The sequence below is a fragment of the Sipha flava genome, unplaced genomic scaffold, assembly GCF_003268045.1.
Source record: "Sipha flava isolate LNK unplaced genomic scaffold, YSA_version1 292_pilon_pilon, whole genome shotgun sequence".
In the NCBI taxonomy this organism is placed as follows: domain Eukaryota; kingdom Metazoa; phylum Arthropoda; class Insecta; order Hemiptera; family Aphididae; genus Sipha; species Sipha flava.
This window is the reverse complement of record NW_020272962.1, coordinates 249,051-321,139: the sequence shown is the minus strand read 5'-3', so window position 1 is coordinate 321,139 and position 72,089 is coordinate 249,051. Positions and strand designations below refer to the sequence as shown.

The 72,089-nt window shown below is 29.0% G+C and overlaps 4 protein-coding genes across 9 annotated transcripts in view; 2 read left to right on the top strand and 2 right to left on the bottom strand.

Moving 5' to 3' along the window:
* LOC112685784 ((11Z)-hexadec-11-enoyl-CoA conjugase-like) overlaps positions 1-16,957 on the bottom strand; it is a 37,423-nt gene extending 20,466 nt beyond the window's left edge. Inside the window, exons 1-2 of one of the 2 annotated variants that reach the window (XM_025557768.1) lie at positions 16,468-16,957; positions 5,086-5,193 (exon numbers count right to left, since the gene is read on the bottom strand). The gene's annotated coding sequence lies outside the window, so the exon portion shown is untranslated. The remainder of the gene's footprint in view (positions 1-5,085; positions 5,194-16,467) is intronic. The other variant, XM_025557767.1, reaches the window with a different exon arrangement.
* A 21,691-nt stretch (positions 16,958-38,648) lies between these two features.
* On the top strand, positions 38,649-40,681 carry LOC112685785 (uncharacterized protein F58A4.6). The gene is made up of 3 exons (XM_025557769.1): positions 38,649-39,169; positions 39,264-39,378; positions 40,383-40,681. The coding sequence occupies exons 1-3, from the start codon at positions 38,826-38,828 to the stop codon at positions 40,653-40,655; spliced, it is 732 nt and encodes a 243-aa protein (XP_025413554.1). The 5' UTR covers positions 38,649-38,825; the 3' UTR covers positions 40,656-40,681.
* Positions 40,682-40,980: 299 nt separating this feature from the next.
* LOC112685787 (NFX1-type zinc finger-containing protein 1-like) lies at positions 40,981-71,815 on the bottom strand. 3 transcript variants are annotated; one of them, XM_025557775.1, is made up of 15 exons: positions 71,518-71,815; positions 55,220-57,975; positions 55,071-55,154; positions 54,735-55,006; positions 54,529-54,672; positions 51,049-51,316; positions 50,775-50,976; positions 50,549-50,696; positions 50,325-50,477; positions 49,995-50,255; positions 49,706-49,943; positions 49,065-49,230; positions 48,896-49,007; positions 48,610-48,827; positions 40,981-42,075 (listed from the first exon to the last, which is right to left on the bottom strand). In XM_025557775.1, the coding sequence occupies exons 2-15, from the start codon at positions 57,957-57,959 to the stop codon at positions 41,040-41,042; spliced, it is 6,042 nt and encodes a 2,013-aa protein (XP_025413560.1). In that variant the 5' UTR covers positions 57,960-57,975; positions 71,518-71,815; the 3' UTR covers positions 40,981-41,039. The 3 variants fall into 3 exon arrangements, with proteins under 3 accessions (XP_025413560.1, XP_025413561.1, XP_025413562.1); XM_025557776.1 differs by having other exon boundaries at positions 71,615-71,815; XM_025557777.1 differs by having other exon boundaries at positions 71,650-71,815.
* LOC112685789 lies at positions 42,699-45,199 on the top strand. Of its 3 annotated transcripts, none has more exons than XM_025557779.1 (3): positions 42,699-42,949; positions 43,026-43,277; positions 44,551-45,199. In XM_025557779.1, the coding sequence occupies exon 3, from the start codon at positions 44,561-44,563 to the stop codon at positions 44,894-44,896; it is 336 nt and encodes a 111-aa protein (XP_025413564.1). In that variant the 5' UTR covers positions 42,699-42,949; positions 43,026-43,277; positions 44,551-44,560; the 3' UTR covers positions 44,897-45,199. The 3 variants fall into 3 exon arrangements, with proteins under 3 accessions (XP_025413564.1, XP_025413565.1, XP_025413563.1); XM_025557780.1 differs by having other exon boundaries at positions 42,699-43,126; positions 43,200-43,277; XM_025557778.1 differs by having other exon boundaries at positions 42,699-43,277.
* Positions 71,816-72,089: the final 274 nt, after the last annotated feature.

The window sequence follows — 72,089 nt, the reverse complement described above, 5'->3', positions numbered from 1 at the left end:
ATATTATTATCATTGATTCATCTGAACGTTCACGAACGTAATAACCTTATGATTATATGTATCACCAATAAGATACCGATGTATTACGTACTCATTATTGCACACGACAAGAGTGCTCATTAAGTTGACGATATGTATCGTATGAAATTTTCCGAGTAACCTAGACTTTCGCGTTTGATTTCAAGTATACGAAAATTATTAAATTTAATCGCGTTATGTGTTCCTGTTCGATGAAAATCGATAATAAACATTACTTAATAAATGTAGTTTAAAAGTACACGGAAGTCGGAAGATGCACACACACACACACAAACTCATATTTAGTGAACCTGCAAAATATAATAGCTACATAATCCAATCCAAATTTAAAGTTTTGATTCTATCAAAATGCATCGTATGCAAAGCTGTCAATTTAAATGTCTCAGGTTTTACTTATATAATATATTATAGTTTCATAAAGTTGTAATGTGTCATATAATAGAATTCTAAAACATATTCAAGGTATCGTGTTTCTCGAAACCAATACATATTAATGATTTTTTTTTTTTTTTAAGATTATACAGGTGTCCCAGAATAATCCGACAAATACAATAACTTTTGTTTTATTTATTAATTTTAATTTTTTTTTTTTTTTTTTCATTACATAAATACTTAAGTCCTGCGCTATAACAAAATTGAGTTAAATATTTTTTTGATTTTTAAAATTCAAATTTGAAAATGTATTCTGCAGTTAAAAAAAAAAAACCAAAATTACCATTTTATAAACTGGATTTTTAAAAAAAAATGTTGGTGTTTGAAAATCTAATAAAGGTAAATCCGTTAATTTTTTATCATTAATTCAAATTGTATGAAAAAATTAACAATATTATTGTGTAACTATCATATAATTATTTATTTATTATTATTTAATAATAATAATTATTTAATTAACAAAGCAGATTATTTAAAAATTAGTTCATTCTTGGGATCTTTTGTACTGGTATTCTACCTTTCATCCTCTTGATATTGATTCAGCGTTCAACACTTTTTACGACGCTCTACACAAATCTATACTTGATTTTGTCCCAAAGTGTACATTCCGCAAATCGACATATCCACCTTGGTATTCCCATGAATTAAAACAAGTTGTTGCGTTAAAGAAAAAGGCCCACGCAAGTTTCAAGTCATCTCTCAGCAGCCATGACTACAAAGAATTCTCCTTTCTCCGTGCTAAATTCAAATACCTTTCAAAAAAATGTTTTCGCGACTATTCCAAACATGCAGATAGCTCATTAACAAGTAATCCAAAAAAATTCTGGCAATTCATAAACAACAGTAGATCCGATCACAAAGATATCCCTAAAGTTGTTTCTCTTAATGGCACATCCTCTTGTAACGATCACGAGTCTGCTGAGATGTTTTCTTCATATTTTTCCTCAGTTTATTCTTCCAAGGTGATTCCATGTGACTTTGAAAGTCCGGACATTTATTCTTTTGATCTGCCAAACAACGTCTCTTTAAGCGTAGATGATGTCTTCCAAAAATTATCTGAACTACATTGTAACAAATCTGTCGGTCCAGATGGCATACCTGGTATATTTCTTTTCAAGCTAAAATCCATTATATCTTACCCCCTTTGGATCCTTCTTAGACGATCACTTGATGAAGGCATCTTCCCACACATTCTTAAATTGGGATCAATTACGCCAATTCTGAAATCCGGATGCCCAACTGATGTCTCCAACTACAGGCCCATCTCAATTTTATCGCATATTGCCAAAATGTTTGAGTCATTGGTCCAAAAGGATATTCTTAGATCTTTCAATAATATTATTATGGAAGAGCAACATGGTTTTCGTCCTGGTCGTTCTACTACCACTAACAGTCTAATTTTTTATAATTATGTTTTCAAGGCTTTCCAACATCATTCACAGGTTGACGTTATTTACACAGATTTTAATAAGGCCTTCGATACCGTTAACCATGACGTCTTAGTGAAAATTCTAAAAGATTATGGCACTGGTGAGCCGCTTTTGTCTTGGCTTAAATCCTACCTAGGTAACAGATATCAATGGGTTAAACTACCTAACGTTAAATCTAATGTGTTCTTTACCCCCTCTGGTGTTCCCCAAGGTGGACACCTGTCCCCTTTGCTTTTCTCTATCTTTATCAACAGCCTTAGTAAAACACTAAATCATTGTCAAGTGTTATGTTTCGCGGACGACATCAAGCTCTTTATGCTAATAAACTGCATTGAAGACAGTCTTAAACTACAAAGTGATTTAGATAGATTTGTTGCTCTTTTTATTAAATTAGGTTTGTCACTGAATCTAGGTAAATGTAAAGTCATGACGTTTACTAGAACCCGCTCTCCGTTAACGTTCTCCTACCATATTCATGATTCAATAATTTCTCGCTGTGATGAATTTACGATGGATCTTGGGTTCAAACTCTCCAGTAACCTTGACCCGGGCCTTCACATTGAAATGGCTTGTTGCAAAGCTCTAAGAATGTTGGGTGTAATAATGAGATTGTCAAAGGACCTTAACCTAACTTCTTCATTGAAAGTTTTATACTGTTCGTTAGTCCGGCCAATTATTGAATATGGTGCCATTATTTGGAATCCCCACACGGCCGACAACGCTTGCCAGGTGGAAAGGGTACAGCGTAGGTTCTTGCGATTTACCAGCTTCCTTTTAGACATCAAATGTCCACCGCATGATTATTCCCCAGTTGCTATTCAACTTAATCTAGCCTCACTGGCAGAGCGCAGGCGCATTATGGATAGCAAGTTCTTGAATGGACTGTTAGATGGTAGTGTTGATTCCCCGACTTTACTATCCTTAATTAATTTTAAAGTATCTCAACGCTCCACCCGCTCCATTACTACATTTCATGTCCCTTTTTGTTCCACCAACTACTTACTAAATGAGCCTATGAGGCGTATGATGCATAATGCCAATTTGGACCCCACTTTCTCTTTTAGTTAGTTCCCCACTTTCTCTTTTAGTTAGTTCTGTCATATATATTATTTTTGAAATGCCCATAAACTGTATTATCCCATTGCTACTTAATAACTACTGTTCATTTTAACACCTTCATGTATCTATATCTTTAATTGCATACCTATGTATATTTATTAGTATTATTTTTTTTTTTTTTTTTGTTTTTTGTTTCTTTTTCTCTCGCTTTGTAAACCATATTACCTGTTTTTCTATGTATAAAAGGGCTTAGCCCGTGTATTCTAATAAAATAAAATAAAATAAAAATAACCAATATTATTGTATAATGGCTGATAGAAATTTAATTTATTCCAAGATTTTTGCTATAATTTATAGCTATATCTTACTGTAATTAATTATAACTTGATATTTATCATTAAAAGCCCAATTAATTAAAATAGATACGTAATGTATCAATAATCAATATAACCAAATAACCTCAAAAATTAAAATTTGCTAATTCATAAGCGAAATAAATTAAGTTTCTAGGGGTGTAGTTTTTACTTAGTATTTATAATATCACTTAAATCACTTTGATCACAATTTTATTACATTCAACGTTTATTGATTCACTCATAATTTATTCTTGGGTGAAATCGCAGAGTTGTAGAGAAAATCTACTTATGCAATTTATGTTTGTGACATTTAAATAGGGTACAGTGCAATATGAAAAAAAATGTTCATCGAACTTGGTAAATAATGTTTACATTATATCATACTCGAAATCAAATTTGAATGTCTTTTTAATAATTGATTGAAAAAAAAAAAATAAAATATATTTGTTGAAATTTGTTGAAAATCATCGACAATTAGTCTATAACTAGTGGACTGTCATACTTATAAATAGCAAGGAACATATGATTATGAAATTTTCATTAAATTACATAAATTTATGTAAGTACAATAATAATTATTTAAATTAATCGCAATCACAAATTTTATCTTAATAGAAAGTACAATAACTATAGTAATATTAGTTATTATATTCACATTTTAAAAAACTTTAAAAATTCATGATAAATCAATAGTTAAACTTCGTTATTTTAAAATCATACTTTTCCTAAAAATCCGATTTACAAAATGGCTATTTTGGATTTTTTTTTCAAACTGTAGAATAAAATTCCAATTTTACAAATTTGAATTCTAAGTATCAAAAAAAAAATCTTTTAATGCAATTTTGTTGTAGCACAAAAATTAAGTATTTCTTTAAAAAAAAAAAATTAAAAATAAACGGAACGAAAGTTATTTCATTTGTCGAATCATCCAGGAACACAATGTATACGAAAAAATAATACTTGTTATTTAATTTTTATGAAACTATTTCATTATTTTTTAACTGTATTATTATCTGCCGACAATTCTTTCGATTCGCAAACAAAACCACATAATAAAAGAAGAAACTATTTAAATTAAAACTACGGATTTCTCTGGAATTTATAGAATATGTAGAACGACTTTGTTGTTAGTTGTCTTTATAACAAATGACTATCATCAATTTTCTACATAAAATATATTGATAACAATTTTAATATTTATCACTTGAAATAATACTTAATAAAAGGAAAAATCTTAACTCCTTCTTTTTCCTTAAATTTTTTAAAAAATTTAAATCTTTCAAATTCATATAATTTGGATGTAGTCCAACACAAAGCATTAATTTAATAAAAAATAAACAACTAAATTACATTAAACGACAAAACCTTTTTTAATAAATCAGAGAGATATAACCATTTCTTTTGTACTTAATACCATTAGAAATTTAAATCGCGATACAACGCTTTAGAAGACTTTTTTTATTAATATTTCTATTTCTACACATCTCTCTCATCCTGTTGCCAATATTTATATTTTAATACAATATACGATTATAATCCGTCCACATTAAATTGCATTAATATTTATCAATTAAATATTAATTTTGTTTCCACCATAATCCGCAAGTCATATCAAAAATAAAATTTTTGTTAAAATAAATTTTTGTTTAAATAAACTTTACCCATCGATTTGGTAGGCTATGGCAGAAAAATAAAAATTTGAAAATATCTAAAAAAAAAAATTCCCATCAGTTATTTCTATAACAATGAATTATAATACTGTAGCATACTTTTGTTAATTGTTATATCATCATTCATATGGGCGCATGTAAATTCCACTGATTGCTACCTTTTTAGACCTTTTTTCAAGTAAATTCCTCCAATATATTTTTTTTTACCTGAAAAAAATAATGTAAATTTCACCGGTAAGTTTTTTTTTACCTGAAATAAAAGTAACATTTTGTAGGTAAAATTTTAATCCAAATCTAATCTGATTAATTAAGATTACATAATTTATGTAGGTATAGATTTATTATAATATATTTAATGTATTTAGATAAAATAATTTAAAATTTAAAATTTGGTTGGGTAATGTTTAGATGCAACTTTGACAAATTGCATAATGGTAATATTGTTTTCTTTGGATGCCAAAATGATGGTGTTTAAATATTGTTGGTGTGATTTTGACTGTGAATTTCTAAAGTTATTAGGTTCATTAATGCTGTTGAATTTAATGTAAGTGAATTATTGAATATCTAATAGAACTTTTGTAAAGTGATGTACCTATATTTGGATGTGTGTTCTCAAAGGAGTTTATGTGTTTTCAAGTAAAAAATACGTACCAGTGAAATTTACATTTTTTTTTTTTTCAGGTAAAAAAAAATTATTGGTGGAATTTACATGTTATAAATCCAACCCTAAAATCGATTACCTGTAAATCGGTGGAATTAACAATCGCCCCATTCATATTTATACTACCCATTATGCATTTAGTCATCGCAAACACAATGACCGGACAGTGCATTAAATTTCCTATTTGGAAGAGCAAAATTGGATATAGTTCACGGTGTTTGGATACTCTACTTCGAAACAGTAACATTAACTTATAGAAGACAATTAAGGTACGATTTTTGTTGAAAATGCTCGGTTTATTATTAGAAACATTAATTTAAATTAAAAAAAAAAAAAACCAATAGAAAAATCTAACACAATTCTATGTACAATAAACTTTCTTCTTCTAGTCATTGAAATATTATAAACCACAAGAAACTGTAATTATTTGAAACAAAAAAAAAAAAAAACACCTAATCACAATTATTGCCTAATACGGCAATGGTAATTATACATACATGTTAACATATTTAACATACAACATTGTTTCTAAGTTTTCTATGACTGAACAACCGACTACAATGCAATACAAACAATATTTACACATATATATATATGTTATAGGCAATGTTTCATAATTGCTTGCTGTTGCAGTCTGGTCTAAAAATTACCGTGTTAGAACTTCAACATCTAAAATTGGATTAAAACAATCGAGGTTAAATTTAATCTTATTAACCTCATAAAGGATAATTCATAATTAATGCAGGTGTGCTTATACATAAACATAGAAACATGCATAAATTCTGATGAAAATTATTGCCATATAGACATAGTATATTGCCTAAACCTAATGTAAATCAATTTATTTATGTACAACAACACACACAAATAAATATTGTTTACACGGTATTTCAAAAACAATTGTTAGTAATATTTTCAAAGTTTACATAGCAAAGAAATAGATTGAATAGATAAAATCGAAATGAAACCAGACTGGGTTTTAATCGAATTTATTAAAAATATTAATTTGTTTTAATTATTATAGTAAAATTATTAAAAATGTTTTCGTTAAGTTAATAAAAAGACTTACCCCGTACAATAAACAGATGTTAAGAAAATACTTTTTGCCATAAACTTTTTATAAGTTCGCTTCAACAGTAACTGATATAGTTCAGTCTGATTAAAACGGGCCACCACCATTGTTATTACCACTGACAACTATAATTATTACATAAGGATAGTATTTTCAAGGTTTTCCGATAACCTTTATGGCTATCCTTATTTTCCATTCCCACGGGGATGATATATGAGTATGTGGTTTGGTGATAGTTGTGTCACATAAATATATAATAAACCATTTTCTAAAGAAAAAACAACTGCTTATGTGGAGCTATAATTATAAATCCTTGAACTAGTTTGTCTGATGAATAATTTAGTTTTGCCCCTAAATTATATAAACGAGCACATAAATCCTAGTGAATATCGATTTATAAACAAACGTATTCGAAAAAATCTATATATTTCTATAACGACATTCACGAAGAGTATCCGGAAAATTTTAAATTATTAATGTTTGCATATAATGTATAATATAACATAATATGTTCTATCTCAAGTAATAGAAGCTCGAATTTTGTCATTTGCTAAGGAAACTAGGAGACTCCTGTCATGGAGCCCTAGGGCTCCGTAGAGTACAATTTGAAAACCGCGAAAGTAACCCATTTATCTGTGGGAGAGGAAGACAGGTGAAACTTTAAGTTTATTAAAATTGTGAAAATCTTAGTATCTTTCAAATAAATTAAAACGACAAACATTTTAGAATAATTTCCTGAAAAATAGTAATTTATATTAAATATATCTTTTTAAATAATTTAAAATCAATTTAAAACATCACGCTTAATTTTCTTCTTCAAATTATTTTCTCATGCATACATTTTTTGAAATAATTAATGTTATATTTTGCAATAATATCGATTTTACAAGCATATAATTAAGCGTAATATATAGTTGGTAAAAATTCATTTTTCTTAAAAAAAAGGTAATTTTCTTCGGGCCACTGCGTGTGTATGTGTTTTTGTATACATATAATATAGTTCGACCTAATTACAATTTTAATAAGAACACTTAAGGGTTATTGGTAATATTTGTGTGTATGAAAAAATGGCAAGTCTTTAGAAATCGAGGGTAGTCTCTAGAGCATAGGATAAAAAAAAAATTATACCTTTTTTTATCTTACATATATTCTTCTTTTTCTGTTATGACTTACTCTTGTTATGGATAATTATACATTTTCTAAAGGGAACATGGAAAACAACAGTCTTTTAAATTAATTTTATCTCTACTTATTACGCTTATTAAAGTAATCTAATTTAATAAGCTATTTAATTTTGGAAACTAATGTTTAGACTCGTATTTTTGGAAATTTTCTTCCTTCCTTCTTTTTTTTTTTTTTTTTGCCCAGACAGTAATATTAAATCTCTACCATCCGTAATCTTTATTGACTTAAAATTAAATAATTAAGTCTTTAATCTTATTTAACTCGGCATACTTTTACGAATTTATAATCGACTTTGCATTGACGTACTACTTACTCCGTAATTACTTTTCCAATTATTCTCTTTTAGTATAAGGTTTACTGGATTAAAAAATTATGAGTTTCAGATAATAAATTATTTTATAAACGCAAAATTTGGTATTATTGCTAACATTTTATGAGTAATAAATCAATATTTTTTATTTTTTTGTTTATATATTTTATACATAACTATAAAGTTTAAATTGTTATTACGATCACACTCAAATTTTATATAAAACGATATACATTGTAGAAAAAATCATCTTAGTCATATAAATCATAGTCATAGAAATGCAGGACAACTGTCCGTAGCAATTCTAAATACTGAAATCCAATTTCCAAGATAAATCATTGGAAATCTTAGTACACTTCAAAAATTGAAATATCAACACGAAAACCTGTACAAAAAACTACCAATAAATAAAATTATTTTTTTTAAAAATGTGCACATATTACAATAATTGCAAACGCTATAATGCATACTTGAAGGAAACTATAGCAGTTTCATCGTAATGTTCGTCGTTCCACACTATTGTTAGCAAACACTATACAGTTACTACACTCTGTGCAGTGCATACAATGAAAGATTGATAAGGGTGTAATAGAAACTCGTGTTTTGTACTTTGTACACTGAAATATATTTGTAGTCACGACCTGCAAGAGCATTTACGGGTTGACGAATGGAAGTGGTGAAAAATGATCGAGTTGGAGATTAAGTGAATGGGAATTTTTCGGACATTGATAATAATCGAGAAAAAAACATCCTTGAAAGAAACTCTTTATTTTATTTATTATTTTCACGATCAATAATTCAATTCATTTTTTTTTTCATGCAAACACGTAAGTAATAAAAAAATATTTAAAAATATAAAAAAAAATCTCAAGACCAAATATTTTTTAATATGCTGAGACGACCGCTTTTACACGTACCGTTATTTTTCCTTGACGGATTTATGGTACAAATATAAAAATTGATTCACGTTTTCAATCGTTTTTGTTTTTTCAATCTCTTAACTTAATATAAAAATGGTTTCAAAATATGCACTTCAATTTTTGTATTACCTATTTAAGTTAGTCAAACACTTGAAATAAAGAAAAAAAAATCTTACGCACGTTCCATTCTAAAGCATCTGTTCGTTATCTTAAAAACACGTTATGTTTGACTTTATTCTCCAATTAATAGTGCTCAAATATTCCTTTAATTCGTTTTACATCACTTTTACATTACAGTTTCTCGCATTTAGACTAAAGGTTGTGTTTTTAAACCTCGTTTAAATACATTATAATTGTTGGTCCTTAACTGAAGGAAATTGTACAGATATCGTAAAATCTATCATATCAAAATACGTACATATGGCTTATCTTTAAAATCATAAGAATAAACTCAATATGCTAAAATATAAAGTTAATGCACATAATCACTAATTAATAATGTATTATTTCTTTTAATAATACTTATTTTATGGATTCATTTTACATTTGGCTAATACTCAATAAAACATTTTTTGGGAAAAACTGAACAGTTTTCTCAAACTTAAAAACTTGGCTAGGTTTTTTTTAGAAAAAAAAAATATTTTATTTTGGTCGTGTAGTAATTCAAACATTAATTAACTTAAATTTTTAAGCTGGATTATTACATCGTACAATGGTAACTACAGGGGATAAATATTTTTATTGTTTACACATATTTATTTACGGAACGCAATATTTTATTTTATAATGCCAATTTTTAAATCGAATTGTCTGCAGATATATAAAAATATATTTTTAGTGATATATATTTAAAAACTTTTTCTACTCGTGGCAATATTTCAATATTTCTATTTTTAATCGAGGATAAGGCTTTTTTTTCAATCAATTTTGTGATTTTATACTGTTTTCGCCCGGGGTAGTAAGTCATACTGGAAAGTCGATCCGTGTGGTATGTTTAATATATCTCCTTATACTTTGTTTAATGAAGAATATTCGAGGAGAATCTTTAGTCGTTGAAAAATTCTTTAACTATTATGTCCCTAATTTAAATAGGAAGCGTAGACTTTGGAATAATATTGTTTAACAAAGCTTACGAAGTATACGAACACATGCTACATGCCGTATATTGTTCAGTTATTACCGTAATGGTACGCAGTTAAAATATTATATACGTTCTACGTAATATGTTTATCAAATAGAACAATATTAGTGGTAATAATAATAATAATATAATAATAGTAAAAACTATGTATAAAGTTTTGAACGTAATAAATTATTGTACAACATCACTTGTAATTTTTTTTCCCCGTTTTTCTTCGATACCGAATTATGTGCGTCCATAAAACTATAATACCTATATGTGCAACAGCGGTAATAGGCGATGTGTATGCCTAAATGGAGTTTGAAAAACAATTATGCCGTCGGACGGCATAACGTGTCAGCCGTTCAAAATCATATTTTCTAAAGAAATGCGACGCGATAATATTCACAGAACAACCGATACAGAGAAGCGTTTGTTGACCCTGGATCGAACGTATGGCTGTGTAACGTTTTTTTTTTTTTTTAACTTTTTTCCCCCCGCGTACATCAAGCGAGAGCAGTTCGATCATCGTACACGCGCGTTTCCGTGCACATTTTTATATTTATCGATTGTCCATTGTGTACACACGGACACAACAAATCGAGACGAGACGAAGCGCTGTCGGCCTTCGAAGGAATAACTGCAACACCATCAACAGAGAAGGATTACGACCGTCGATTTTCATGACTCGAATATACGTTGCAATTAAAAATACGCGCGCGGTATTACGTTACCCGTTCGATCGTTTGCACGTGCAAAACGTACAACGGTTAAAATAAAACGTGTAACACTTTTTAATCGAGCTACGGTGTGATGGATACGAAAACAATCGTTGGGCGAAAATACTTGCTTCGACCATAACGTATCATGAATATATTATTATTGCTATAGTACTGCGGGTTAGTAGCCGGAGTAACCGTCTATCGGACGAAATGGTTTTTTTTCCCCGTCCCATACGATCCCGCGTAAGACCGTTTCCATTATAAATACATCGTGTGCACTCGGGAACCTAAAAATCGATGTGTTACCTACACGTACAGTAAATACGTAACGTGTGGTGTGCATGGCGCACAATATATTATCATGTCCTCTCACTGAATACGAGTTGGTGCGACCGGTGGCGTATTTACGTGTAGGCACTAAAAGGCACACGAACCTGCACAGCGCAATAGGACATTTTAGAAAATTATTGTATTATAATTATTGTATTTATGACTCGTGAGCACTTATAATATTGCCATTACAAATGTATTACGTACGTGTCTCGACAGGATGTCAAATTTTAATCTTGGAACGTGAAAATATAATTAGTATTATCAGTACCCGGCGGCCGGCATGAATAACGAATCATTTTTGTGTTGACCGCCGTTTCGCGGACCCTCATTATCTGAGAAAAGTAGGTAGTATGAATAATTTAATAAAACAATAATATCGAAAACCGACGGAATTGAATACGAGCCACAAGGTATAGATAATAATACGTAACGTTGGGTTATATTTTAATAACACAGTGCGACGATTTTTCGCAGGCCGACCATAGCGGTAAAAATATTTAAATACACCTTTGAGAATTCTCAACAGGACACGGTGCTGCGCACAGACCACGTTAATGCTGATGTACGTGTAGTGCGTTAAATGTGATGAAATTATCGGTTGTACTCGACATTGGCAAACGTATCGACGAATGCAACTTTGACAGTGGCGGCAGTGACAAAACTCCACGTGCGGGTCTTGGTCGTGGGGAATCGAACGCGAATCGTATCACATACGACCCCCCTCCTCCTCGGCCGTGCCGCGTCCAGCGGTCTACGATGACAAGCGCCACGATCCGGGCGTTCGAATTTTCGCTTTAATATTTTTAATTTTTTTTTTTTTTTTATCTGTCTTTTTAATTGAAACATCCTGCAGCCCGGTCGATATCTGCATGCTACTGCTGTTTCGGTCCATGGGAATAGATACGGTAGTAATAACAACGTACGTACTCGTGTGCGTAGACGAGGAAGGGGACAGGGACGTGCATTGCTTCGTATTATCATGCGAACAGGGAGTGAGCGGGTTGGAAAAATATTAATAACAATTATATGACGAAAAGCACGTTCAAGTTGTCGCGTACATGTACGGTGTACGTACGGATTAGCGTGTGTGCGCGCGTCCGAACGTTGTCCGTTTAGACATGCAGATTATTATTTCAAATCCAACCCAATCGACTTTCCGCGATATAAATCGTTTACTTCGACGGAATACAACGTGTAATTTTCCACCCGGGACGAAATAAAACGTGTTTCACGATTGGTATCATCGTTACTGGTGTGATGGAAAATGAAAATGAAAATGGAAACGAAAATGGAACGTTTAGAGCCCGTCGTCATTGTGCGCGAACATCCACATTTGGGGAAGAGAAAAAAAATTGTTGATGCTTGACACAATATCTGTTTCGATTACGTGCGAATCTTCAAGAATTAACCATTAATATTGTGTAATCCGTGTAACAAGTCGTGTCAAAATAATTACTATCGGTTCGTATACAGAAGAAACATCGTCACGATGTCCATAGCCATGATAATAATACGTACACACAAATAATTATCTTTGATAATTCAACGATCGTTATTCTAACCCGTCCTAGGTCTATTACGACGTGAATACACTATATTACATCGGTTAACAATAATTGTTAATAATAATTATTATTATCGACAATTAACAGTTTAAACACAGACATTAAATAATATCTACTATTTTATTCAAAGGTAAACTTTTCATAATGGATTCAACTCGTTCGAAACCGTTTAGCCAAAAATGAATAGCCCCGCGTTGTATGCTAAGTTCAGGATATTATGAAAAAAACAACAAAAGCTTTCGACCTTTTTCGTGAATTAATTATCGCAATGTAAAGAGTATACGTGGATAAAACGGTCGAAATTTGCAAGAGAAACATGATAGCATGAAATATCTCTATTCAAAACGTGTAGACATAACTAGATAATAAATGTTTGCTTTTCTGATAGCAAATTGGTTCGCATTTAGGTTGCGATCTAATACTATTGTAAATTATGACAAGATGAAAACTAAATACCATACGAGAACTAGTATGGAATACTATTTACAATTTTAGTCGTCAAGAATTACTTGACTCCGTTTAATTTTTCAAAGTACGCACTTGTCTCCTCGATTCAATTAATAGTAGCGTAATATAACATAATATATATATTATATATATATTACGGGTAAGTACGACATCTAAAAATAATAACATAGGTATACACAAGACGCGCAACGAAATAACCCATAAACTTTTCGCTACATAATGCAACAGTACTTCATCAGCTGTACGGTGTCGTTTATTAAACACTTTTAAAATATTTACTTCTATCTTTTTCCAGCAAACACGAAATTATTTTGTACAATCTAGCCGATGTCATTGTATTTGACTTACGCGCATTGTTTCATAAACGATAAATGTACAATAGATTTTCATAGCGTTATCGTGGGCGTATACACACAATACGAAAAGCTGCGGATCGGGGTAAGCATATTTTCTGGTGAAGCAAAAAAATATTATGTTTCGTTACACTGTCAATTTTGCGAATCTCGAAGCTACTGTAGGTAGTAATAATTCCAAAAGAAACAGTAGCGCAAATGGTTCAAACACGAATGTTTGATGACACAAGTATATCATATTGTGTTCTATGTATGGAAGCGAATGAAACAGAAAGGCCAACAACATGTGTTTTGTAATCTCGTATGTAATCGTACGTGCGTTGAACGCGATAAACAATTAACACTTAACACATCGGATACAATAAATACGTGAACGGTACCTGAAAAATACAAGTGTGACTGCCGTGTAAAATTACGTTACATAATTAAATTAATATATGTGATGTAAGAAAAATGTGAAAAAGTTCAGAAAATATTAAAAATGTTATATATTTTCAAATAGTATTTGTAAAAATGTATGACATTTCTATGGAATCCCATTTAAATGGAAATCTACGTTCGAGTTGGGTTAATTTAACAATGATAACGTTTTAACGAATGAAAAAATATAATACGAGTATATACATCAGACCGCAATTTATTATTCCAGTTTTTTGTTTTAAAAATGCTAATGAATTGATAAACATATTCAAAAGCTGATTGGCTGTCGAAACGTCGAAGCTTTTTCCGGAATTATGCAAAATTAAAGAGTCCACTCTCAAATCTAAATATGCAAATGAAGACGCAATTTTTTAAAATAATAAAACATCAACATAAAAGTACACAAATAACATCTTTATGATTAATACACACGCATAAATAAATATATTTATAACGTAGATTAGAATAAAAAATGATAATAGCAGTTTTATTTTAAATAATGGGAGTTAATTCGAGAAACACGATTTTTAAAACAGTCGATGCAGAAAAAAATGTAAAAAATACATTTTACAAGTTATACGAATAAAGAGCTTCAACACTAATGCACCATCTAAAAATTATTGTCGAAACGGTTAACGGACAACCCATAAAAATAAGAAAGGTATATTTATTTTACTATTCCAATAATCTAGTGATGGCAAAATAGGAATTTTCGGAATTAAAATCCCTTATATTTTATTTAAATTAATAAATATTACATTAGTAATAGTCTTATAAATTGTTTAGCCTACATGATGTTGCAATTTTGATATTATTTTAATTTTATTAGCTAATTTAAAATAAAATTATATTTATACTTATTTTTTGAATTATTTAAACTTAAAACATATAAAATATGTGGTTTATAATTTAATAATAAGTAATCAAGAATCGAGATTAAATACAAAAATCTAGATTCCAGATTTTTAATTCTGAAATCCAAATTTTTCTCTAGACACCGGTATTTAAAATGTTGAAACTTTGAATTAAGATTCTTTTATGTATTAGTAGGTACATTATTTATTACCAAGTCATAATAATTAAAATTTTTTTTGTAATTAAAATAAAACACTTAATTGATTTAAAGTTTACAGGATTTTGGAACTAGACACAAATATAATTTTTTTTATTAATTAACTAATAAAATCAACGAAATATCAAAACTGCAACATGTAATTTTATCAATTTAAATAAAATATTATATAACTGCTGGTCTGCTGGTTATTATTTCATGTGTATAGGTCTATGCGCATTGTCCGCAATATTACAAAAAAGTCAAAGTTGGAAGCATTACATTAAAGTTTATGAGCTTAATTAATTGAAATATTGATTTTTAATCCGATTATTTTAAGAAACACTGATAAGACATTCAAAATAGCCGCTTGGCGGCTTTTTATCAGATTGAGTGAATTCTTGCCATCTATGATGTTGAAAAAAATCAGCATTTCAAATATTTTAAATTTGGATATTTCGTATTTTCGATGAATCCGACCTTATGTTACGTTACTAATGCGCACAGTCGACGAGTAAAACAAATGTATATAGGATCCCGTAGGTAGTCCGAACACATTTTTACACCGAATGAGACGAAATATCGGGTACTCTATCATGAGCTCGTACCACAAGAATACAGAATTTTCAGTTGCGTGCAGGTACAACCCGCTGAATATCATTATTGAAGTTTTGAACTTTCAAAGACTACGCTTCGAACTTGATGTGTACACGGTACACAGTATTTAATGTCCCGTTGAACACGAGAACTCGGTGTTAGTTAATTGAAACGGAAACCAAAGCGATAAGGAGAACTTTGGAATAAGGCGACAGATGGTAGGCGATAATAGGAAAAAACGCTTACGCGAGGAATTTCCATCCGCGAAACTTCCGCCGGCGGTGCTACTTGGGGAGCCGGCGTAAGCGCGCAAAACCGACGAGGGTGCGATAACAGTCGTCGGCGGCCGACCGAACGCGGAAAAGGGACAATAAAAAAAAATAGAAAAACGACACGCGCACATTGAACCCTCTTATACACGGGATGTTGCCACGAAGTCCTGCGGATTTACGATCGCCTTCCAACACCGAACAGGTGTGTTCCAACGGGATCGGATCGGAAAAGACGGGTAGGTCCGACAACGGTATCGCGAACAATTTTACCGGGGCCGGGTTTTCGCGTTCAGATATTTAATTCGGAAACGTTTTGCAAGCACGGTTTATGATTGTTTTCTTCGTCGGCCCTCCGACCGCAAATGACGCGCGCGCAAGTGATTATTCCTTCAACATCGGATATGCATAATAACGTTTTATTGCGGTACTCACGGTGATCGCTGGTGAACACGCACGTGGTGCCGGTTGACGGGACGCTGTTGGTGGCCGGTGATCGCGGGCGATAAGCGATCGACGTGCAGCGCAGAGGAAACGGACGACAATGCGACGCGACGTTGTTCACAGCGAGACAATAACGTGACAGTGGAGCAACGGTGGCGGTGTGATCGCTGTGGTAACGGCGGCGGTGACGGTAGGGACGTCGGACGTCGGAAGTGGTGGCGGCGGCGGCGACGGCGTTCGTCGTCGTCGCGGTGGTGAACGCGGGCGGCGAGCTGCTGTTGCTGTTGCTGCCGCTCTCGCTGCTGCTGTCGTTGATTCTGTCGCCGCCGCCTGTGGTAACGCGTCTCCGTCCGTCGGTGCGTGCGCGCGCCGCAATCGTCAGTGTGTGCGCGCGCGTGTGTGTGTGTGTGTATTATGCGCGCGCGCGCGACAGCGAAGAATAATAATCACGACAGAGACACGGACGAACTTACCGCTGACGTTGTGTGTGTGTTTGCGTGCGTGCGAGAGTCAGCGAACCGCACGTGTGTGTGTGTGCGTGCACGCGCGCGCGCGTGTGTGCGACCGTATGTGCGTCTGCGTTCTCGCCGTCGGTGTGCGTGTGTGCGGTGTGGCCACCAATGTTGGCGCGTCGACGCGTGCGCGGATCGCGGTGCACGAGGGACGGTGGACGGCGCTCGGTACCGTGCGTGCGCGGACAGGGTGAGAATCCGATCGGCCGCCGCCGCCGCGCACAACGCGCACAATCGATAGCCGCGGTGTACGTGAAAACCGACAGACGAACACGCACGGACGGACGATGGACGGGTTCTCGCCGGCACGTGACACGCGACCATGCGGTCAGCGCGCGCTTGCGCCCGACGGACCTACCTCAACGGTTACGAACAATATGCCTACTCGACCTGTGGTAATGTCCGATTCGGTTATCGTTTACGTTTCACACTTGTCAATGCGTTAAAAAGATATTTGCGCGTGTCGCAAATCGCGTATGTGTATTAGGGTATCACGTACCTCGAAAACGTGCGAGTTGTAACTGAGTATGCGATTTATTTCGATATTTTTCGACACGAAAGTCCCGGATTCATCGTTCTCGGCGTTCTCTGATTACACGTGTTTGCTGGACGTTGATCAGTGTTGGAAACACGTCGTCGGCCGTGCCTAGGGCACAGCGGTAAGTGCTGACGTTTTAGAATTGTCGCGCACTACGGCGAAACGGAACAGATCAGTCCGGGAACAAGTTCGCACACTATTTCGGATCGAATCGGAATCCTAGTTGGTAATCTAAAGATTACTGCAGCAAAAAAAAATAAATGGTGATTACGATAGCACTTACTGCTGAAGGAAAAAAAAGGAAACAAACATATAACAAAAAACTATGGTTAGGTATAGTTAAGTTGGTCATTTCATTTTCGTCGGTCACGCTGTCAACGAATTTGTATAAATGCAGTACTCCAGAGGTTTGACTTTGAATAATGAAATTTAAGCTATCGGTATCCTTATTCTTCGTAGCTAATATTGCCCGTTCACTAATCCAATCGAGATTTATGTAAATGTCTGCAACGCCAGGGAATACTTTGGTGATGAATTCCTCCTTCGACGATGTGAACTCGCAAAAATTTGACGCGAACGATTCAATCCAGTCGAAACATTAGCAGGAATTTGTCCATTGCCAAGCGCCAATAGTTGTCTCGAGAATTCAGCAGCCGATTGGCTGTTCTGCAATGCGACTCTTATGTTTCTTTTTTTATTTCAACTTCTTGACATGCCGTCACAAAGATGACGATTTCGAACATGCATAAAGTTCATCGGCAGCAGTAGATTTCGGGATGACGGAAAGCATTAAACGAAAATCTCTGAATAGCAATATCATTACTCCACCAAATCGTCTCGAACCATCTCGTAAATCCTTCATCATTCGGCCAAATGCCTCCAAAACTCGTTTATGCACCATCGTACATTCATCCCAAATTATGATTTTGCATTCTCGTATCAATTTCATTGACGCCGAATTTTTGGTCATTGTGCATGTTGGCTTGTCAACCGTGAGAAGATTCATCGGTAACTTCAAAGCGGAATGTGCAGTTCAACCGTTTTCCAACAATGTAGCAGCAATGATGTTCTTCTAATAACATTTTTTCGAATTTGAGGTGATGATTGTGTAGCGCGAAACAGTGCACGTCTCCATTAATTTACTTCATCACGTTCCTCTTGTGTTAGATTATCATGGATATTATGACTAATTATTGCACGACATGTATGTCATTCGAGATTTAATCGTCTAATAAAAGGCATTAGTCAAGCAAAAAAAATTTGAGCCAAATCGGTCCAGCCGTTCTCAATTGAAGAATTCTTATACATTTTTTACATAATTTTTATAAATGGTAATTGTGAAAAACTAAATTCTACGAAGTAGAAAATAACCAAAATCCAACTTATTTAGCGTTATTTTTTATTTTAAAAAAATGTGATATAATATTTATATATGATATATATATATATTAATATATTGATTTTAGACCCCTATATAATAAAATTAGAGTTTACAACAATACATACAAATATTACTTAAATACATTTGAAATAAGGTACGTAACATATGAAAAATCAAACTATAGTTCATTACTTACCAGAATAATAGATTTTCGTATGACAAAGTATACGATGTATACCTACTGTATAATTGAAAGAAAATGGAGAGACAAAATGGGAATCTCCAAAATAAATTCCTTGAACATTATCTTAGCTACACCACTGGCTTTAATCGAAAATCAACTTTCTTAGAAAATATAAAAAAATATTACTTCGAAACATGAAAAACAGTTGAGTTTGTAAGGATTTAACTGTACAATAAAAGTAAAATGTACCACTAATGATATTTTTGTATTACATTTATATTATAATTCTGACGATAAAATGCATTATATTATTAATATTATTATGATTTGTGATCTGGATTATGAATTTGGATAATTGTAAGCATTAATTTTTCTATTCTATTAGAATATAAAGTAGGTATCATATAAATTAAAATAAATTATATTCTTTGTCCTGGCATAAGTACTTTTTTTCCAATTATATTGATATAGTTTATACTACATTTTATAAAACATCGCCCATCAACTTTGTGTATTACTAACTATTATTATAATTATTGCATATTTTGCACGAAATTACGCACTTTTGATGTCACACTTATACATATTTATAATATCGGTTTGGTGCGAAAAGTAATGTACATTTTTTTAGATTTCTGTTAAAAAAAATAAAACAAAAGCAACGTAGATGATTGAAATAAGATATCTAATCAAGGCTGGTTACAATCTAAAATTTAACTGTTAGATCCTCTAATCCACTTGGTTTTTTGGAATAATTATTACTTAAAGAAAAAATATAATGGTTCTCTAAAATTACAAATAATTTGTGAATTTTATTGAATGTAGTTAAAAAAAATATCATTATTTTAATTACAATAATTTTTGCAATTTTTGAATACTAAACCGGTATAAAATAGCTTATAAATGAACTTTTATCACATTTTTAGGTTTTAAAAAATAAAGACTACTAATTTTATTTTAAAATTATATATTTCTGATCAAAATGGTATTTCTAAGCATATTCTTCCACTCTATGTTTATCACTCGAAAATAGAATCTGTTATAGGTATCATTATTTTGAATTTATAGACATTTTAATTAGGCTTTGAAATTTTGTCCAACAATTTTGTGGAATTAAGAATATTTTATTATTTTAAAATCCTATAAATATTAATGATATTAGTATGTTTTATTTATGTTACTTGTTTTCATACAGGAAATATTTATAATATGACCATCAAGATATATACATACGCCGTGTATATTATAATCTGCTTTATTTTCCGCCTTTCTAGTTTCAAATCCTTTGAACATTATTCAAAGAAAACGATTAAATTAATCATTTTAATATATTTAATATTGATAAGTCAAAACAGATACAAATATTATAACTATTTGATTACAATATTAAAATGTGTTAATTAAGTATGATACAGTAAAAAAACTTACTTTTTAATGAACTTGACAGCTATTTGAAAAAAAAAACCGTTAAACTTGAATTTTGTTAAAAATAAATACAATTTTTTTCACTTAAAAATTCGTTTTTACTATACGAAATTCATACAAATAGGCCACAATCAGTGGCGTATTTTCAATGTTTTCTGGGGGAGTCCACAGTTTATACATAATTAATATAAACTATATATTATATTGTAATAGTTACATCCTTATGCAGTTTTTGGAGGAAGTTGAACTAAATATACAATGTAATAATCGTATAGTCTTAGGTAATATTATATATATATATTGTATTTAGCATTATATATTATAAAGTATTGTTATAAAATAAATTCCAGTTATCTCGATTTTTTGACCAACTCCTCTAATACTTCATCAACAGTAATTTCAACTTCCCTGAGAATGTTTGACATAGCCAATTCTGCAAATATGTAAGAATTTTAGTTTATTTTTTATTTTTTGGAGAGGCTCTGGGGGGCCAGTACCCCTGGACCCCACCCCACCCCCACCCACCGTAAATACACCACTGGTTACAATGTATTAACCTAATGGGCAAACGAAAATTGCACCCAACGAAGGGAAACAATTGTAAATTGCGCCCTGTATTTTTTAGGTACAAATTTCTATATAGTAAATTACGCCCAATAGAAATATTATTTTTTAATAGTCATTTAGCATTACCCAGAAGACACCACGAGGAGGCGATTATCATTGTCCTCCAAAAATGTTTTTTTTACTTTACTTGAGGTGAATAAATTATTTAATAAAAATAAGAAAATTAATTTTTTAATTGCATGTTATTTTTTTCTATCGTTTTCAAAAATGCTTTACACGTTTTTACAGCACATCGCTACTTTGCTTCACCCGAAGACAACTTACGTTTTAATTTTGAAAATTTAAAATTTTGGTATATTATAACGTTATATTTTTTCTGGCTTTCAGTATGTATAATATCTATAATACAAGTATTTATAAAATATTTAACTGTTGCGTGCAAACGGCTTACTAAAATATTACCAATACGTAGTCGTTGTATATACGTCAAGGCATTGATATCGCTAGTATAGATATCGATACATATCGATTATAGCGATAAACGTTCGGCTTATCCACCAATAAATGAACAACAGTATTTTTAAAATACACATAATAGGTAACGATGAATTCAAGGTCACTTAGATAGTAGATACTATGAGCGCAATTTACTATACCCATTTTAGACCCCGAAAAATCTCGGGCGCAATTTACTGTAGTATTTTTACTACCTACTTAATACGGGCGCAATTTACAATTGCCCAACCTAACCTCATCATTGTTACATATAACAGTCTAAAATAATTGTTTTCATAATAATGACAATAATAATAATTTGTAGCAGTAAATAATAAATAATATGGTGCAAGTATTAAGTGCCTACAATTCATGTATTTTGCTACATCAAAATATTTTATTCCCACATCATGCGCTACAGAAACCAACATCATGTTTTTCTGTCAAGTTTGCGGGTCAACGGTTTTTTTCTATTTCAGATTTCAACAAGCATTTAAGAAATAAACTTAAGGACATAAAAAAAAACCTAAAGTTATTAAACGTAACTTATACACATGTCATCATTGTAGTGAGCATTCTTAAAACTTTAAAACACCAAAATTAATTTTAAATTCAAATTAAAAAAAAAAAAAAAATTAAAAAAATATTGATATTTTCTCCATCATTGTTATCATAGTGACATGGACTATGATGTCATGGATTCTAGAAATTTTTTTTTCAACTAAGAGCCATTTGTCGTGTGTACTATGCACACGGTAAGCGCTGCGAGAAGCGATAGAGGGATGTACCCGAGGGGTCGTCGACCTAGCCGGACGGACGTAAACTCCGTCAAACTGTGTCCCCCTGTTGATATCCGTGCGTGGTCGTGTGTATGTATTTACTATTTACAAAACCGTACGGGATCATGCAAAGCGTCTTTCATCGACCCGTGGCAAGTGCGAACGAGAAAAACTCTTGGGTCCGAAGAGAGAAAGAAGGATCGAATCCCTCAAAAGATTATTTTTAAGTTCGACCGTCGATCGTCTTGTTAGTACTCAGGAAAAGTTTCTGAACAAAATATGTTCTAATAACTTTGGAAATATACATCATGTATGTATATATATATATGATAATGGTACATTTATTGGCGTATACGACAATATTAATAGAGAATAATTACCATACATACGCTAAGACTAGTTGGGTAGCGGACTCCAAATAATTGAAAAAAAGATGAAGGAGAAGAAGAAAACATACCCTAACACGCATCACGACGAAACAAATGTTCAACTATTGTGAACATTTTTTTTGCCAGTGTGCAGAATAATACTGTATTCTCTAATGCAACACGTCAGTTAGAGTACGCATAAACTTCAACAAGTTTTTCTTCTCCGTGGTAATTTCTGAAAACAAAAACTATTATTGCTTTTTAAATTTCTATCGTGGCTCTCGTTCACACGAACGCATTCGGTGCGATAATGAATTATTTCAATTCCGTTATCAGATATTGGTTCCGTGGGTTGAATCAGAAATACTTCGAAGCTTAAGCGTCTTTAGAAACTTTCAATGCCGTCGTTAGCGGGCAGTGAACTTATGCAAATGAATAGAGCCTCGCACTTAGTATAAATGTAGAGACCCACAATTTGTCAAATTATAATAGATATATTTAGGTGTAAAGAAATTGTACTGTTTTTAACTAGGGCCTCGTAAAAGCTTGCAAGGTGTCGCGACGGCACTGATTACTGCAAATGTTAACCTTAGTTAAAGTAATCTAGAGTCGACTTAAAATGAAATGTTTAAGTTATATAACTCAAAATTACTCATTTTAAAAACATTAATGGATGTAAGAAGAAATATAAAATTATAAAATGGTTTCCAAATACTTTTTTCATGTTCGAAAAAAATAGAGATAGTTAGGAGATTAGACATAGCTATGTCTAATCTCCTAACTCAAAAATATGCTGCCGACTATGAAACAATGAAACTTTTAGTGCCGTCTTACTATCCTAATGTTTTATCACTAAAAAGTAAAAAAAAAAATAATTATTATTATACCGCTTTGTTTAGAATCTTAAATGAAATCAAACCCTAGGAAAATTTTAAAAATAAACTTCCTAGAACGAAATTATCCTGTTACAGGAAACAGGAATGTTTTACTTCACTGCTGGTTCAATAAAGGCGCATCCACATAGTATGCAAACATGACACACAGCTCACGCGTTTGAATCATGTGTAATGTTTGCAAACATCACATACTGCACACACGTTCATCGTACATATAGTATTTGGTGTATTTGATTTTCGTGTTGTACATGAATGAAATAAGTTGCGTGAACACTGAACATAGTTGGATTATCGTATTCATTCATAGTGGTTATAGTACATCACCATTAGTTTCAAAAACAGAAGCGATTGCGTCCCACGCATCCTTCTTTTTATTATTTAATTTATAGAATTTATCCTTAGGATCCCACAAAACGGGATTTCATATTCATTGATTAATTTTAATATTTGGTCGTCAGTGAAGTCCATTTTAAATTATGTAATTTCAAAAAACCTACACTATAATTTATAATCTACACCGTACACGTACACTGACAAAACGACAATGATCATGTTATTTTTATTGCGTTCGGACTTAGATTCGAACAGTAAATACACCAAAATAACGAAAAACCCCGTCCAACAGTAGTCATAATTTTCTTTGATGTACCGACAATCCGGCAAACACGAAATACACATGCGCTGTATGTGATATTTGCAAACGCATTCACTCAGTATTGTTCGTATTGTTTTATATTATTTCTATCCGAAAAAGTATTAACACAAAATAAATAATAAAAATAAAAAAATAAACATCATTGTAAAATCATAAGATCCTTTAGTCAGTTTAGTCACTTTAGTCAGAATCTAAAAATAACACTCTTGGTTAAATAAATGAAATACAAAATTATGGTTGATTATATACTTCGTATGTCATAAATCTTACACCTCATATGGTCGTTGGCAGATTTTCACGATCGTCTGTCTTTCCTGCATAACCCTTCTGGTCCCGCTTCACCAGCGATCGGGCAAAGTAGGCGAGAGTGGTGATCAAATCGTGGTGTTCGTGCTTCATCTTAGCAGTTCGTAAGATACGTCCGCGCAGTCCACTGTAATGATCGTACTTAGTACTCGCTATTGCTACTTACCATGTCAACAATTGAGTACGATTCAAAATAAAAAAAAAATTTCAAATTAATAAATAAGATATCAATCGATAAATTAAAGAAATAATGTGTTTAACATGTGTGTAAGATGTATACGACATATTATAATATACTGTATACATAAGTGACCAAATTACGAGTTTATAAAATAAAGCTTATTTTTCTTTCTTAACTGCAGTACAACATTATTAATATTGGGGAAAAAATTATTTATAATTTGATAATTTATCTTTTAAATTTAATTTGATTAAAAAAAATAAATTAAATAATAAACTCTCAGTATTACATATTAATAGCTCTAGAAAAACTAAAATTATATGATGTTAATTTTTTCAATTCATCCCTTAACCTGTATCATTTATCAATAGGTATATTAACAAATTTTATTTCAAATGAAATAATATGTTAGAAAATATACATCAAGGTTAATTTTCTTATTTTACTTATTACATTAAAAAAAAAAAGGATATTTTGGGTATTACGTAAGTTAAATTTGACCACTCGACTATTTTGTTTTTTTTTTTTTTTAATTGAATAAGTAATTTTATGTTTGAAGACGGAAAACTAAATACAAGATTAACCTTAAAACATTTTACTGTACCTATGCTAATAAAAAGAGACTTCTCTCTGTTATTTTTTTTTTTTTTTTGGTAGATAGATTTTAAACTCTGAAATATGGCTAAATTGATTATTTTCAAAAATTTTACCTTACACCTTACTAATATTATATATTTTTTTATATTGTCTTTTTTATAAAACTATTTTACTCATTCATCTCTTAAATATTCATTATATTAAATGTTCACCGGCTTTTATTCTGGATCGTTTTTTGGATGCTATGATATTAAAATGTAAACTAACATAACAGTGTATATAGCTTCTTTATTAAAACTCTTTATTATCCCTACTATAAACTGTTATATGTCCTTTTTTTTTAATAACTCTATAACTGTCGTTTTTCTAAATTGCTTCTAAATAGTAACTAATGGTAGTCTATAAATTTTAGTCTGTAAGTTATTCCAATTAAATTTAGTAAAAATACTGTGTCAGAAGTAATGTAGAATATTGTGTATTTTTTATATTAATCAACTGAATGAAAAAAAATTAACACTGAAATGCTTCCAAAAATATACTTAAATATATATTTAAAAAAAATACCTTAAGCACTATATTAATTTATTATTATTTAATTAATGATAAAACCTAGAATTTTAAGATGTTAACTATAATGTATTTTAGAAACATATTATGGTATATAATAGATTATGGAATTAGTTTTTTATAAAAATTGATTTCATTCACATTTGATGGTCAAATAATGAATTTCGAATTATTTTTTCAGTTACATTTTATATTTTATTGATGTACGAAACAGGATATTTAATTTGTACCACAGTTAATTTAAAATATTTGATAAACAATTATTGGTAACCAACTCAAAAAAGATTCGGGACGCCACAATACTAAATTGAGATTCGCTCAGAATCGTTTTTCGAATGTTAACATACGTTACTGTCTCTTTACATTCTTCAATTTTGGATAATTATAGACCATGTGTTAGAAAGTTAGAAAACCTACAATTTATTTTAGGGAATAACATTCAATTAAACGTGTGAGTAGGCAATGATTAAAAACGAATTGAATTAAACAAAATCGTTAATCTAATTTAAACAATTAGTATTACAAAATAGTTTTTTCGGTTATTATAATCTTAAATTCTTACCTGATTTTACAACTATTTGTCACACCCACTACAAATTTCCAATATTTTGAAACACACTATGCTGTCTTACGTATGTATAATAGAATTTTGAGTTTCTATTATATTACGTTTGGTCCCATTAAATTTGAATATAAATAAAATTTTTTTATATATATAAATTTGTTTATACATCTATAGTAGCGTATTATGAAATGATGTCTAAGAAGGGTTATATTTTTTTCTAAAATTTAAGTAAGTTTTTAATATTATAATAAAATATGGATTATTGTAAAACTGATAACATTTAAATCTCCATTTTACCATTATTTCTCTATTAAAAAAGTTACAACATATTATAATATAAATATTTATTAACAGTAAACACATAATATAAAATATAATGTACAAAATAATGTTATCTTTCTATGAACCTACGGAGCAAGTAATTTATGACTTACTGAAGTATCTTAAATAAAAACAATATATTAATATTAACTATAATACAACATATCATTTTTACATTTTACGTAACATTTTTTGGTCCTAGGAAAGCCAAGATCCCCCCTTTCTCTCGTAAATACGCCACATCATGTGGGTGTGTACATAGATACGCTTACGCCTGATCACCTATTAAATTAACTCAATCCTATAATACAGTTTAAAAAACCAATTAATATTTCTATAATTAAACTGCTAAGTGCTATCATATTTTATATTATTCATATGCCTATAAAATTAAATAAATATGTATTTATCTAGACCTGCAATAATGCATCGAGAAAAACAAAAAATGCCTTTGTGGTGGAAACACATAGATTTAGAATTTTTAATAATTCGTCACAACACGCATTTAACAATGAACAACAACAAAATAACACCGTGGTATGTATCTTAAAATTAGTTTTAGTATATGTAACCCTACAGAACCATACATCATACATCATAGCATAATATAATTATCTATATAATTATATTGGTTTGTTGGATATTATATTAATATTACGAGTATACTTTACAAATTAAAATAATCAGTTGGAGTCGTATATGAGACGTACAAGTTATAAGCAATTTCACAATAGTTTACACCCCCAATATTTTTATATACGGAGATATTGTACTGTTTGAAAGCTAAACATTTTAAAATTAAATTATGTATGATAACATATAATTAAAATTAAAAAAAACTTAAATTAAACTTTAAAAATAAAATCCAACCCGATAACACTGAACTAGTTGGACAATACTTACGAAATAACTAATTTTAAATTGTTAAATTTTATCAATCAACGACCTTCTCTGCTAATTTATACTATTACCGACTACATGAAAATATAGTCTGTGCTTATATGTACACTATATATTAAAGACATAACAACTGTACAATATTGTAACTATACGGACTATTATGGTGTCAATATATCCAATTATATATCCTTTAGTCATTTAATGCCTCAGAGTTCACAGTTCACACGGTTATATTCTAACTAATTGGCTTTATGAGTTTACAATATTAAAACTGTAAACTATACCAGAATTACAAATATAACAACGTTGTCGACTTCTAAATCATAATTTGAGTATAAACATTGTATAAAAAATGTATTATTTCGAAATAAAATATAAAATGTAATATCATCATTATTAGGCTTAGGGACTTCTAGCATACTTGCATACTTTTTTTAATTATTGTTAAATATAGCAGAGTGCGAAATAAATTCGTTTCTCGATGCCATGATATCAGATCTAAAATTTGAATGTACATATTTTTGCATATTTGATAGATATTGCAGGAGAGTGCATATTTTGACATTTTTTTTAAATTTAAAATTAAAAACTATAGATACATATAACATATTATAATATATACATATTTCAAACGATCGAAAAAAAAATGTACTTAATACTTAAGGCGCGTTCTCGTGAGTCAAGTTTAGTTGACCGATTATAGTTGATCAACAAAAATTGAATATAAGTTGAATCAGTTTTTGTTCACACATTTCAACAGAACATGTTTCAATTTTGTTTTCAACTCAGTTGAAAAGCCGCGGTCGACACGTAGTTAACACCAACTGTCATGCTTATGATAAAGTTCTAAGAATTTTAGCATCACGCTTTCAGATCACTTGAGGCTCATTTTTAAAATTAAAAATATTTAATACGTTAAAAATTAAAAAAAAACACAACTGACAAAATAAATATTTGAATACTGTTCAACTAAAATTTTTAGCAAAATAGGTCAGATCTGTATCTGAATATAATGCTAAATCTTTGAGAAAAATAAATTTAAACTTATTCACAATATTATTCATACCCATAAAACGTGTATGAAGTTATGAAATTATAATAACTATATTTATGTAAAATACATTGATTTTGAAATTATTTTTGAGATCAGTTAATCGTTGATTAGTACAAAGTTCGTCAAACTTTTTTTGATAGTCTGTTAATTTTTTTCGAAAATTATGTATTCATCCCCTATTTTTTCTGCAATCATAGTTGCTTCTTATTTTATTTCTGATTTTTAAAATTTTCTAAATTACATAAATAATTATTATATAGTTCACTCGCTTTTTCTATATATATATATATATTAATGTTTTGTAAACTTTTTGAAACAATATAAATTATTTTTAATACTCGTATTTTATTCTGTATTATTACATTTAGAATTAATTAAAAAGTTCCCATGTACTTTTTCAATGCATTAATTTCTTTAAAATTCTTATTTAACAAGAATCTATATGTTTATTTAGTTTCCATTAACGACTATACATAGCATACGCATGCATATGATCTCTGTCAATCACAAGCTCCGTAATTCCAATTATAATTAATATTTTGGTTTACTATAAATTCTATCAAATTTCACAGGGTTACATAATCAAGGTCTTCGGAAGTTTTTTTTTAACTATTTTCAATAAAATAATAAGAAGTAAAAAAGCAGTTAAGGGAACAATCAATGGTAAAGATATACACATAACGATCTATATCATGTAATGTCACTCTATATCAGTGATGCCCAACCTTTTTCCTTTGGCGGGCCACTTTGGTAAACAATTATCTTCAAACGAGCCACAAAGTATATAAGTACAAAAATAATCTTATATATTGGTCTTGTTTTCTTATCTTTTAATGTCCATTAAAAATATTATGAATTGTGGTATACATCGTAGGTACACATTAGTTTGATCAGTACGTTATTTTAAGTACCTTCATTTAAATATTTAAAATTTAAAATTACAAGGACCTGGAAAACTTATATTTGACATGTATAATACTATTAAAGCATTTGATGCAATATTAAAATTATTTATTAATCAAATTGAGCGCAGTGACTTTAGCCATTTTGAAAACTGCCAAATGTTAAAAAATGAAACAAAACCGTTATGTTCAACAAATTGATTTGTAGAAATGTTAAAGAAGTCGGAAACCGATTTTTCATCTCGATTTTTTGATGTTAAATTACACGAAAAATCGTGGCATTTATTTGAAAATCCATTTAAAATTGATGAAAATGATATCGACACTTTTCTTCAACTTGAAGTTATTGAGTTGTAAACAAATTCATTTTACTGTGATGAATTTCAAAAAATGAAACAAAACGATATTTTAAAATTTTATTCAAAACTTCCACATGAAGATTTCCCTACTTTAAGAGACTTTATAATGTATTTGGATAGACGTATACATACGAACAAATATTTTCACCAATGAAACAAACAAAATCGGTTCATTGATCGCGACTTACGGATAAACACCTTCATTCAATTTTGAGGATTGGAACCACTAAATTTCAACCATTATTAATATAGGTTTATTATTAGTATAGTGTTTATTAGTAAAATGAGTACAAGCTCAAATTTCACATTAAAAATAAGAGTATAATATTTTTGTATAGTTTTTAGTTTTATTATTATCATTATAATTGTATTTTTTGGAATAATTATTTAAACAAATTCATAAATTTATTATTATTTATTTTTTTTATTTTAGAAAATTCGTAACGGGCCACATAGAATACCTTCGCAGGCCATATGTGGTCCGCGGGCCGCGGGTTGGGCACCACTGCTCTATATAACTTTGTAAACTGTAGATATATAGTAATAAAACGCTTTATTGTTAATATTGTAATTATATGCATTTCCACACAATAAGATTATTATTAAACATTTACTAAAAATATTTCAAAAATATACGAACATATTTCGTATAATATATTATTATAAACATAAATTAACACTAAGAAGAAAGGCGAAGGAGAAAAAGATTAATAAACATAGATTAACACTAATTTAATTTGAAAAAAGTAATTATTCAAATTTTTTTTTTCGCGGGAATCAAATTTAATTTAACCAAAGCACCCAAATTATCGTGGGCTCCCTTCCACAATATATGGTCTCTCAATTACGCCACTGTTACGATGTCCACCCGTTAGGCCAAAATCGGAATTCGGGACATATGTAAACTACACCTAAATTATCTTTTTTTTTGTAAACTGCGCCAAAATTGTGTAAAACTACACTAAAAATTCAGTGTACACTGTACACTAAAAAAGTGTACTATAAACTGCTCCCAATTTTATATTCATGTTAAAAAGGTATAACAAAACTATAACTCGTTTATAAAATATACAAAACTTTTAACTCACTAAAGTCTCCATGAATATATACTCTTTCAATTATACCTAACACAGAAATGTTAATTTTGTCTAAAACCCTAATATTTGTAAAAATAACTATTGCAGTAATACGATAACTGATGATAATCACTATATCTGGCAAAGGTTGGCTAGTACCCATCGTATTTATCATAATCAGTGAAGTTACCATAGCCAATTTATACATAATTCATACATAAAAATATAAATTATATTATATAACATTATTTATCTTAATATTGTACTTTTTAAAATGCTATTTTTTTTTTTTTTTTTTTTTTTTTAGTATAATCTTCTAAAGATTTTGCATTTTTTTAAGCTATAAATATATATTTCAACATTTCAAGCTTTTGTAGTTATTTCGTCAAAGATAAAATAACTATGGTCAAATCTGGAATATCATCTTAAAAATGTAATAAAAAATTTCTCTTACATATTTTCCTACTAATAAATTAAACAATTGAACATGGTTCACAAGGCTCCCACAAAGAGGGGGACTGATGGACCTAAAGTACAGGAGCCCGGCTATTTTAAGGGCCCGTGGGCCCTTTGAAATTTATTTGTAATTTTTGAAATTTTAATAGAAATACTTATTTTACATTAAATAACATTATAAAATAACATTTTATATATATATTTAATTATTTTGATAGTTCAAAATGCGGATTAACCAATGATTACCTAGAAATTATTTTGGTTGCAGTTTGCGTCTTCCTTATCGCTTATAAGCAATATTAAACTATTATTACCTTGAATTACCTAATGAAAAATAGGAATTGAAAACAAAATCACTTGTACAAAAATACAAATCTGATTTATCTGAAAATATGTGTCAAGAAATGTTACATCTGAAAACTATATATTCTTCCACATTTCAAAAAAGCAATGCCACCCACTCATACTATTAAATTCCATTTACGCGAAAAATGTACAAACAATTTTTCTAAACGTATTTATTAGTGTCGGAATATTTTATGCTATTCCAGGGACTGTAACAGTTGCAGAAAGATCTTTCAGTAACTTGGGAAATTCACTGAAGACGTGGCAAAGATCCACAACTAATCAAGAACAATTAAACTCACTTGCTCTTTTATCTATGGAGAATGAATTGGCTTCGACAATCAATTTTGACGATATCATTACCGAGTTCGTTGAGCTCAAAGCCCACAAAATAAAATGTCAACTTAAAAAAAATATTTTAAATTAAATAAAAATATAATTGTTTTTTTCTTTTTTAATTTAAATAATATTGTAATAAAAAAATAAAATAGACATTATTAATGTTAAAATGCTTATAAATCTTGAATTCGAATTGGTATAATGAAAAAACAAATATTATTCTTAAAATTGTTATATATATATATATATATGTATATAGTAAATTGTATTTTTGGAAGTTTTATAAAAGGCCCGGACGAACATTTAGTATAGGGGCCCGTTATTGTATGTGGGAGTCCTGATGGTTAATAACAAAACTCAACAAAAATCACAAAAACCCACTACATTTTTCTAGTTAAAAATGTTATAATTAAAAGTTTAAATTTAGATACAAGACATTTCATAACATTTTTTTATCGTAGTAAAACAAAAACCAATTTACCGGAAAGCCATAAAATAGTTTTATGAATTTAAGAAAATTATATATTGACGGAATTGGATATTTTAATAAGTATCAGTTATACTGGTATAATACTAGTCATTATGCTGTTATTTTACAAAGTATATTATTCGTAGCGAATCAAAACTAAAACTGAGTGTCTATGATAGCATTTTTATGATACACAATAGTTTCTTAATATTTAAATACTTTTTTGATTATTACATGAACTTTTTATTTATTCAATATCGATTAACGTTTGATAATACGGACATTCGAATTAATTAAATTTTTATATTTATTCATATTTTGATTTCAGTGTTTTTAGATTTTGTTTCAGGAAAGATAATTGGTACTTGTTCAGAGCAACAGTCATAATGTTTAATACATAACAAAAAGACATCCCAAAGATGAAGAATGTGCTAATAGTCTCTGACCACACTAGTACAGGAAAAGCAGAAAACAATGGGCAAATATTTCCTCGTATTTCCAGCTTTGCCCATTTCAAAGACATCGGACACAATCAGGACTTAATCATTAAAAAAACGAAGTAATGTTAGAACCTCAACGGTGAACTTGGTAAAAATAACGGTATGGTTACATACAATAATAATGTATTTTTGTATAAACCAATAAATATTTAAAATATCAAAATTATATACTCATTTTGTTTTCATATCAAAATAAAAAAAAAGTTTCATTTAATATGATGGTTTAAGTTTAGGGATTTTAAATCTGTTAACCCTACCTATTACTATTATCCTGTTCAAGGACGCCCGCAAGGATGGGCAGGAGAGGGACAACTCCCCTCTAGATTTCCAACTATTTAAAATAATTATATCCATTATATCCAAATTAAATATCCCAAAAATCATAATTGGTACCAAAGTGTATTAATATTTATAGCTGTTTACATTCATCAATGAGTGAGAATCATTTATTCGGATTATGTATGTTAAGTTTACACAGAAAAAAATTGAAGAACTTCATTTAGCTGAAAAGTTGTTGATGGATATGGGAAAAATAAAATAAAATTGCAATTTGTGTTCAATTAGTTAATAAAAGTATTTAATTAGTATAAAAGTGTTTGATTATTAATAAAAATTAATGCTGTCCCCCCTTGAATTTTCATCAGTAGACACCCTTGATCCAGCTCAAGGACCGAAAAGATAAAAGACGAACTTCCACCACCATTATTTAAATAATAAATTTATATATTTATACAATAAATACTATGTTTTACTATACTTAATGAGTAATGAGTATTTAAATGTAAATTAACATGAACACATTTGGGGTGTTAATTTCAAAAATGGGGATGCTGAGCACACCCGAGCACCCCTAAATTACGCCTTTGTCTGTAACAGGGTTGTGACGTGTCACACATGTGTGTCAGTTCGATTGTGATTTGCCTGTTCCGTTATCAGTTCATGGTAGTATATTTTATCGAACGCGTCTTCGCTTTCAAGATGGATAACATACCCTTTCCGCTTACTACCAAATAAATCACATAAAAAGATCAAATATGAGACTGAATTGTACGTGCCTTATTTTCGTATCTGTCTTTCAATCGTTCAATTGCTACATCATAATTAGCTTCTGTCAATGCTATAGATTTAACAATATCTTGTGCATCTCCTCTAACACATGCCCGAAGATGGTATAACTTCTATGTTATAGTAAAGTCATCATTTTTATGTATCATAGAACAAAAAGTACTAAAAAACGATTCCCACTCTTGAATGTTTCCGCTGAATTCTGGAATTGTAACTGGAGCGTATTTAATACGGCTAGTGACCCTGGACACACTTGCAGACTGATTATGAAGACTTGACTCCAACGATTTCTTAGGATTTATAATGGATTACATCTTGGGTCTAATAGGAAAATAATCAACCTCAAATTTATCACGCTCATCTGCTTCTATGTCGAAATCATCTTCAAGAAGTTCAATTTGTGACTGAATGTCGTCGAACTTTCTGTTTAACTGTGGCAGTTCTTCCTGCCGAAATTCTAGAAGTGCAACATCATCAGTCTCAGTATTAAATTTTGTTACATAATTGCTCATACGCGTAAGAGAGTCCTTGACAACACCACGTTTTCTTTTAAGATCAGATAAAACTTTTTGACCTTGTTCATCTAACACCATTTTGAAAAATTGTTTTGCTTTAATTGAAAATTTAAGATTTGACCGATTTTGAAATATGACAACAAAAAATGCGATAAAACGAACAATAGAAAAATTAATAAAATAAATATAGAACGATGACAAAAAAGTACAAATGATCAAATGATTGAATCAAACTTATCAACTGAATGACCGACAACAAGAACGCAAAGACAAAAAAAATATGTGCAATCACACAACAAGGAACAATACACAACTACATTGCTAAAATAAATTTAAAAATCACTAGTTGAAATAAAAATCACGTCGAGGTTATCAAATGTTGGGGCCGATAGCGTAAAATAATATTACGCGCACACCGGTCACCTGTTGTAAATGCGTGCACTAAATGTAATTTCACCACCGACCGACTATAGTGTGTATGTGTGTATAATTGTATGTAGCTTCGTCAGAATGGTTGGGTTCGTCGCACAAATCTGACGAGCTACGTGGTGAGGTGGTGTGTGTGTGTGTGTATTTTGTGTTGTGTGTGTGTTGCTATAAATTAATGAAAACAAGAGGTAACTAAATAATTGTACAAGGTTACTGGTAACTCTGTTGCTGTTTAACTTATTTTTATAAATAATTATAATAAAAAAGACAAATAAATAATTAAATAATTCACAGCAACAGATATAAATAAATAAAAATAAATATAAATAAATAAAACAAAAACTCACTAATTGATGGAGCGCGGACTGGCCAGCTGTAACTACGTACCTTACTACTATAATAATATATAAAATAACAAAAATCGGTGATTTGCGCCAAAAAAACAATTAAAGCAAAATAATAAAAACTGGTGATTTTCGCTCAATAAAATAACAATAATAATAATTTCGTCTATGGCGGCACAACACAATTGTATTAACAAAAATAATAAAATGTCATAATAAAAAATATAATACTAATTCGACCTATGACGGCAATACTAAAACAAAGAAAAATGTGCCTATGGCGGCTGCACAAAAATTTAATTCAAAAACGGTCGATGTGAACCCAACGACAGTTCGTACGACACAAGCGACAACAAAAATAATGGCACCGGGCCTTTTACAATTATATAACTCACACACATATAGACGGCAAACAATAACCGATAATAATTAAAATTATAAACAATGATGTGTGTGCGTGTACGTATGGGTCGAGTATCGTTGGTGAACCGAAATAGACCGATGACCATAAGATTAATAATTATGAGAATAATATGTGTTAGTGGCGCAAACATATGTAATATTTGTTTTCCGTAAGTAAAATTAGGTCCTTCTAGGCTATAATGAAACAAGTCCCAGACACCCCCAAGATCCCCCTTCGGGACGGCCTTGTGCATCATAATGTAAAGTGATTGATAAATCGTTTGTTATTTTATAGTTTTTTTTTTATGGATAAAAAAATATTTTTTTTTTAGCAATTTTAACTAAAAATTAGAATTTCAGATTACAACTACTACCATCAATTTTCCAAAAGAACATCGATGTAAATTATTGGGCAAACAAGGACTTAATCTAAAAATTATTGAACAACGTACTGGAGTACGTGTTCAAATACCGCGTATACAAAATTCGTCCGACATCATTTATATTACTGGAACAAGAGATTACACGACAAAAGTAGTTCAAATATTTTCAAAAATATGTTTAATGAATCGGAATTTAAGTTTAACACATTTTAGTAAATTAATTTCCGAAAAGAATGGCTCGAATGAATAGGTTGGAGAAAAATTGACAAAACAAATAATACCTATTTTTAAAGTGATTAAGTGTGATCGTACTAGTTTATTTATTTTATTAATTAAATTAAAATTAAATTTTTAAATAAATATTTGAAAATTTCATGATTTCTAAATTAAAATGTAGATAATTTTTATTATACTTTTATTGTAAAAAATAAATTAATGAGGATTTTAATATTGAATTTTGATATAACTCGATACAAATTCATTGAACTTTTAATTTTAATATTATAGGCTTAAAAATTTTTAAAAGATTTCTGATGTTTTTTTTTTTTTTTAGAAAAAAATGTAGAAGTCTTATGTAATAACGAAATCAGGTATTTTAACAAAATTCTATCAAATAGTTTCTTTCGTAATTTTTTAAAAATTAAAATTTTCGTTAGGAATTGGAGGAAATTATATTTAAGTTGAAAAATAAAATTGAAAAATAAATAACAATTGATCAACGTTACCATGGAGCGATAACTGGAGTTAAGGGTGAAAAAGTTCGACAGCTTCAAAAAATATTAAATGTTCAAATAATATTCTCCAGTCTAAGTAATTAATAATATTAATATGTTTGTTTTTTGTATTTTGTCTGTTAATAAATAATACTTGATTGGATATTATAGGCGAGGCTAGAAATAATTTAGTCAAATTATGAGGTTTGAACGATGATGTAAATAAAGCGTTTAAATCATTAGCCGAATTGGCTGAAATATTGGATGAAACTATGTTTTGGAAATTCCTATTTTTAAACAATTTCACAAACTTATTACTGGAAAGAGAGCAGTATTTATTAAAAAGGTAATTATTATTAATTAACTTTTGTGATTGGACCTTTAGAAATATTGTTATTTATATAATTTAATATATCTATATTAAAGAAGAGACTGATACGAGAATTTTTTTACCACGTGAAGAAAAAAATAGTGATGTTATTTAAATCATGGGAAATAAAAGAAGTTTTAATCGCTTATGATATGATAAAAGAAATACGCAATGAAATAGTTGGTTTTTTATAAAGATTATTTATTTTTCAATTTTATTATTAATTTATTAATCATGTATTTTTAATTCGCTGTTCGTTGTTGTAACGTAATCATTACATTACGTCTCTCTACCTCGCCACTAGAGTTAAATTACCACTATCCACAACCCACGGACCCGATCTAATGACCTGGTTTCGCTAAATACAAAAAATGGCAGTTATATAAAAAGTAGCAATCGCCATTTTCATTCTAGGATAGTAGACTGTGATTGTTACTTTGAAATCATATGTAAAAAATCAAAGTTACCTACTGCTATATCATACCATACTGTGATTGCTACACTTTAAAAAGTATGTTTAAAATATTATTACGTTTATCAAATCACATGTTAAAATCAGTAATCGCTAGGGATATGTAGTTCTGAGGTAGTTAACTCTAAGAGTAGATTCTTTAAAATGAACTATGGAAGTTGAATCAGTGACTCAGTTCGACAAACTTATCAAATTCAATACCCTCACAAACTGAACTGATACACGACTCTCGACTCTCGGACAAGCACAAATTTCATAATTGAACGTGTTATAACGTGACATACACTTCCATAACACTCTGCTATATTTTATATATTTTATGTCATACTATAAAAATAAGCAAATGCTATAAGTCTCGAGTCCTGCTAATTAGTAATCATAATAATACTTACCAATATTACTTTTAGACGACACACGACAAATAATAATAAATAATCGAAGCATTATAGCACGGCAATAAAAAAGAAATAATAAATATGTAAAACAATTTATTCAAGGCAGTTCATGAGGAATTATAAAAATATAAAATAAAACCATACAGCATATATTCATATTTCGCGCGTGTTTACGACTGTTATCATTACTGATAATTCCCCTTGAAGAGTGAGAACGAAAAACGAAATCGGTTTTTCTCGTTCTCCGTTCCGGCGACGTCTCCTTGTTGTACAATCCATTGTTTTATCATCTATACTGATTTTAACCGTTCTGCGACTGCACCGCCGAGATAACAGTTATCAATTTGTAACGGCTCATATCACACGACGCAGTTATCACGGGGACTTCGAAAAAAAAAAATGTCGTTTCCCAAATAAATAATAACATTCGATGTCGAATATTACTGTCCGGCCTTGCAATCACCGTTGCAGCGTGAACGCAATGACCGTTGTCCAACGTCCGCGACCCACCGTTTCTGTTACTAATGCGAGCGTGCTGCTTCCGGGTGTTCGTCGACGGTGAACTGTGGGACTGCCTGTTGGTTGTGAAACACAACCGGAACTATGCGCTGTACACGTCCGTCGACCGGTTGCCGTCCGAACTGCATCCGCTCCGGTTGGACAATGTCCGCGGCTCCACACCGACGGTGGTGGACGCCAATTGTCTGGAGCGCGTCATCAAAGCGTTGGAGTACAGCGACGTGTTCAAACGGTCGGCGTTACGTAGAATGAACGCAGTCGTCACGCACGTGGTGGACAGCGACATGGTGATCAACGTCAATGACATCAGTCTGGTACCGTCCAACAGATATAGATTGCCCTACACATGGTACACCGGTAGAACACATTTAATAGCTCGAACACGAGAACGTTGTTTACCCGCCTGTCAATCTGTAATAATTGTTTGGAATTGATGTTTGCAGGTGCGAACTGTACGAGAAAACTGATCTACAATACAGAGAAATGGAAAATATAATGGCTTGGTTGTCGACTCTTGGTGGAGCTTTCTCATCGTTGGGTGATCAAACAGAACGCTATGTAAATTACTAAACACTATTTTCATCATAATTTCATAACCCAATGTTCTACCCCATTAATTTTGTTTATCGTTGTATACTTATCCCTGGGACCTATGACGCTTTCAAACTAATTACATTTTAACCCGTCATTGCTTGCATGTAAGAATTTCTTTCACATATTTTTTAAGATGAGAATCACTGACTTGCTCGTAGTTATATTTCCCTCAAATTCATTGTACCCATCAAGGAACTAATAAAAAAATAGAATTATCAAAAAACAACAACTTCATTATTCCGATAGGGAATAATATTGCCTTCCAAAAATAAATAGTTGTATCCTATTAGCGAATCTCTCTACGCACGAGTAAAAGCGTTGAAGTTATAGCACACATTAATCTAAATATTTTATTTTATTTTTTTATTGTTTTACTGTTTAAATTTATTTAAAACATGTGTCATTTCATTTCTATGTGGTTAGATGAAGATATGTCAATAAATGGCTCATGCGGTAAATTTTTTGATTGATGTAAATTAAATTATAGTGTTGAGGAATATTGCAATGCAACTCATCAATGGATTGACGAAACGTTGAAAGACAATTATTATAAGACTATGTAATTTGCATCAATATTCCCAATAAGCCAAACAAATATAATATATAATATGTATAATTGTTTATAACAATAATAGTTTACTGCTTAACAAACTGCATTTTATACATGACATAATATGTCACATAGATCATTATAATCATTTTTATTATATTAATTAAATACATAATTTTTCTATTCTGTGTTTATTAAGCATATAATATTATACATTTATTTTTTCCTGAATCATTATTTTTATGATAAAATATACCTGGTGAATGATTGCTTTACACGTGAGCAGTGGTGTTCAGATTATGTATGCGAGTAATGACAGGTTAAATATAATAATAATTCTATTCATTAAATATTTTAGTTTAAGAGAGTTAAGATATTTTGGAACCAGGAATTTTTAAATTTTTTTTAATTACTGTAGGCAATTGTTGCTGGGAACATTTCAATACAACAATTGAGAATTGCAATGAAAATCGGCGATCCATTGATTGCTGCCAGATGTAAGCTATACGCTGCTATCAGTCTCATGCAACGTGGTATGTTCAAACAAGCTAAATTCATTGTTCAAAATCAATACATGTACTTCAAGTCTCAATTAAATGTGGATGAGCGACTTATCAAAATGTGTTATGGTATATGGGCCAAATTACGTTATGAAAGGAATAAGAAAAAATTCAGTTTAAAACTTATGTGAAAAAATTTATAATTTACTTGATTGTGTATATTATTTTCTCTTAAAAATAAAAACAATGAAATCATATATATATATCTGAAAACTGATTTCTTTATTTCTCTCTGATTACTGTTAATACAATTTTTTTTTTTTTTTACTCAAAATTATTTAAGTAAACCTATAGAATATATAAAATAATTTTTAATATAAAATAAATTCAGATATGATTTTTTTTTCTAAAATATTATATACTAGTTAATAATGCTCCAAAGAATATTAAACACAATTTTATAATAGTAACAATTAAATGTAAGAATAATTCAAATAAAATACTAAAACTAAAAAAGAAAATGTTTAAAATTTTAAGATTATTTGATTTCATATATGTACAGTCATTTTATAAAACTATGATTGAAACACCATTTCTGATGCAACTGATACACCGGCAACATGGCGGTGATCTATTCCACCAATTTTCAATTTACATTCTGGACAAACTGATTCTTCCATTGGCCCTCCACATTCTGTTATACAATATATATGGCCATTAGGACATTTATGCCAATGACCTTGAGCACTCACACCTCCTACAAAATTGACTGCCATAGCTTTATGAATCATCCTTCTCTCTTTGTTTATAATAATAGAAATACCATCCATTTTCTGCTGAATTAGTTCAATATTATTTTGTATTTCCAAGTCTTTTTCTTGATTATAAGCTGTACATGACATTAACAAAGCTTCCATATTGTCTACTAAATGTCTTGCTTGTATTGCATTAGCATCTTGAATTGTAAAAATCATCCTATATATTTCAGTTGATTTTATTTCAAAAAGAGTAATAATTCTTTCACCCCGTAACAATTCTTTGTTGATATCCGATTTTTGTTGATTTGACAAATTACGAGCATATGCAAATGCAACAGAGAGTAACCAAACAAAGTGATCAATAATAGTTTGTTTCATTTGCTTATCCTTGATGGTTTTAATTCTTTTTTTGTACTTAGATGTGCAATTAAATACATAAATGACAAATTCTAATGATTCAATATCCCTGGCATGTAGATTAAGTTTCTTATGTTTATTAGTAAATGATTTTATTAAAGGACTACAAAATATGTTCCATAAATTTTTAATATGATTACATTTAATTACATCACCAATAAATATAGAGTCAAAATTTTTATTCAAGAATTTTAATGACTCTAAGACTGTCTTCTTGTGGCTTTTTATAACACTTATTTGTCCATATAGTTTTTCTTTTATTTTCGTAATGTCATTTAGAATAATTTTCACCTGGTTCATAAAACGTTGGGTTTTCAAAATTGGTGTTTTACACAATGGACATTGTTTTAGAGTTATTTCATTATTATTTTGATTCATCCATTGTTCCAAACCTTCAGATTCAATTGAATGTTTACAATCTTCCAAGTAAATAAATCTACAACAATATCAAATAGATAAGACTAAACAATGTATACAATTATAATAGTTAATACTTTATTCGATGATAATTCACACATAGCGATATATGTAAGTAATATAATTCTCAGGTATGTAAAATAAATAATATTAAATTAAATTACTATTATAATCGCATTTATATACATTCTAAAAATTGTGAAGAGACGTATTTTAATTTTTAAACAAAAACCATTTCTAAATTATAATTATTTAAATTAATTATTTTTTAATTTTTAGTTTAAGACTTTTAGATTCTAAGTTAATGGAGGAATGTATTGGTTTTAACAATATGTCTTTTTTTTTTGTATCTATGTAATCGGTTTTGACCAGAAAGATTGCTCTAATCATCAGAAATTTGATCTAGTTTATCTTCGGACAGTCATTTTACAAATTTCCATTAAATGTTCTTAGTAAATACAAAAAACTGAAAATTTTACAAAAAAACGATCAAAATTGAATTCTATTTTTATTTCATCGTACCTCAAAACAAAATAAAAAAATCGTTGACTTTGATATAACAATAAAAAAAGTTTAAAAATTCCCTACATTTTTGTAGTAAAACATTCATACAATTTTAAATTTTTATATAGGTATGTCGCGTCCTGCGTAGTCACATAATAAAATACATCACAATGAGGTTCCCATGAACATCAAAAACCACAACTGTGGATAAGTTAGATTATTGTTTTGCCGGCTTGAAGGCGGTTCGAGCTGTGCAGTGGCACAGGGCCCCGCGCATTGAAAGGCCCCGCGGATCGCGGTCTGTTGCATAAATAAATTACCGGATATTTATTTAATACGGATTAAAAACGGATGGGATTGGCCATACATTTTTATCCATCCTCGGATAGGTAGGTAACTCTAATAGCTATAGGGCGGATTGACTAATTTATTAATTATTCGTACTCGTATGACACGTAACGGCAGCGTGATAACTGATAGCACAATGTTGAGAAGCAATGGCTACAACGGCGACAACCACAGCGAGACAGCGGGTTATTCCAATAATGTTATTGGAACCGGGCTCGGTATTGATAACGATATTACAGTATATTCATCGAAAATTCATAATAATAATAATAGGTATATTTTATTTTAAAGTACCAACTACCTACTATGTTTATCATTTTGTTGATGACGCCCATCGAATTTAGACGTCAAACGAAGGAGACTTTCACGGTAAATAATTATAATTAATAATATATTTGATTTATTATATTTAAATTAAAAATAAGTTAAGTAAGGTTGGGGCTATATACGGCAATATTCGGATGACGGATTCGCTCAATATTTTTGCCGAGATTTTATAATCTAAAAAAAAAATTTAGAGTGAATCGACCAATTATGAAACTTAATGGTATGAACATGATCTGTGTTCGTATGTTGGTTTTTTACGATTATTCAAAGTGAATTATGACTGTTATGAGCATTTTAATTAACGCAATATTAGGTATAAGCATAACTTGCTAAAAAATTTAAGTATTGTAAAAAACCAATATACGAACACAGATAATGTTCTTACCATCAATAAGTTTTATAATAGGTCGATTTACTTTAATTTTTAAACTAACGGAGCTAAACGTCATCTGCTGAGCTTAAATTTGCTATGTTACGCTCTCGTAAGATGTAGACGACAAATACCTTTAGAACTTATTGATTTAAATTTTCAATCCTTAGCTATAAAAACTGAAAATTTTATGAATTTGTAAATTTTGAAAATTATGAGAAATGTCAAAATATGAATTTTAAATGTTTATAAAAGAAAAGTCGTGCCTATGTATTTAATTCGCTCGGTGAATTTCGAGGTAAATATCGCCATGTATAACCCCAGCCTAAAGTTGTTAGTTGGTATCTTTGTAATATTCTATAATAATTTATTCAGGTATTGAAAAAATAAATACAAATAGGCAAGGCTATTATATAGGTATCGAATATTTTAAATATTATAGGCTGTCGAGGTGTTCTGCACTATATCTGGATTTTAAAATAACGTGTTTAAATACAAGTAGAGACCTATTATTGATTAAATATACTATAATATTATAGTTACTGTATATTTAAACAATGCTAATAGTTAATGGAATACTTACAAAATGTCAAAATATAGGAAACGACTTATGAGAAATAAAGAATAATATTTTAAATTATTTCTTATTCACAGCATATAGTAGATATTAAACATTAGTGCTATGCGGGCAATTATTATGTACTACATTTATAAAAGAAAAACATATATTATCCAAACCCAATACACTGTCAGTTTTAATTAAATAATAATAATAATTTAATTATTTTGTTGGATTTCATAATTTATATTTTATAAGTACCTACTTACAGCAAAATAATTTTTTTTAAATATAAAGAAATACATTAATAGTTAAAACGTTTAGATTGAGACACAACCTGGTAATTAATTGGTAATTTAACATAATTATTTTTTATTTCGACATAGATTATATAAAATGGCTAGCAGAGATTGCGATCGATTTAGAAAATATTTAAGTGGCAGTGAAAAAGCAAAAAGGAAACTTAAAAAAGATGAGTATTTAGAGAATCAACGAAATGCAATGAAAAAATTTTTAAAAATAGAAAACACTGGAATACTAATTAGTGAAAGTTCTGAGAATAAAAGTTGTTGCCAAGAAGTATTAGAAAGAAATTTAAGAAATTTTGAAAATGTTGAGGATGGAAGAATGACAGAAATTCAAAATGAGTCCATTGATGTAGAGCACGAAAAGCCAACCTTCAACGACACGATTGAAAGTATAGTTTTAGAAAAAAAATACTGTGATCAATGACGATAGTGAAAGTGAGAACTCAAATACACTTAATATAGAGGATCCAGGAACTTGGCCAGAAAAGATAACAGATAAGCTTCGCACACATTTAGTTAAAAGAGGACCTGTACAAATTCGCAATTTTGATTTTCCTAAGGACGAAGAGAAAGGGAACAGAAGATTTTCTGATAAATATTATAACAGAAAATTAGCAAATGGTGTTGAAAAAGAAGATGGTTAGTTTACTCAAAAACATCGAATAAAACATTCTGCTTTGCATGTAAGTTATATAAAACTAGCATTGATTCGTCATCCTTAAGTACCAAAGGTTTCAACGATTGGACTCATTTAAGTGAACGGTTATCAGCACACGAAAGGTCATCTAATCATCGGTTGGCTATGAATACTTGGCTCGAAACAGAAAAAAATTACAAACTCAATAATACTATAGATGATAAATACGAATCATTTGTCGAGAATGAAACTGTTCGTTAGAAGAATATTTTTCAACGTATCTTAGAAACGATATTATACTTAGCTGAGGGTAACATGACTTTTAGAGGTATAAATGATAAATTATATGAGCCACATAACGGTAATTTTTTAAGGCTTATAGAATTAATTGCTAAGTTTGATCCCATACTTAAGGACCATATTTCAAGGACTGCTCCCGCAGTCGAAGGGACTAAAAGAAAACATACGTACTTATCACATACCATCCAAGATGAATTAATAACAAAAATGGCTGAAAAAGTTAAATTTAAAATTATAAGTAAAATAAAAAAAGCAAAATACTATTCAATCTTACTCGATTGTACTCCTGACGTTAGCCACCAAGAGCAGTTATCGGTAGTTATACGTTTTGTTAACACAGAAGCTGCGATTATCGAAATAGAAGAACGATTTATTTGTTTTGAAATTGTTGATGATACTACAGGACAAGGTTTATCTGATAAAATAAAACAGTTGTTAAATTTCGAAGGAATAAGTATCTTAGACTGTAGGGGCTAAGGGTACGACAATGGTGCAAATATGAAAGGAATATACAACGGAGTACAAGCTCATATACTGAGACAAAATCCTAAAGCATTTTTTACACCGTGTGGCAGTCATAATTTAAACTTAGTACTCGGAGACATCGCTAAATCGTCAGTTTTTGCAATTTCATTTTTTGGAACTCTACAAAAGGTATATAACATTTTTGCTGGTTCAACTGCTCGCTGGGATTTATTAAAAAAATATGTAAAAAAAACTAATACCAAAACCGTTATCCTATACAAGATGGGAATGTCGCTTGGAAAGAACTACGCCGTAAAACACTAGATCCCAAGATTAAATCTGAAATTATAGGAATTGAAGATGAATTTATGTCATTTGAATTTTTGGTTAGTTTAATCATTTGGTATGACTTGTTAAACCATGTAAACATAGTTAGCAAAATTTTACAAGATTCTAAAATGTGTATAAGTATGGCAACTTCTCATTTAAATGAACTGTTAAAATATTTTAAAGACTTTAGAAAAACAGGATTTATTTCATCTATTATTACCGCAAAAGAACTTGCAAATGATCTGGATCTAGATCCTAAATTTGAAGAAAAACGAATACGTAGAAAAAAAAGACAATTTAGTTACGAAGGATCCGATGACCCAATAATTAATGCACAAGACAATTTTCATGTTAACTATTTTTTAAAAATAGTCGATACAGCTATTATTTCATTCCAAAAAAGATTTACCACATATGAAGAATATGAAAATATATTCGGATTTGTATACACATTAAATAAATTAAAAGATATGAAGCAAGAAGAATTGCTTAAAAACTGTAAGGATTTACATATAAAATTGGAAGGTGATATTGATGGAATTGATTTATATGAAGAGTTAATGATGTTTCGTAATATATTACCACAAAATTACTCTATACTTGAAGCTTTGCAATTTATATTTGATAATAACCTTTCAGAAATTTATCCCAATTCTATAATAGTACTTCAAATAATATTGACTTCACCAGTAACCACTGCTACAGCAGAAAGGTCGTTTTCTAAATTAAAAATGATAAAAAACTACCTAAGATCGACAATCAGCCAAGAAAGATTCACTTCATTATCGATATTATCAATTGAACATGACATTGCCAAAAGCATGGATTATAATGATGTAATTTTAGAGTTTGCCGCAAAAAGAGCAAGAGGATTAAAGTATTAAGAATTAAATATATAATTTTCCATATTATATATGAATCATTTATTTTGTATTAATAAAATATTTAGTTACTAACTTTAACTGTAACGTACTTGTTTCGGTTCAATGTAAAAATTAAATTAACATTTGTAATGTAAATAATAAATTATGAGCTACAGAATTATATTTTATTCATATACCTATCACTAAATAACATTTTAATTGCAGAGGCAATTATCACACTTATATCTTATCTTGAACAATATGGTCATATGGGTCCATATATGATTAAAATTTATTAGTAGGCTTAAAACTGAACTATTTCTGATGGCCCTAATCCAAAGAAACAAATACTGGCTAACAACCACTAAAAAATAGGCCCCGCGAAAACATTTTGCACACGGCCCCGATATTTACCAAGCCCTGCACGTGGTTATTACACTGGAAATTACAATAAGGAATTAGAATATCGAAATCACAAGCGTAGACAAGTGAAAGGGTTCACATAAACGTTTTTATGGGAAATTGAAATAAAATAGTTAATCGAAATAGTAGTGACCACATCCTGGGCATCTGCGTCAATAATTATGTCACGGTCCGGAGATAACGCACACACACTCATAATCCATGGGAAATTATCTTATTTTATTATCGTTTTCATTTACACACACACACACATGCAGATATCAGATATAAAAGGGACCCGAAAACAAGGGCAAATCAGACAAGTTTTGGCTATGCTACACTGAGCACCTTCACGTCAGTGTTTGTCATGGTCCGAACATAGAAATATTTCACACTATTTTTATAAGTCATAATTGTTAGGACTTAGAATGATTTCTACAAATCCAAATTGTTTGGACTTAGAATAGTTACGAAATTGTAGTTAGAATAATTTTATGAGTTTAAATAAATTAAATTATTTTAAAAAAGTCTTGATTATTCTTTACTACACTTACAACCAAGCGTTGACTGAGACGTTGACACTGAAATAACGGATCGAACGGTTGGCACGTAACAGGTATATGGATTAAAAATTAGATAAAAGAGATTTCTCTGTAGCCAAAAAAAAAGAACTAGATTATTCATCTATGTTGACAAAACCTAATTTTTAATTAATTTCTGTTAAATATAATTAACTATATAGTTAGACATTTCATAATTTCAAAATATCTTAATAAAAAAAAAAGTGTGCTGTTTATAGGGAGTGGAAAATGTCGATTTTCCTAAAATGTTTTTTTTTTACAAAAGTTAAAATATTAAAATATCAACTTATAATATTTTTACTATATAATTATAAAATAATCTACCAAAACTATTTTATTCAAAATCGTTTTTTTAAAAGCAATGATAAATGGGTTTAAAATACCATTACATCAATACCATTCAACCATCCTTGTATCTCACCTGACAGTTTTACCCTTTTTTAGTTAATTCCCGAGGAGTTATTTAAATATGTTAGTTAAAAAATGATAAATATCCTGATAACCGATGATATTTGTAAAAACATTCTAATGAATACAATTTAAATTTTTTGTCAATTACCTTGAATTTGGATCATCTTCATTTCCAAATAATAATGCAGTAACTTCTTCTATTTGACAAATTCGACAAAGAGGAGGACACGGTTCACCACAAAAACCAATACATTCATGTCCACACGGCAACTTAAGGTTGCAAGGCTTATAACATGGTTTTCGATTACAAATTTCACCACAATTTTTAGTACATTTAAAGTGTGGACACTTCCAAGTACAAGTTTCCTAACAAATGAAAATATAATATTTACAGAAAACTTATATAGCAAATTGTTAAATGTTAAATTAAAAACCTTGCAAGGTTTACACTGAACACCACAAATATTAGTACATCTTGAATGCACACAGGAATACGAGCATTTTTGATTACAAGGTGGACACCGTTGCTTACATGGAGATTTACAACTGTAAAATAAATAATTGTACTATGCAAATATTTTTAGCAAAAATATATTTACATACGTATGATTACATGGATTTATTTTGTTACATATTTCACCACAAGGTACATGTAAACGACCTTGTTTACATTCCCCACATGTACCCTTACACATATCATTACAGTTTAACACTTGGAAACATGGTTCACGGCATTTATCTAGTAGATATGTACTGTCCATACTAAATTCTAAAACATAAATATGTATTAACAATTATAATTTTAATTTAAAATAAATAAAACAACTACACAAACAATTTATAACCTGTACATTTAAATTAAAAAATTTAAATTTATTTTAAATTAACTGTAGGTCTTATTTTAAAGACTATTGGCGTTATTGTTGTGGCAGTCATCATCCCAACTAACTGAATTTTAGTTGATTGTTAAGCAATAAGGGAAAACATTATTTTATTAATAATAAAATCTAATAAGTGTAATAATTTATTACAAAAGAAAAAGTAAAACAAAGTTAGATATACTCAATGACAAAATTGAATGCAAACATAAATTCAAATAAATTATTTAAAAATGAATTTAATTTAATTTTGATGATGTTTCATTTCAAAAATATAATATTATTTTAATAATTTGATAGATTTTGGTTTATATCCAAAAATGAAGAACAATTAACAAAATTAATTGTTTTTAGTATAAAAATTACCTTTATCTTTGTCACAGCATAAAACCCAAACTTTGTCATGACCACAAGCAAGTTTACTTTTTTTTTGTAATACTAATTCCTTACATTTCATTTCATCACATTCTTTTGCACACATAGATTTACATTGGTGCCCACAAATTAAAGTGCGTTCACAACTTTTATCACAATTTTTACGTGTGGGCAAAATTTTACATTTAATTTGAGTTAAATGTCCACAGTCTGGTATAATTTTTTTCACCTAAAAAATTTCTATTAAATTCCAATTGATTCTTTAAAAAATATAACTTACTAAAACATCACAAGGTTTACAAGGTTCAAAACATTTAGCATAACATTTATGATTACATTTTAATTTACGTTCACATGCAAGATAACATTTTATCTTATTTTCACTTAGCCCACAAGGAATATTATTCTTCTCGTGCCCACAAGATAAAACTTTTTTAACTTTTACAATACAATTTGCACAGTCTTCATAGCATAATTTTTTACATTTGTGATTTAAAGAACAATTTATATTGACACTTTCACATGGCTTTAAACATTTGTACTAAAATACAGAAAAATTATGATTATATTTAGAAATTTTAAATAAAAAATTATTCATTAAAAAAATTACTGTCTCATGTTCAGGGTCATTATTTTTATGACAATTGAGTACACAAGCATGGCCACAATCCAACCGGTCATAACACTTAAAAGTGCAATTAGGTTCTTTTTCATGGCATTTTTTCTCTATTTTATGACCACATTCTTCTAATATTACTTCCACCTATTGTTTAAAATATGACATAATGACTATAATAGACGACAAATATTAAAATTTATCATTTGAACTCTTACTATTTCTTCACACGGAAAATCATTTTCATCAACAAAACAAGGTAAACTTGTTTGATGATTACAAGGTAAAGTTTTTATCACGGGCACCGTACACTTTCCACATTCCATAAAACATTTTTTTGTACAAGGGTGATTATATTCACAAAATCTATAATGTTTGAATAAATATGTATACTCCAATAAATAATCACTAACAATTTGAATTAATAAATGTTAATTTTATTACTTGTTACAAGACTCTCTACATTTAAATTCATTATGATTGCGATCATACGAATGACATATACTTGTACAGTAATGACCACATAACAGTAATGTATTGCATAACATGGTACAACCACCCTCCTTAATTACATTAAAATCTTCACTTTTTGAAACTTTAGTCAAAATTTCAGTATGTACAGCACATTGTAAAGTTAATTCATTACCTTACATAAAATAAATACATGAAAATATAATTATCAAATATATTGTATATTTAATTGATGAAATTAACTTACCATATGAATCCTGATTGTCCAACGTAGTTTTTATTTGTTTCCATAAAGTACCAGAATTATATAAATTGTCCATATTACCCATTATGTAAAGACCATATTTTGCCCTTGACAATGCAACACATATTCTGTTTTCAGTTTTTAAAAAACCAACATTACCATTTTCATTACTTCTAACTAAAGATAGCAGAATTATGTCGCTTTCTTCGCCTTGATAATTATCAACAACAGTTATTTTCATGCCTTCTAATATTGTATGCTTTTTTCGTAACTAGAAGTAAATAAAATTCATTTCAAATAGTAACATAACTATTATTTAAATAGACTTGGTATTTAATATACTTATTTATAATTTCTAGTTATAATAAAACAATAAAGTTTATAATTAAACAGTATTTTCGAACTGCATCCTATCAAGGCTAAGAAATAACAGAAGAAACTCAAAGTGACTATCAAGGAGGATTCAGTACTGATAAGTTGACACTAGATCAGATATTCATCCTTTGACTACTGTTCTAAAAATTATGGGATTTCAATAAGGATTTACATGTTTTTTTTTTTTTATTGACTTTAAGAAACCGTATGACAGTATTCACAGAACAAGCTTGATTAATTCCTCGAAAGAATTTAATTCACCACAAAAATTAATAAGACTAATAGAGATAAGCAGTACAAAAACATTTGTTAAAATCAAAGTTGGAAGTGCAGAAATAGAGTCAATATGGGTTAAGACAGGGAGACTCATTATCACTAATATTTAACCAAATTTTATAGAAATAGTAAGAGAAATGGTTATTCAATCACAAAAAGGTGTTAAGTTATAAGAAAAGGTCATAACAGTTTTAGCATATACAAAATATGTTATACTAATGAGTAAATTACACAATAATTTAAGATCAATCAATTGGAGAAAAAGGCAAAGTAAATGGGACACAAAACATAATAAATGAGAAAAAAACAGAAAATATATGCTCAGTTATCCAGTGACGCCGATCCCTATATTCAAGTATGGCGACTGTCATACTAAATTATGTGGTGGGTGGGTACCTACTGAGTGCTGGGTAGGTGACACATAGCGTGTACCCACAGCCCAATGTGTAAAATGTATTAATAATATTTAATATTTAACATAATTACATAAAAGCACATCAGTTGTGGTACACTGATTACGTCGATACAAGTCAGAAGATCGTAATATTAACACAAATAATACGATAGTGCGATGTGATGAAAATATTATTTAATATACGAACACCTATATCGGCTATATCATAAATTATTGTTAAGTCACAATATGAAAATATATATATATATATATATATATTAATATCAATTTTAAATACAATATTATGGTAGGGTTTCAGCCCCCCCCCCACCGTTTACATTAATTGATAGGTGGGTAGGTACTATTAAAATTTGATATTCGCCATACTGCATTTTTTGTAGTTCAGCGCCACTGCAGTTATCGCTTAGAAAGCTGAGACTCGACAATCAAAAGATACTGAGGAGAGGAAATTGACGGTTTTTGAAAGGTCTTAAGGAAGATTTTTGGACCTGTAAAGGACAGAGAACGGGAGAATGGAAAACAAGAAAAATCTATGAACTAGAAAGACTTTTTCGGAAAAAAAACATAATAAATCGTAATTATAATTTAACCTACGAAATGTGATAAGAATTTTGCATAACACTAGGCAGGAATTTTTGAAATTTTAATTAATTAATAAAAAGTTAATCGCTTGGGTGAGTTCATGTTTTTTTCTTCCTTAAAAAAAAAATAAAAATAAATGTACCAATTAAATAATATATTTATAGATGGCAATGTCAAAAAGATGTTGATTTCTATTTTTTTATTTTATTTTTACCTATTTCTGATATTCTATACTGATTTTTCCTAAATAAAAATACAAATTTTTTTTTACTTTTTATACATGACATTTTTAAGAGCAAGATGCCCGCGATAAATCTTGCCGCAGGGCTCGATGGCCCTGACCAGAACCACCTTATAAGGATGATTAAGGATGAGAACCCAATTGATGAAAAACCACTGAGAAAACTCCGATTGAGGTGGGAAGATGTAATAATAAAATATGTGGAGGCACTGAATGGAGGATGAGACTGGAAAACAAGAGCAATTGATAGGAAAGGCTGGAGGATTGAATGTGTGACGGAATAGTGTTGATTACCAAAATACTCAAGAATAAGAAGAAGGCTATAATTGAAATAGGGCGAAATAAGTCATATAATGATTTATACCATTTGATTATGAAACATGTTATAAATCAATACATAATGATTCTTTCAATATATGCACAAACAATACAAATTAAACAATTAAAGCTTAATACAACAACACACTATTAACATTCTAAATAGGTCAAATCTTTAAAAGAATGAAGCAAGATCAAATTTCCTATACTACCCTACATAAAAAAAGGCACAAAACCCTTTCGAGTGCTTTTGGCCAAAAGCCATTAGTGCATGTATATCAAGCTCTTAGTCATAGACGCAAGCCGATCGCCGGAAAGCTTCAAGAAGCTTTTTGTGACAAGTTATTATTACATGTGATTATTTCACTTTTAATTTTACTTTAAAATTTAAGTTTTCTGTGTGATCTTTCCACTATCCATATCTAATTTCTATTTTCCAATTTTTCCCTCCTCACTTTTCCTTTCATTCAAGTCTTTTTTTATTTTCATTTTTAGGTTATTACAATCAGGTGAGACTTATTTAGTGAATTATATTACTGTAATGGTATTGAAAACTTGAAACCAATGTATCAATGTTTCCGAAAATAAGAAAAAAAAAACGATTTTGAGTAAAACAAGTAGAGTGGATCAGATTATGTTTTAAAAAATGGTTGATAAAGTATAAAAAATCAATATCATAATTAGATAATCTGAATTTTTAATATTCTTACTTTCAAAATAAAAAAAAGGAATCTAAAATTTGGATGATATAAAAACTTCAAATGTCGGTAAACATTACAAATTTCAATAAAATATTTTAAAATTATATATTTTTTTTTTAGCCTAACCTAACCATATTGTATAATGGAAATTCATCAAAATTATGATTTTGTCTAAATTTTTCTTTAGAACGCTTATCAAACATTTATGCTGTTTTCTAGTAAATTCATTATTTTTTTATTACTAATGAAGTCTTATAAAAATCTTGTGGTTGATTTTTGTAATTTTATGTATTTTATCAATATTTAATATTAAACGCTCCTAACATTTTTAAATGAAATTCGGTTTAAATTTTTTCATTAATTAATAATTTATATGTATAAGAAACATTGTACAAAAATTACTTTTAGTCAAATTTTAAACTTTTAATTTGATAATGAATGGAGCAATCCTTCTGGTCAAAGTACATAGACACAAAAAAAAAGACATGGTACAGCTTATACATTACAATAATTAACTTTTTTTTGACTTAGAACAATTTATTTGAACAACATTTAAAATAAATAAAATAACTCACAGAGCGAAGAAGAAATAATTGCCCACTGTAAGTTGTTAAAATAGTCACTTGGTTAGTTTTGTATCCTTGAAATACTAAATGTCGGGCAAACATAATTAAAAATGAAGCTTCATGATCATTGCTTTTGCTTGAAATTTCCTCAACCTAAGTATCAAAATCAAATTGATTTAAGATAAATATAAAATACAAATGTTAATTCTACCTACTTCTTTTTCAAACATATTATGACTGAGGAAAAATAAATCCTTGGTCACACCACGTATATGTTCTCTATTATAAACATCTATATGATTTTTTAGTTCAGGATATATAGTTGGAGTTATAAGCGAACATATCTCAGGACGCATTCTATGCTGTTCCCCTAATGTATAGCAAGGTACATTGTTATTCACCATACGTTCAAATAATGAAATATCAAATTTATAGTCTTTTGCTAATTTGAAAACTGCATTACTAGGCCGAAGCTGTTTATGATCGCCTATAGTACGTGCAAAATAATAATGTTGAAGTAATTTTAAATATAGAAAATTAAAACAACATACCTATTAATAATAAGTGTTGACAGTGTTTAGTTAAAGATGTAACTATATGTGCTTCCAAAACTTCAGCAGCTTCTTCAACAACCACTGGAAATCATATAAAATTTGAGGGATATTTAAAAATAAATTTCTATTAAAATGTAATTAGGTACCTATAGGTGATTCTAGGCCTTCTAGCATCACTCTATGTTTAGCAGCACCAGTAGTCGTGATAGCTATGACATGCCTCGATTTTAAAATTTCAATATTTTCCAACTCTTTTAATTCTGCATAATGTTTATAAGTATCAGAATACATGTTTTCATATTCCAATATTTTAGGAACAAACATTTCTTTTGTCATTTTAACCCACTTAAAATATAAAGCCCATCTTTGTCTCATATTTAATGAATTTAAATTTTTAATAGATCTTGACAGATTAATATCAACATCTACTATATTCAGCATATTTAGAAAATAATCATGAATACGTTCCATGACATTAAATTCGAATTTCGCTTCTTCAAAGTCATTATATAAATTCACATCAAAATTTGACTGTTCTTTCAATTGTATACTTCGAGTAAGTAGTTCCTTGCACACATTTTTTATGTCATCTATAGTTATACTGTAAATTACAATATCTTTATGATTATATTCGAAATCTGGATCATCAAATTCATATTGTAAATAACTTTCTTCATTTTCTTGAACATCTGGTTTAATTTCAAGAAATTTTTCTGAGTGAAACACTTTATTTATCAACTCATGACTAATGCTGTAAATAAATTCAACTGGATCAACATTGAAGTAATCAAAATCTTGAAATAACCATGAGAGAAGATCCAAAGTAGTTTTGAAAAAATAATGATATTGTTTAGGCATACCATTTTTAAGCAATGATAGCTCTAGAATACCTGCATTATATGAAACAATTTCCTCACATTTTCTATAATACTTAATTTTATTCATAAGGCTTTGTATTTTATCATTAACATTTCTTAGGGCTCTATTAGTGGTCATTGACTTTCTGAATACACGAGTAATATTCCTTAAACTATATTTCTCAATTATTTCTGATTTTGATTGACCACCAATTCTTACAACTTGATTTGTGAAACTCAATACACCTTCAATAAATTGATCTAAAGCATGATTAGTGTAACACACGACCAAAATTGGTTTAGTGAGATATGATACGGGTCTGGAAAATTTTGGATCACAATCTCTATACAAATTATTGATTAATGTTTTCAATATCTTTAGTCCAATAAAAGTTTTACCAGTACCAGGAGGACCTTGGATAATAGTGAATTCATGGGTCAATGCCGCTTTAAAAGCTCTATATTGCATTTCATCAAGTCCAAGCATTTCATTAGTTGGCCATCGGTCATTTAACAATATAGGAAATTCGTCCAAATCATCAATTAAATAATTTTGATTGATTAATGTGTCCAAATAATATGGATAATCCATATCTTTAGATGCTGATACTATATATTTTTCCATAGGGAAATTATGACTATTAATATTTTTTAAGACCTCCATTGAACATTTATAGGGTTCAAAAAATACTTCACTTTCAACCATAATTAGAGATCTTTTATACAAAGGTTTAGCACCTCCTATTAGTTCAACAATCAACTTTCCTTCTTTTAATAATTCAATTTTACGATCTAAAACAACACCTATGAAAAAGGTTTGAAATTCATTTATAGTAAATAACAATAAAGAACCATACATAAACCTTCTAGCCATCTCCCAGTTGATTCTTAATTTATTATTCTTATTGAAGTTTAACATGCATCCATTTCTATCATAAACAAATTTGCCAGCATTTTCAAATTCAACATTATGATAAATGCGTATATTATTTATTTTTTTTCTATATTGTTGGCCATTCATCAACTCTTTATAAAATTGAATACCATCACGTAGTGGAGCAATAAAATCTTCTCGTAAAAGACGAAATTGTACATCTAAATAATGTTCGACATCCCTATAGGCTCCTTTCAAAATATTAGGACGTAAAAATGGTTCACCAAATTCAAGATCATTAGCAGTTGGATATATAGATAATACTCTAAAATTTTCTGGTGGATCATAAAATTGTGCAACATTATCGAGTACCATATTTTCTTTTGATACTAATTCATCTGTAAGTTTGATATCATTCATTTTTTCTAGTAGTTCATTCATATCAACAACAATAGTCTCATTTAGCTCAATATGCTTACAAAAACTTTTTATACCATTAAATGCAATTATAGCACTTATAACTATTTCTTTTAATTGCTCAACAGCGGTTCTTGGAAATAAGGTAGTAATTGATTGAAATACTATTAAACAATCAGAAAAAAATAAATTCATATTTTTACACCGTTTCAAATTTTTTTCTGTAGGCATACTTAATACATAAGTTTTCAGATGACATAAAAATGTATTACAAGTAAGTTCAGTTAATAATTGTATTTTACTTTGAATTAATTCAGTAGAACACAATTTAGCAGTAACTCTCATGAGCAGAAATATCCAATCTGGATCTTTATTTTGTTTGAAAAGGTCTATGAAACCATTTGTTTTGTTAAACATCACAAATATTATTTCGGAAGGGTCTTTATTGCATAATTCTTCAAGGCATTTATATCCGAAATTTAACTTTCTTAATATATTTTGTTTGTCCTTACTACTGTTTTTACTATTTGAGTCATTTTTATTTTTATTATTTTTCCATTTTTCTTGAATATTCTGTTCGCTTTTTTGAATAGAACTACTAAAATATGACTCATCAGATTGTTGGGATTGTGATTTAATTACAGATGACCCATTATTGGAATTCTTTGATCTCCTATATAATGGATTGTAATTTTGATAATTTTGTTTTTCACGAGACTTCTTGTTCCTCCGCTCCATTGTTAGCGATTGAAATCTGTCATAGAATAAATACAAATTAATTTTTTTTTATAAATTATTTACTAACATACGAGTACAAATACAAAATCTGATTCAATACTATTGAAATAATATCTACATTATTTAAATAAATACATTATTATTTTTAAGTTCATTGTTGTAATAAAATTCAGCATTTTATGAATAATTTTTATCTATAATTTTTTATTACATGAATCTAACCATTAAAAAAAAAAATCTTTTGGATTTGTTAGTTTAAAAAGGTATTATTTTTATTATGTTACAAGTATAAATTACAACTTGTTTGTGACTAAATGATTACTTTTAGAAATATTATTTTTTACTATGAAAAAAAAAAATAATTCAAAATAATTTCATGATCTCCCAATGGTCCAAAGAATACCGGTTAAAAAATTTCGATCCAATATAACTTCCTTAACTATACAGTACTAGGTGCATGAAGACATGGAATACTCATCCATTCGTATCCAATTCGTATCCATTCGTTGGATTAGGAAAAATTATGCATAAATTTCGACAAATGGTTATTTAAACAATTAGTAATAGAGTTATATATTTTTAACAGAAGTAGGCAACAAATAATTCTATTGGAATTTCTTTCTTTACGCAAAAACCAAAACTCAAGAACTAATGCCGATAACACGGCTTTTTACATGTTCGCTGAATTCGTTAGTAACATTTACGGGAATCGAGAACCCCATCGCATAGTTTTTATTACTTTATATTATAAAATCTTGTAGAACATCTTCGGTTGAGTCTGGTATGATAATGTTTATTAATTCGAATTCTTACTCTTAAAAGATTAGATCGAAGACAATTGTTTTTGTTACAATTAAATAGAAATGGAATAATTTGGAAATGGAAAAAAATTAAAATGAATACAATGATTACTAATATTATCTATCAAATATTTATCCATGGAGATTTATATTCAACACCCAATAATCAACGTTTCAGAGGACATTATACCCAAAGTGAAGCATATACAACCGTTAAGAGAATGCGCTGTTATCGCGATCCGCAAACTCGCGGCGTTTAAATGGCCACACCCATTACTTGTAGTCGGTGGCTGACCGACGAGTCTCGTTCGGGAGCGACGTTTATTATTGTATGAACGTCCTTTTGAGTCCTTTCGCGGCATTATAAAATTCAGTATATTTCTACTTCACTGGAAATTTCGGATTTTTTCTTATGTTAACTTATGTATTTTTTAACGCTGAAAACAATAGTACAAACGAAAATTGGGACAGACGATAAGTTTGGAAGGGTACCTTATCTACTATTCATCAGTTTTGTATTAAGGGCATTTGATCCGGGTTAAGTTTTCTATCAAAATATACCTATATTCTGCTTATTGTACTGACCTGCCTTATGATCGGATAAGATTCACAAAAACATAATTGAATTTGTCATGAAATTGACTTGAAAACGACTTTTTTACTTTTTCGAATTATTATTTTTATACCCTTAAGAAATTGATTTTTAAGTTAAAAATAATAATAAATTTATAATGTAAATAATATGAAATTTATAACATAATTTGAAAATGTAAAAAAGTCGATTTCAAGTAAACTTCATGACTAATTCAAATATGTTTTTAGAAGTTATATCCGATGACCAAGGAAACCAGTATGATCGGCAAAAAATAGAACTAAATCATATTCCTTGCAACAGAGTGGTTTGACTTATGCATGCGCGTGTGGAAGTAACCTTCAGTTAATCGTTGCCGCTAATTATAGTGCCCGAATCATTATCAATCTGTTTATTTTATATTATATTATACCTAAATGAAACTGGGCTAAATATTGTCATAATTCAAAAGCCAATAAATAAACTCTCAAAGATAAGACAAAGGTAATTTTGTAAATGAAAATTTTAGAAATCGGCAGTAGTAGTTCATTCGTATTTGGTTTATGGTATAGCTAAAATACAAAGAAGTTACTATTTTATTATATTTTTAATATATTATAAAATAAGCATTCTGTAATATCTATTATTGGAAAACTGGTTCTGCCATCGCGCCGGTGCATTGGTGATAGCACGAGATTAATATGGCCCGGCATGGCATATTGGAAGAGGGTTTAGAGCTGGGTAATTACACACACTAGTGATCAGTGGCGTAGTTACGGGGAGGGTGTAAGGGCATAAGCGTGTGCAGACATAACTGGCAGGGTAGTCAAACATAACACATTATCATTTAATATTAACAAAAAATTTGCATTCGTAACTTCATTTAACTTAATAACTATATTTCTCCAGTATTCTTACATTTTTTTAACGTTAACTAATGTTTCGAAGTGGTTGAAAATAATATGTTTATTTATTATTGTGATCATATTGAATATTTTGGTGAGGGTGGGAAGTTTCACAGAATAGTCAAGTACCTACCCTGACTACCCCGTGTGCACGCTTATGTGTAAGGGGTTTCCACCCTCCCCACACAAATTTTTTTTATTGATATTTGATTATTATTTATTAATATTTACATATTATAGTAAAATATTTTGATTTTACTATGATTAGGTATATATTAAAAATTGAATAACAAAATAATTTTCATTAAATACGGGACATAATAATAATACCATTTTAAATGTAATATTATTACATATGACCTCGTTTTAAGATATACTAAGAACACTTAAAAACTTACTCTTAAATAACCCCCCCCAGAAAAAAATTGTATCTACGCCACTGCTAGTGATCATTTACTTTGCACACACTCTCATGGCATTCACGCACGCGTGTGACAAATTGCCTATATTCAACCCCTTAAAAACTATCCGGACGAATTCCCTTAATATTTATTTTATTTTTAATCATTGGTATAATACCCAGGGTATCGGTAATAACCACACTAATCGGTTTAATAGGTATAAATATTTGGATTCAAAATTCATTTCATTTTCACGCTTAAAGATAATCATTTTATATACATTTATACAACCAGTTCAAGCAGTTAAATCATGATTCATTCAACTGTTCTGATTTCGTTTACTAATCATTCGATTATTTTGTTCTTGACTACTTATCATACGATTATTCGATTTTTTTTTCCATTATTAATCATTCAATTATTGTAATCATTTGATTATTCCCATCACTACTATGGACTAATAATTACAATATAAGCCACTGTTTATATACATTTATGTACCAATATATATATCATAGAAACTATACCATAATAATTTGATTTGTATTTATTGAACTATTAACTTTATTACTTATATTTCAACTTATACTTCATATATAATAATTTAGTAAAATGTAACTAAATAAAAGGTCACAATATTATCTATTGGTAATCATATAATTACTATGGAAAAGAAATAAAACTTTTTATTTAAAATAAATCAAATACAGATATTAGATTACATATACCTATATAATTAATTAAAACAATAATGTTTTGATTTTTTCTACGTCGACGACTTATTTTGTTATTTTTATTTGCCATATTTTTTTAAAGTTATTATAAAAAACACAAGTGAAAATAAAATAAAAATATCTTATAGTGATGCTATCAAATTTTGGTTTCATATTTTCTCAGTTTTTTTATTAGATATGAAATATTTTCACAAGTTTCAATAAATAATAAATGATGAATATTAAATTATATAGTAGACAGTATGTATTATATTATTATTAAGACTTGGGACTTAAAGCACTTAAAAAGTACTAAATATGCATGCACTTATGTGCTTTAAAAAGTACAAATATGCTTCAAAAATATGCACTTAATTTTTTTTAACTCAAAAGTGTTCAAAATATATTTTATTAAATACACTCGTACATAACAGTACAAATGTTGTTAGTATTTTATATTAAGCTAAACATAATTTCTAGGTATAAATATATAAAATAAAATAAAATATAAGTATAGCTTGAAATTTGAAATTTTCTTTCAAAATGTTCTCATTAGATATTTCAGTGTCATGAAATTAATTTCAAGGTTACTTAGCAATAAATTGAATAGCCCAATAAAATCATGCAAATACAAAACCTTCCGAGCCCTTTGTTATTATGAATATATTATCATAGAATATTAAATTATTACTATTAAAATCGGTAATCACACGTTCAAAAGTTGGATAAAATCAACTTCACGGTATCTTATGGTTAGTGAGGTAACTTGTGATTTATTATACGGCATACCTTGATGTAATAATATGGTTCAACCAATCAGAGATAATTATTTTAGAAGATACGACACGGCACGGTATAGTGTGAACCCGGTTTAATAATTGGTACCATCTCCAACGATGACACAAAAGTCAAATATTCTAAAATATGCTAAATGAGCTAAATATTCTCTAACCCAGGGGTTCTCAACCTTTCTATCATCGAGTACCATCAGACACTTTTATCATCAATACGCGTACCACTTTAATTCTAAAACTTAAGAGGACGTTATACCTAAAGCGAAACGGTTACAATGACCGATAGGAAGCACTAATAGGTATTTTTACACAGCGCAAGCATGCGACCAAAGCACACAAAGTTATAGTTGTTATCGCGCGATTGACAAAACGGTCTAAAAATAATCAACATGCGAGCGAGTATTTGTTTCATCATTGATTATAGAATATTATGAATATTAATATTATTCTATAATCAATGGTTTCATCAACGTCTTAAAATGCGGATAATGTAAAAATAATATAATGATGATTATTATAATATCACCACAATAGTCAAAATTCATATAATTTTCGCGCGCGCTTACGTACTAATTATTGATTAAGATTACTATTTCTTATAATGTGTACACAAATAATTATACTAAAAAAATGTCTGATAAGCTATAATACAATAATGTTTACATTAAAATAAAAACGAATTAATATATTATATGCATATTAATATTTTACTCAATATTATTAAACTTTTATGTTCTCATTTTTATTTTTTATACTGTCGGATATATGTTTGGGTTCAAAAATATCTGATTTTAACACCCCCCCCCCCCTAAAATAAATAATAATAATATAATACTTAATAATAAATAATAATAATGTAATACTTATTATTTCGTCTATATTCTATAATATTAAAATATAACTTATAAATGAAAATAATTTAATACTTTTTTTAATTAACAAATTAAACAAATTATAACAAAATAAAACATACTAATTTCTTTTTTTTATTATTTTATTTTTTTTTCATTGGGTACATCATTTTTAAAATTATTTTTGCTAAAATATTTTGCCGCCCCTGAAACTTGACGCCCCCGGGTAGGTGCCTACCTGTGGCCCACCCCTAAATACGGGCCCGCACCTGCCTCTAAAGGTAACTTTCTTTCTTCGATACCAGCAAGTTTCATAATACTCCATGTCGTGGTTTCCATATGCATACCCATTTCGTCATTATATTTTATATACGTCGTAAAGGCCATACATGACTCATCTAAACTAGATGAAAATTCAGCTTTAATATAAGGAATTTACTCAACAATTTTCTGTTAGACCGTTTAATTTTTCTGTTTTTATTTGCATTTAAAAAAATTAAAAATCATTATTTTCAAAATTATAAATATTTAAAAGAAATCAGATAGATATATTTATTTTTTACTAAATATAACGTAGTGTAACTGTGAATATAGATGTGTGGCTAAATATTAAATAATAATATAATATAATCATGTAGGTACACCATCAACCGTGTATAATAATAGCACAGAATAAATTAAATTTCATTTATTCTGTGATAATAGCATGCATTTTTCGTAAAATTACAGATAACGTCGACGGTCAGCCGCGAACGTTGCTGTCCCGACTTTCTGACAGATTTTTTTGGCGTAGTGAGAGAAAATCGTGGCCGCCGTCATATTGACATGCAGGTGGACACCACACAAAAGCAATATAAATTAAAAATTACAATATAAAACATACCTACGCTAAATTACGATTACTCGTTTCCTAGTGATTTAAGAGAAAAGAACCTATTAAAAAATCTAAAGTAGACAAAATTTTGGAGAAAATGTCATATCCATTTTTTAATTAACTTAATATTTTGCATACAATCTAACATTTAAAAATATTTTTTTTTTACTTTTTAAATGATGGTAACTTTTTGTATATACATTATTTAAAAAAAAAATATGTCATTTTCTCTAAAATGTTGTTAATTTTAGATCTTATAATGGGTGATTTTGCTCTTAAACTACTAGGAAACAAGTATTCGTAATTTTGCGTAGACATGTTTTTACACTAAAAATCGGGGGGTATCACGCCCTCTTAATTAGACGTCAACATTTTTTCAACGTACATTTTTAAAATTCATTAATTTATTAATATATTTTATTATTTGACTGTATAAAAATAAAAAAATCTCAATTTTTAGTTAAATCTTAATATTTAGATTACAACTATATTTTGTAAATTTAATGTGATATTTGTTGTTGTTTATTTTGTATAAGAACTTCAATATCAGGCTGAATAAATAATAATAAAAATAAATTGCTACGATTACAAGCAACCCAATGTCATCAATATTTATAAAATTAGATAATATCAAATAAACTAAACTAAATAATATTGAATGCAAATAGTAATAAAAATAATTGTACCAAAACATTTCTTCGCATACCACGGGTTGGGAAACCCTCTGCTCTATCCTATGAAATATTCTCAAATATGCAAAAAAAACTTTTTTCTACGAACTCAGAATTGAACGAATCGTGCACATTTTTTTATTCTCATACAACTGCAAGGGCCCAGTAACTAAAGGCGTGGTGAACATTTATAAACCATGATGCACAACACATATTTCAATACCTACCCACCCACTTTTTTCCCTAGCCCACCATCCTTGACATTTTTTTAAAAATATAAATTGAAAAAGACTAAAAATTATTAAAGATTGATTTACTTACCTACTTATATTTTGCCTAATCAAATTTATTTAATGAATACAGAATTTTTGATCTAATTGTCGTGTGTTATATTTTTGTCGTGTATTCCGTTGCGTTCGTTTTTCGTGTTGGTAATATGTTAAAATTTGGAAATTCGCCTAGTATGTATTCATCCAAAATCTTTACACATCTAAATCCAATTACACAATCCCACCCATCCACAAAATTTTCACTATGATGCCTGGGCGTCATAAAAACCCTTTCACCACGCTACAGTAACGATACGTAAAAACATATAAATCCGGAATTTAGTAATGAATAAAGACCGGATTTATATGTTTTTACATATCGTTATTTGGTTAAAAAATGTGGACGATTCATTCACTTCTGATTTTGTAGAAAAGTTTTTTTTTGCATATTTGAGAATATATCATAGGTTAGAGAATATTTAGCCTATTTAGCATATTTTAGAATATTTGATTTTTTTTTTCATAGTTGGAGATTGTATAAACTGTTATCTGCAAACTAACCAATGTACCTGGTGAAACGGATAACACAATAAAAATACCAAAGTGTCTCAATTAAGTTAAAAAAATAAAGGTTACCAAATGTTAGCAAAAGTTGGGAACATTTTATGTGGAAACAATGAAGATCTCCCAGAATATTTTACACCTAATGTAGTTGTTGACATGAAGTTTGCACCTCAAATATCTGTTGATGTTCAACGTTCATTTAGTCTCTATACACAAATTTTAAGCTATAGAATAACTAACATGAGTACAGATAATATGTAAAATATATTATTGTTAATTCATATAATAAAATTTAAATAGTATTTGAAGCTTCTTTTTTATTCTTCAGAAAGTAAATATTTACCATTGTATGCACCAAAGAAATATTATTTTTTTTTATACATATATATACCTATATTGTTATTTTAAATCTTGTATTAAATTATAATTATTTAAGGATTACCTTTTGTTAACTATTTTTTTTTTGTTTTATTATATTTTAATATATATTTGATTATTTGTGATTTTTAATATTGTGACAATATTGTTAATATAACATTTAATTAAAATATACCAAAGGAATATTGTTTTTAAATTTTAATACTGTAGACCAGGGATCGCCAATCCAATCGCCAATGGTTGTAAAATTTAATTTTACCACTATTCATTTATCTTCTTTGGGAAATCCATCGGTACTTAAAATTGATGAGGTTACAAATTCCAAAAAGTTGGTTACAAATAGTTACAAATTGAGTTTTATAAGTTACAATTTGTTTTGGACGATTTAATTGAACTGGGGGGGGGGGCAGCCCCCCATAGGGAAATCAGTAACAACACGAAATTTAAGAGGTTACAAATTTCAAAAAGTTGGTTACAAATAGTTACAAATTGGGTTTTATAAGTTACAATTTGTTTTGGACGATTTCGTTGAATTGGGGGGCTGCGTGAAGTTAGCCCCTCATTGAGAAAGTACCCGTAGCTTGAAAAATATGAGGTTACAAATTCTAAAAACTTGGTTACAAATAGTTACAAATTAAGAAAATAAGGTTACAATTATTTTGGAAAGTTTTTTTTATAGTGGGGGGCTAACTTCACACACGCTAAAGATTAAATACCTAAATTTTCCTGGATGTCAATCACTAGGGACTTAAATGTCAAATGTATCTCACTTTTCTGAAAACGTTGGCAACCCCTGCTATAGACTATATTGTAATATTTTTACTATATTCCTACTCTTACTGAAGTACAATAGTATTCTATTATAATACGCAACTACGTATATACCTCAAGATTAAAAAATATTGTAAAAAAAAAAATTTTTAAAAATGCATATTAAACCATATATTGATGTTTGTTAATTATTTTTGAATAATTTCGAATATTTTTACATATTTTTAAAATTTTTAAGAGAATATAATAAGAACATTCGAAGGTTTTTTAGAGAATATTAGCATCATATGTAAGGTATTTCGAGAGAATATAAATCCGGTCATAACAAATGAATAATGATGTCATAATGATAAACAAAGAACATGAAACATTTCAATTTACCCAATTAAATAATAACATTAAAGACAGTAAAACATTAATCTATTTACTTATCCCTATAGGCTATAAGTTACTTATCAATAGGTTTAATGGAATAATAATATAAATCTAGTTAAATAAATACTTATAATTTTATTATTTATATGTTTAATACTTTACAGAACCTATTTATATAAACATAAAATTGTATCTCAAATATAATGTACCGTAGTTTAGGGTGAATAGGAATGATTTTAACGGTTAGATTATGAGCTCAAATCTTATGGTATCGATATCACGAAAACTGTTTTATAAAGATCACATTTATAGACATATATAATATACCAAAAATAAAGTTTATAAGGTTCGCGTAACAACGATTGTTATAAACCGAGGAGGAACCAGTGTTTCTCCACTTTTAATAAACCGTGGACGTGTATTTAAAAGAAAATATTATCTGATTTCTGAGTACAAAATAGTAAATAAAAATTTACTATTTACCGATTTTAGCATTTCATCATTGGGCAAAAAATTGCCCACTTTTTAAAATTTCTTTAATAATAACAATGGCCAGTATTTCATATTCATCTTAAGCTATAACTTAACCATAAGCTAAGCTTAAATTAATATATTCGAATTTCATTATACTTTTAATACTTAAGTAACATTTAACGTGCTAAAAGCTTTACTTAAACTAAATCATACCTAATGTAAAGTTTATCTGTAATTTATGTTTTATTTTCTCAATGATAATCATTGTGTTGTGTGATTTTATAAGTAAAAATTGTTTCAAATATATATTTTGTAACTATTCAAGTTAAATTAAGTTAAATGAATTAAATTGTGTTGTACTTGTATGACTTAATTTTCAAAATGAATGAAATTATACTTTACATATCGGATTCATCACTGTCAAGTGACGATGAAGACATTGTTAACTTTATTATTGAACGATTGAATCGCTCAAGAAAAAAACGAATTTATAGAAACCGATTAGATCATTTCAGTACTTGGATGAGATTGAATTTCAATATAGGTTTCGTCTATCAAAACGTGTTGTGAATGTAATATTGACATTAATTGTGGATAAAATTCTATCTCTTACCAACAGGTATGTTAAAATTAAACAAAATTAAAAACTTAATACAAAGGAAAATTTATTTAGATATATCTTACAAAAACTATTTTTAATTATTAGAAATCATGTCATTACTCCTAGTGATGGGCAAATTCCCGGGAATATATTTTTGGGAATTTCCCCGGTGAAATTCCCGGGAATATTAAAAGTTTTTAAATATTAATCATAGGTTTCAGTTTTAAATTAATCTTATGGCTGTAAATGATCCAAATTTCAGTTTTTTACTGATATTGTTACAGTTCAGATTTTAATTATTTTAAAAAAAGTTACTAAGTAACTATAATTAAATTTTTTAATTAAAATCTGTACAATTATCACAAAATAAATGATCAAACTTTTTTTTTATATGTTAAAAAATAAAAATAAACATACTGAAATACTGAATAACTTTTACTTATACATGTAATGAACAATATACATTTATATATAACTATAGGTAATTCAGTATCTTTATTAACCCTTTGTCGACCGACGGTACTCATAAGTCCACTAAAATAAAATACGTATAAAATATTAGTGAACAATATATTTGTGATTCTCACTGGTCGGTAGTTAAGAGTACCATCTACCGATTAAATAAACATTATTTTAAAATTGGTTGTGCTATTATTAAACATTTTATCGGCGATTAATTTCGGGGACTGCAGTATTCAACACATGTATATGACTTGGTGTTTTTCCTTTCTATTTATATATACATATTTTGTAATTTGATCAAAATAAATAGTTTTGTATGTTTAGATATATGTCTAGGTGTATTATATTGTTCGGTTAGCTCGAATTCATTATCGATATAACGAAACACTGACAAATAATAATATGGACTTATAAGTACCATTGGTATATCACAGGAGAAATTTAGTCTGTTCTCAACTCGTCTTTGTCGTGTCGTGTTGCTAACTACCGTCGTGCTTGTGAAATCGTTTTTTTTTTACGTACTATATAAATAATTTTAACAACAGCCCGAATTATTTAACCATAATTACTATTATTTTTTAAAATTTCAAATAATAATGACAATGTGTTACTTCAGTGGTTAAATGAAGACAAATATGGAATCATAATTTTTTTCAAATTATTCAACTAATACATAATTCAAAATTGTACCATTCATTCTCACAAAAAAATAAAAAATGTATAACAAATAAAAATGTAAAAAAAAAATTATATTCAACCAACAAAATAATTAATGTGGTGTTGACCTGATAATATTGCATTTTTCAGACTAAAATACTTAATTTACACCTTAGAGTTATTGAGGTTTTTAATTTAGAATTAAATATTTTAAAAAAAATTGTAATACTTATTTTTACAAAAAAATATTATTTAATATTTAAATAAGAGAAGAAATCATTTTTTCTCTAGTTGTAAATTAATATTGTATGTTCCACATGTTAAAAAAAATATGGCAAAATGACTGTTGGTACTTCGAAGTACCAATAAAAAAAATGTCTAGATGACCAATGGTACTTCCAAGTACCAGGGTCCTAAGTAAAATTTGAGTAAGAAAACAAAAAAAAACGAAAAAAAAATTAGTCTTATATAGGTTAAATATAACATGTTTGTGCAAAAAAAATTTAAAAAATATCTTAATTCGATGCTTGGTCGACAAAGGGTTAATAAAATTAAAAACATGCAGTACTCTTAAATCTTAATTAATATTTTTATTATAACAATATTATGAACTTATGATAAAAAAAAAAAAAAAAAGGAAACAATTAATAAAGTATCCAAACTACTACTTTAACTAAACAAAACTACTGACAAATATATGTACTACTAATAAATTACCCACATAATCGTTATCTTCTATACTATATAATTGTAATGTATATGTATATGTAATAATATATATATATATATATAATGTATATGTATCTTTAGCTCGTTTAATTTTCTTTATAACTTCAGATGGGCAATTTTTACAGTATTTATTAAATGCATGGTCATTTTAACCGCATTTTTACAAGAATATTGAAATTTACAATAATAGCATTCAAATATATTTTTGCCATTTACAGTTTTTTATTGGTAATATGACCAAAACGCCAATTTTTTTTTACCACCAGTCATTACAACAGAAAATTTGATTAGCACCAAAAAAAAACGTGCTTTATATACAAATACATACAGTAAATTTAAACACAAAAAGTTATTAACAGAAATGTTAAGAAGTTTGTGAAGTGTGAAACTAAAAATTTAACTTACTAGGTACTATAGTAACAGAAATTAAATGTATAAAATTAATAATTATGTAAATGGAAAATACTAAAATGAAATAATGATAATTCTGTAATCAATTATAATCCAATATATTTCTTATCAATACTCAAATATATGTCGGTCAACAAAGTAGTTAGCCAATTGATGTGAACAAAATACACCAATGAATACAGTTACTCTAGTACACAGTACAGATGTATAGTAGTATAGACTGTCATTCTATTCTCACTCAATTTTTTTATTTTTTTTATTTTTAAAGAAATTTCTCGAGATACTGGGGAATATTCCCTGTTCCCGGGAACATTCCTAGTGGCACATCACTAATTACTCCTGAGCAAATGATGTTATTAACAACAAATCAGACACGTTTAGTAATTACTTTTAATAATTAAAATAATAAATCAATGATAATTAACCAAAAATTCTATTTTGATAATATTTATTTTTGGAACATCTATGTAAAATCATGGAAGAAAATTGAAAAAGTATATCTTTGTTAAAGGTGCGTTCTCATGAGTCAAGTTTATTTGACTGATTATAGTTGATCAACAAAAATTGAATAAAATCTTTAGTGAGAACCTGTTTCAATAAAATTGAACAACTAATTAGTTGATCAAAAAAAGTTTGACCCAGTGAAACTTTATCGTTCAAGTAATGAGTTGTTTTTCAATTCCTTTCACGTTGAAACCCGTGAGACGTGAGAACAACCTACACTACAGTTGATTCAAGTTGAACTTCAGTTTCTTTTCAACCAGTGGGCAGTCACGCATGCATTTTATGTTTTATTTTGTCAATTGTGTTTTTTTTTAATTTTTAATGCATTAAATTTTTTTTAATTTTAAAAATGAGCCTCAAGTGATCTGAAAGCGTGGTGCTAAAATTCTTAGAACTTTATCATAAGCATAACAGTTAGTGTCACTACGTGTCGACCGCAGCTTTTCAACTGAGTTGAAAATAAAATTGAAACATGTTCTGTTGAAATGTGTGAACAAAAACTGATTCAACTTATAATCAATTTTTGTTTATCAACTATAATCGGTCAACTAAACTTGACTCATGAGAACGCACCTTAAGGTAACACTTAAACTAATTGATATACAGAATACAAATTAAACTACACTTAAGTTTAGTAAAGCTATAGCTTAAGTCATATATGAAATACCGGACCTTAGAGTGATACATTTGCCATAGTATTTTATTTGTGATTTGACAAAAATATTAGAACAGACAAACAAATAATAATCATAATTAAACATAAATTCAATGAATCATTAATACTTGATAATTTAGATGAATTATTCTTTCAGTCCCCTGTGTTCAATGTTGAACAATAGAATTCATTTATTCTGATGTCGAAATAAATAAACAAAATTACCTAATTTTGGTTTTCAATATTTTACGAATACGTACTACACTATAACTGAAGAACGGTAGCAAATGACAGTAATTAAAAATTAGCGTTATTACAAGTTCAAGGAATACCGCAGAAATGTAACATATTTCAAGATTAAGTATAAAACATCACATACACACACAACGATTAACACACAACAACTGTCAAATTAAGCGGCTTGAAGACTGGAAATCGGTGATATATTATTAAGAAAAAAACTATAATCGGCATCTTTATTATGGATATCCCCTCTTTGAAAAACGTCATTTATATATTTATGTGTGTAACACGGCGTGTAATCACGATGGTTACATTAGCAATAATCCAATAGCAATAGATAAGATGCCCAGTGTCTCCCAAGCACCTTTAATGTAGAAATTTCTTAGCACCATAATTTGTCAATTGCATACAATAATTGCTATGGTAACAGTGCATTTTACGGATTGCCGTAAAAACG

Excerpts from the sequence above, each read along its gene's own strand:
- LOC112685789 (XM_025557779.1), top strand. The coding sequence starts at position 44,561 with ATGGCTAGCAGAGATTGCGATCGATTTAGAAAATATTTAAGTGGCAGT.
- LOC112685787 (XM_025557775.1), bottom strand. The coding sequence starts at position 57,959 with ATGGAGCGGAGGAACAAGAAGTCTCGTGAAAAACAAAATTATCAAAAT. Across the intron at positions 50,697-50,774 it reads TGTAGAGAGTCTTGTAACAA|ATTTTGTGAATATAATCACC; the intron begins GTAATAAAATTA and ends CAAACATTATAG. Across the intron at positions 49,008-49,064 it reads ATAAATCCATGTAATCATAC|TTGTAAATCTCCATGTAAGC; the intron begins GTATGTAAATAT and ends TTTATTTTACAG.
- LOC112685785 (XM_025557769.1), top strand. The coding sequence starts at position 38,826 with ATGCGAGCGTGCTGCTTCCGGGTGTTCGTCGACGGTGAACTGTGGGAC. Across the intron at positions 39,170-39,263 it reads TATAGATTGCCCTACACATG|GTGCGAACTGTACGAGAAAA; the intron begins GTACACCGGTAG and ends TGATGTTTGCAG. Across the intron at positions 39,379-40,382 it reads GTGATCAAACAGAACGCTAT|GCAATTGTTGCTGGGAACAT; the intron begins GTAAATTACTAA and ends TAATTACTGTAG.